Source organism: Puma concolor, chromosome B3 (genome assembly GCF_028749965.1).
Source record: "Puma concolor isolate L17-30 chromosome B3, mPumCon1.1.hap2, whole genome shotgun sequence".
NCBI classification, from domain to species: domain Eukaryota; kingdom Metazoa; phylum Chordata; class Mammalia; order Carnivora; family Felidae; genus Puma; species Puma concolor.
In genome coordinates this window covers 32,263,294-32,335,382 of record NC_141672.1, presented here as the reverse complement: position 1 = coordinate 32,335,382, position 72,089 = coordinate 32,263,294, and the positions used below count along the sequence as shown (strand labels likewise).

The 72,089-nt window shown below is 45.4% G+C and overlaps 1 protein-coding gene across 1 annotated transcript; it reads left to right on the top strand.

Moving 5' to 3' along the window:
• Window positions 1–27,739: 27,739 nt before the first annotated feature.
• TTC9 (tetratricopeptide repeat domain 9) lies at window positions 27,740–61,384 on the top strand. The gene is made up of 3 exons (XM_086709423.1): window positions 27,740–28,367; window positions 54,970–55,152; window positions 57,131–61,384. Exons 1-3 carry the CDS (start codon window positions 27,947–27,949, stop codon window positions 57,208–57,210), a joined length of 684 nt encoding a protein of 227 aa, XP_086565549.1. The 5' UTR covers window positions 27,740–27,946; the 3' UTR covers window positions 57,211–61,384.
• The last annotated feature ends 10,705 nt before the right edge of the window (window positions 61,385–72,089 follow it).

Here is a 72,089-nt window from a genome sequence, read left to right as displayed (position 1 = left end):
GAAAGAGGGGAGAAGTTAGGAGAAACAGGAAAATGTGGACATGAAGCATCCTCGCCTTTTCAAAGTTTTGCAAACATTTCCCTATGTCTGAATATTGGGAGTTAGATGGATAATGAGTGAGATGAATAAATATAAGATACAGCAAGAGGCAAATTTTACCCCGATAACTGGTGAGCTTATATTCCATAAGTAATTTGGGCTTCATTCTGTAAGCAATGGGGGAACCACTGGAGAATTTTTTATTTAGAGTAATAAAAAGGTCAGATTTTGTTTTAGAAAGCCCAATCTGGCAATTATATGAAAAATACAGTGAAGGATATAGTGACTGGAGACATTTCTGCCTATAGTCTAAGTGAAAGAATATGGCCCTGAATAGGGAAAATAGCAATGGAATTGAGAGGAAGGAATGGGTGTGATGGGCATCAAAAAAGTATAATTTAAAGGACTTAGTGACTGGATGGCTGTGTGAGTGGGAACTCCAAGGTGACTAACAGTTATTTGACTTGGGAGAATGGGTGAATATCATTCATTTCTCCTTTGGGTCATTAAAATAACCTCCATATTGATCTTCAGTCTTTACTCTTTCCACTTTATTCTTCACATTCCCATCAGAGTGATATTTCTAAAATACAATTATATATATATCCTATCACTTAAATTTTCTAGTCGCTACCTACGAGTCTGCGAAAGAAAATCTGTGCGACTTACTTTGGGTTTCTTGGCAGTTAGAGAACAGAACAGCCTCACTAAAAACACCTGTTTTTTATATCATACACTATAAGGACATAACACTTTACAATGATTCCAAGGATACCTTGGAAAGCGGTTCCCAAACCCATGTGTATTTAGATTACTCTCTGGAAAGACTATGACAGATGGCTAAAATCCTGAGCCCCCATATTCTTGACAAGTTGTCTTCTACTGTCATAAATTCTCAGACACACCAAAAAAAAAATAATTGCTTTTTATTACCAACTATAGATTTGGCCCCAAACCCCAATGTATGATCCTGGAGAACTTGAATGGATCACATGAACACCACCTATATTAGGCAGCCCTCAAAAATCTAAATGAAACACAGATGAAGGGGCTTCCTTGGCTCCTTACTCCTAGACCTATTCTCTAATCATTACTCTCATATATTTGTCATCTCAGAGACAAAAAACAACTAAAGGTGACTCAAGGGAACAGAAGCCTCTCCCTGCCCCTAAATTGCTAAAATATGAGCTAGAGATTTTACACTGGCAGCTGCTAGGCCAAATTCCACTTATAAACATCTTTTGCTGGCCAGAACAGTAACACCCTGCAAAATGGTTTAAAACACATAAAATCTGTATTCCTTCCCTGCCATCAAAATGTGAAAAATCAATTTGCAGTGGGGATGCCCTGTACATTTTGGCGTTCACCAGTCAGCTGGAGCTAGAACAGTATTCCTCTTTAGATGGGGTAGTTGGCTTCCAATTCATCCCCTCTGGCCCAGTTCCCTGATATGGGTTGGGCCAAATGCTTCTCCATCATTAATATGCATGCAAATCACCTGGGAAATGTTAAAATTCAGATATTGATTTGGTAGTTCTGGGGTGAGGCCCAAGATTTGTTTTCAGGTAATGCTAACACTGCTGGACCAGGAACCAGCTTGTCACTTTGGTGACAAGGAATTAGGTAGGTGGCATGATATTTAAATGCTTTTCTTTGGAACTAACAGTCTGGTTTTGGATTCTAGTTCAGTCACTTGCTAGTTGAGCCACCCTGAGGGTAGTTCCTGCATTAAGTGTGCCTTGGCTTCCTCATTTACAAAACAATGCTAATAATAGTCCTTAACTCAAAGGAGTTTAGAAAAGATTAAGTGAATCACTGTATACGACGGGCCTCAAAAGAGTATGTGGCACACAATAAGAAATCAATCAATGTTAATTATTATTATTCATTTCTGAAGTCATAAAGGAATAACTAAAATTATGGAATGGTTCCCTAAAATTATGAAATGGTCTTTCAGTGACCTCAGGATGAATTCCAGACTCCCTGACATGAATTACAATGCCCTTTCGTGACCTGGCCCCTATTTCCTTCTCTAAATTCATCTCTCTACCTTTTGTCTCTAGCAATGCATTTTAACCTTTCTCATCTTCATCTCTCTGCCCTTGGAGTTCTCTTTGCCTAGAATACCCTTCCCTTTCTTTACCCAGACAACTCCTAAAAGCCCTTCAAAATTTAGTTGAGGCAACTCAAGTTAGTTGAGTTGGAATTCTTCCCGGACCCTTCCCATTACCACAGTGAGTTAGGTAGCTTTCTTACATGTCCCCATAGCGTTCAGAGCCCGTCTCTGCCACAACACTTATCACATCATATTATAATAGTCAAATTGTCTTCTTCTTTGGGGAAACTCCTATGGTCGTAAGCTTTCAACAAATGTCAGTTGTGGAATTAATAGGTGAATCAATGATCAAGTATATTCTTGGTGCTAGTGTAGATCTCTATTGGCCCAAATCCTTTTATGAGACCTCTTCTTTTATGAGTCACAGATCTCTGACCTTTAAGAATCCAGACAGGTTACAGCCCCACGCCCCCTCCCAGGGATACACACATACTCACCACTGCCATTACCCCACCAAGTAACTGGTAACATAATAGCCCTGTGTGTAATACACAGACATGGCAGTAATTAATTCTTGCATTTTCAGATTCAAGAATATGGCTGATGTGGGGCTCAATCATCAGCTAAGCTACTAACCCAGAACAGTGATTTTAAATCACAAAACAGTGATTTAAATTTTAAATCTAGATTCAGCAGACTCCATTCAAATTCATGCTAGGTGCTTTGCATAATTCATTTAACCTTCTTAACTCACTTTTTGGCCTGCAAGACCTCTTACAATCTACCTCCAGTTGGCCTCTCCAACCAAGTCTCACTGCCCTCAATGTGCTCCAGTCACACTAGCCTGCTTTTAGTTCCTCAGATACCCAGCTGCCCTCTGCGGGATCTTCATAGCAGCTGGCTCCTTGGTCTGAGATGCACACCCACCCCACCGACTACTCCCACGCACGTATGGACTCCAGACCATCTCTGCCTCTTTTTCATTTCCAGAATGCAAGCTCCTTGAGGCCTGGACTTGGTTTTTTGTTTTTGTTTTTGTTTTTTCCACCGAGAGTTGTGTCTGGCCCACAGGAACAGCTCAATAGATATGCGTTGAATGCTGAATGAATTAACACTTCCTATCAGGTCACTGCGTAACTGTGACCCCCGTCTAAGGGCAGCATCCCTCCCCCTTTAATTCTAGATGATCTCCCCACTGGATTTGTTTGCTTGTTTGTTTTTATGGTATCTGTCACTGATTATAAATATTTTCATTTGTTCGATCACTTTTTTCTTTCCCCCTGTGTTATCTCCAACAGACTCTAAGTTCCGAGGGAAGAAATGATACTAATTTTGTTCAGTGTCTGGCACCTAGTACTTAGTTGATAAATATTTTCTCTCTAAAGTTGTTCAGTGAAAATTAACTGGCCAAAGAAGAATGATGACACTATTATTCCATTTTATTTATCTGACATATAAAAGTTTCAAGGGCCCTTTGTAGCTGTAAGATAGAAAGAAACCATTAGTATTAACTATAGAAAGTCAGGATAGGAAAAAGCCTAAGATGTCATGAGGGCCATTTTCCTTGCTCTGCAGATAAGTAAATTAGGGCACAGGAAACGGAAGGATTGTACACCTAGTTAGGAGCAGAACTGGAAATAAAACCCAGGATTTCTAACTCTGCATGATTCATCCATCAGCGGGGAAAAATTTAAGCCCCTGCCCTGTGTACTTTGACTTATGTGCTCAAAGAGAAGCTAGGCTTTATGCGCTGGTTCTTAGCGCTGGTTGCAAACTGCAATCACCTGGAGAGCTTTAAAAAGTACCGATGGCTGAGACCCAACCCCAGAGATTCTCGTGTAATTAGGTTAAAGATTCTGATGCCCAGTCTACAACCCCAATCAATTAAATCAGAATCTCTGGGGATGGAGCCTAGGCGTCAGCATTTTTAAAGCTCCCCAGATGAGTCCAACATACAGCCAGGCTTGAGAAGTACACTTTAAGAAGAAGAAAGAAATGGACTTATGTTGATTCATTTGAGAATGGAACTCAGGACCCCTGGCTAACATCAGTCGAATTCTTTAACCAGATTTTCTTCCCTAATTATCAGTCCCTGGAAAAGACTTTCGTAAAGAGCCGTCGCCAACTTGTCAGAATAGAGCCAACTGTCCTGGAATGTCTGGATCAATTAATCTTGTAAATAGGGACTTTTGAGATGATTTTCATAGTCAAGTTTACAATAATCCAAGGTAGACAGGAGGCAGGGTTGATTTCTTCACGATACTCTCTGCCCAGAAGGAACCTCCAATGGTTAAAAGGAACAAAACATATAAACTTATAGGAAGCAAATAGCTGCTAAGTAAAATATCATCTTATAAAAGGGAGACCCACTGGTATTTTAACACTTATTCAGATAAGGGATAGGAATAGTTTTAAAACCTCAGATTACATTTATTTCAAAGGGATTTAAAACACTTAATAGACTACCACCTTTTTCATGGAAATTCATTATGTTATCCCACTTGATCTTAGCCAAAAGGCCAAGAAGTGATTCATTATGTTATTCCAAACTGTCTCCAGAATCTGGGAGTTTTGACTGCTAGATCTGACCACTCTGGTGACATCTCTGGTGCCCCGCTGTGAAAGCAGGCAGGACCCCTGAAGCTATTCGGTAGGTCCATTCAAAGGCAGATGCAGGTAAAAGATTGCTACTTTTTAGGATCAGATTTTTCCGGATTGCTACTTTTTAGGATCAGATTTTTCCATTTACAAAGTAGTATTTGGTCTTAGTCAGGAAAACTGCAGTCACTTCTATTATGCTTGTGAAGAGTTCACTTGTAGCCAGTTTCTGGAGGTGGTGGTAGTAATTAAGCCAATTACACAAAGACCTCATTTTGATAATCGTTTATTGTCAACAAATGACTCACAGTTTTGGTATCTGCAGCTGGTTAGGAAAATTCTGTGGAGACACTGTCACCTTGGCTCACTCCTTCTCAGTGTGGGCAATGGAAACTTGTTCTTAGCAGGGGTGTAAAAAAAAAAAAAATCTTAACTGCTTTATGTATAAAGCACAGATATACATGCAGCCCATAAACAAGTATATCGTATATCAGCCTTATTAAAATTTCATAGGGACCACAGATTATATGATTCCTTTCATTTATTATTATTCTTTTTATTTTTGAGAGACAGCACACATGTGTGCATGAGCAGGGGAGGGGCAGAGGGAGAGAGAGAGAGAGAGAGAAAGAGAGAGAGAGAGAGAGAGAGAGAGAGAGAATCATAAGCAGGCTTTGCACTCAGTGTGGAGCCTGACACGGGGCTCAATCCCAGAGCCCTGGGATCATGACCTCAGCCAAAATCAAGAGTTGGACCCTCAACCAACTGAGCCACCCAGGCACCCGTACAGGATTCCTTTTATATGAAGTGTCCAGAAAGGTAGATCTGTAGAATTAGAAAGTGGATTAGTGATTGTATAGGACTGGGGGAAATGAGGATGGGGGGATGGAGGTGATAACTAATAGGAACAGGGTTTATTTGGGGGTTGATGAAATGTTCTAAAATTGACTGAGGTGATGGTTGCACAACTCTGAATATACTAAAAGCCATTGATGTGTGTACTCTGAGTGGGTAAATTGTATGGTATGTGAATCATATCTCAATGAGGTTGTTAAAAAAAAAAACACTTCCCTCCTTTAAAATAAACCATTGGGGGTGGGGGTGACTAGGAAAAAATGTTCAAAAAATGCTCCTTAAGGGGGCAATAATGAAAAAAGAGAGAGAGAGAGAGAGATTGTCTTGGACCAAAACACCAAGGAATTTCATTTTCAGTCTCTGCATTCCTAGCCTAAACATCTGCCCTGACAGATAGTCCCCACTTAGCTGAGCAGTGCCTTGCCTCCTGGATCCTACGCAAGCCAGATAGTATCCCACACCTCTACCAATGGGTGGAGTCTTGGAATTAACTCTGCTGCCCAGAGCCCAGAGTCTCTACTACTAGTTGGGCTGAGAAAAGGCATCGGGGGAGGTATGTCTTAGGGGAATCAGGAATCATGGCTGCCTTACAGGAATCATATTAGGAACTCTCTCCTAAGACCTGGGTAGCTTAAGACCACGAGAGGCTCCCTGAGCACTTAGATGTTGAACTCAGGTTAAGTCCTCTGGGATACCAACTCTGGGGTGGTTAGAAAACATGGTTTTTGTTAAGGGGTACTCTCAGAATCAACTCTTGTGGAAAAGAGGGGAAGGAAGCAGGAGTCAACTGAGGGAAAAGTTGAGCTATGACACAGCTCTGGCAATGGGCTCAGCCAGCCCCAGGAGAAGCTCTGAAGTTGAGTCAGCCCTTCAGAGTTGTCCCAATAGCTGAGCATGAGCCCTTTATTCCTGAAGGGATATCTGGGTGGCACATCACAGCATTCACCACCCCCCCCCTCAACATTTCATAAGGGTCAGAAGAATGCCCGTAGAAAGCTCATGAGGTAACCTGGTCGCTGTGACTAAAGCAGACTACAGAAAATGACCTCCCAGATGAATGCATTCTTTTGGTCACAGAATCATAGAGAATGACTTCGTATAGTATTATAATGAGTATGCAGTTAACACTAGCTAATATCACAAACTTCTATTGATATTATGATGACATAGATGAACCAACAGTCACCAAAGAAGCTTCATCTGTCAATGTAAGGATATTTAGTAAATGCTGTCAATAATGTGCATGTCAATACCATGCATCAATGTGTTGTGTTATCTGACCTGTGGTTATCAGGTATGTTACGCTATTTCCTTAAGGCAGATTGCCACATAATATAAAACACTATATAAATATGTTTAGTTTTTTCACACATATTGAAGAATGTACTCGTCAAGATCTCACATGTTCTGTCAGACATAGTTTTGGGAAACCTTGATTTTTTTTTTTTAATTTTTTAATGTTTATTTATTTTTGAGAGAGAGAGACAGAGCACAAGGGTGTGTGTGGGGGTGGGGGCCGGGGGGGCAGAGAGAGAGGGAGACACAGAATCCTAAGCAGGCTGCAGGCTCTGAGCTGTCAGCACAGAGCCTGATGAGGGGCTTAAAACTCATGAACTGTGGGATCATGACCTGAGCTGAAGTCAGACACTTAACCGGCTGAGCCACCCAGGCGCCTCAGAAACCCTGCTCTTATCAAAGCTACTCCCATCCCTAAGCCTTCCATGCTGTGTTCCTACTACATCTTTCTGGCTGCTATTGCTCTTCTAAAGAACCCTATATTTAGAAGGCATGAAGAACCCAGACTGTTCACAGAAGGGCTTTGGAGAGACTGTGAATTCCCTAGAATTGAATGAGAAGTGTGTGCATCATTGTCTATGTACATTTTTCTAGGACAGGGGTGTATAACTCTCATAAAATTCCCAAAGGGGTCCATTCCTTTGGGTTTTTTAATCATTTCATCTCCAGTGATGCTCTTTTTACTGTTTTCTTACATTCACTGTGTATTTTTATATTCCATCGGGTGTTATGAAGCAGATGAATTCCCACATTTCTTCAGTGCTTCCACTCAGGTTCCTCTTTTAACACACTCTGGGGTTCCTCCTTAAAAAAAAAAATCTCCAACTTCTTATGTGTCTTTTTTGAACAGATACCTCTTAACTGATGACATACATACATTAATATTCACCCCCTGATAGTGGATATAGTCCAAGTAGGTTCAGTTCTAATATATCCAAGAAGCTCCCTACAGTGGTTGACGTGGCTGCCCAAGATGAGAGCATGCTCAGGGAGTTCCTTTCCTTGCCTCTATTTCCACATATACTCCTTTGTCTTGGTCTGAAGAGAAAGCCACTGGGCCTGTTAAATCATACAAGCAAAGAAAAAAGAAAAAAAAAATGCCATTGAATGTTTGTCTTTTAGCTACCACTTATTAGCACTTAACTATCAAGCACTGGGCTAAGTGCTATATAAATAATCTCACTTAAGTCTCATAACAAGTCTATAAGGTGGATGTTACTGTAATTCTCATTTTACAGAGGAGGAGACTGACGCTTGTCAAGGGTACAGTGCTCCAAGTCACACAGATAATGAGTAGTAGAGCCACAGTTGACTCCCAAGTTGATTAACTCCAGGGCTCACACTCTTCACCACTAACCTTGACTACCCCAGAACCATGCAAGCCTGGCTTTTTAACTTTTTTATTGGAGGGGAGGAATATATATATGTGTGTATATATATGTATATATATGTGTGTACATATATATATATGTGTATATATATGTATACGTGTGTATATATGTGTGTGTGTGTATGTGTGTACTAAAAAAAGTTACAAGGCTTAATTAATGATTACAAAATGAATGCCATTTAACCACCACCTGGGTCAAGAAATAGAACATGGCTGCCCTGTGTCTCTTCTTATCTCAACTTCCTCCCTTCCCACTGAAGGTAATCACAATATTGACTTTTATGATAATGGCTTCCTTGCTTTTTAAAATATTTTTACCAACTAACAATGCATTCCTGAACACAATTGATTAGGTCTGCCCTTTTTTTTGGGGGGGGGGAGGGTGGTGTATAAATGAGATCATACAATTTCTCTTTTGCTATCTTGAGTTTTCCATTTGCTCAACTTTATGTTTTAGAATGACCTAAATGCTTATGGCTGTAGCTTGTTCGTTTTTGTTGCTGAATAGTGTTCAGTTGTGTTAATGTGTCACAATTTATTCTTTCTGCTGCTGGTAAACATTTGGATTGTTTTCATTTTGAGGCTATTTGGAATAATGCTGCTATAAGCACTCTTGAACCTGTGTCCTGGTGTGCATGTGTACACGTACTTCTAGGCTATAAACCTCAAAGTGGGATTTCTGAGTCATGAGCTATACATGTATTCAACTTTATTTTTTTTTTAATTTTTTTTTCAACATTTATTTATTTTTGGGACAGAGAGAGACAGAGCATGAACGGGCGAGGGGCAGAGAGAGAGGGAGACACAGAATCGGAAGCAGGCTCCAGGCTCTGAGCCATCAGCCCAGAGCCCGACGTGGGGCTCGAACTCACGGACCGCGAGATCGTGACCTGGCTGAAGTCGGACACTCAACCGACTGCGCCACCCAGGCGCCCCTCAACTTTAGAAGAAAATACCAAATTATTATCAAAGTGACTTACCCCATGCTCCCAACTGCAGCGTATGAGATTTCCCATTGCTTCATGATAACGTGTGTTTAAAAGATAGGCTACAGCTTTGTTCCTTGCCTTTTATGGGGAAGAATCTCAAGTCTAAACACTGCCACTCTATCTCCCATAGGTACACCAGGGCTGCTTTGGCTAGTGAACTTCCATTTTCCAGCCACATTTCCTTTTTCCACTTATATCCTGTCCTTTGGAAAACACCTCTGAATTATTATCAGAAATGAATTCAGCAGAGCTCACAGAAAGGAACAGGAAAAGAAGACCGATAATGGAAATTCCCTATGAAGATATTCTCTGTGTAGCTACGCGACACAAATGTCCCAGACATAGGAATGATTTTCCATTTTTCAGGTTATAACACATACAGCCCACATGCTGACCAAACACACAGGTTTAGCCAAGTGTTTCCTATAGATGCTGTGCTACGATTAGTAATGAGGGGGTGGCAGATTTAGTTTGTCAGAGGATTGAGTCAGACTGGAGAAAGAAAGCTCTGGAAAGGATATTTGTCTGATGTTCAGAACAGAGTCCAGCACATAGTAGGTGGTCAATGAATATTTGTTGGTTGTTTAATGTAAGCTGAGTGTGTCAAACGTCATTTCTAATTTTTTTAATGTTTATGTATTTATATTGAGAGGGAGAGAGAGAGAGCACAAGTGGGAGAGGGGCAGAGAGAGAGAGAGGGAGATACAGAATGAAGCAGGCTCCAGGCTCTGAGCGGTCAGCACAGAGCCCGATGTGGGGCTCGAACCCATGAACCATGAGATCATGACCTGAGCTGAAGTTGGACACTCAACAGATGGAGCCACCCAGGCGCCCCTCAAACATCATTTCTAAATATTTCAGGGAGAAGCCCAGTGACTTTATGGGTTCTTGAATCTGTAAGGGATGGAAACTTTTGACATCCCAAGCTGTTACTATAGTCAGCATTTCAACACTCCTGAATCAAGCACTTTTCTCCCTCCCTCTTCCCTCTAGGCTACACGCACTGGACTGAGCATGTGATGGGATGAAAAGTGCCAGTGATGAACTTGCTGAAGACTCCGATCAAGAGAGAACTTCAGGATCTTTCAAGTTCCAATTACATGTGGATATCACCAAATATAGCTGATTTTACCTTAAGAGGGCTGCCACATGACAAAAGGATATTTTTTGTGTTATTATTCATAATTTATTTAAAAATATATTTAGAATGTAACCTCCTGTGCCAACCACTGTACTAGGTGACAGAGAAATAACAGTGAATAAGATAGAGATGTTTTCAACATTTTAGTCTGGTGAGGGATGTGGACCAAGTAAAGCCCTGACAATTAAACTTCATTGTAATTGGAACTATGATGGAGGAAACAAAGGAGTCTGAGAGCATGAAAAGAGGGTACAAAACGCGTGAGGGAGATGGAGGAAGGCTTCCTGGAGGAAAGGATATCTAAACAGAGACAAGAAAGAGGAGTGGGAGTTCGCCAACTGAACAAGAGAGGTAAGAAAACGCAAGGCAGAAGGTAGGGCATGAACCAAAACCAAGAGGCGAGAGAGAACAAGAAAGTGAAAAATGTTCAGAATGACTACAGCACAGAATATACGAAAGATTGGGAGAGATAAGGTTATAGCAGAATTCAGGGGCAAGATTACTAAAAACCACATCAAGGAGTTCAGAGCAGTGGGATACTAAAGGAACATTAAAACAATTTTTTTAAGTTTATTTATTTATTTTGAGAGAGAGAGAGAGAGAGGAGGAAAGAGAGATTCCCAAGCAGCTCTGCACTGTCAGTGTGGAGCCTGATGCAGGGCACGAACTCGTGAACCATGGGCTCATGACCTCAGCTGAAACCAAGAGTCAGACGCTTAACTGACTGAGCCACCCAGGTGCCCCTAAAGGAAGAATTTTAAGGAAGAAAGTGACAAAGTCAGATTTGGATTTAGAAGTGTGTTTTCATAATCTGAGCCTGAAAAGATGATGACCTATACTAAGCTAATGACAGTAAGAAATGAACTATATTTAGGGGGTGCAATTGATAAGGATTGGTGACGAGCCCGGGGTAAGGACAGGGAGAATTCAAGAAACTTAGCGTGGCAGTTGGGTGAATGATTTACTGAGATAGGATACACACGGAAGAGCAATTTGGGGAAGGGGGTAGAATAGTGGGTTTTATTTTAGTTGTGTGTGTTTGAAGTGCTGGTGAATTATACGGTGAAGATGTGTACTGGGCAGATAAAACTCAGGAAAATCTCTGAGTCTTCTATGTAAACTTAGGAGGTCCAGCAGCCACTGAGTAAATGGTAGAATATTGGGGCTGTGGCAAACATATTGAAGGAAGCTAACTGGTTTGGTGGATGTTTTTTATTCCCCCATCATAGGCTTACATTGGTTTAATTTTCTGTTCTGGCTTCCTGGCCGTATTTGTTGAATAAGGACCTCAAAAGCTGGTGTTTGTTATAAAGCAGATTCCAACAGCTAAAATCCAGATCCTTTCTTTCCAGGCAGCTACCTGGGCTACATTTCAAAGAAGGGACTCGAAGAGGGTAGCAATGGAGTTCACATTGCTTATTGGAATCAACACAATGACAACTAACTTTTTAAGTGTTTGGAACAGAGTGATGCCTAACACCTTTACAGCTGCCTACAGACACACAAACAGCTCCACCAACTGCCTCCTCAAACGAACTCTAACTCATTGCTGCAAAGACTTAGGTGTTCTCCCGGGTAGGGTCCAGCCTAGACTAGAATGAGGGTAGTTCTTGCTGAAACATAAGTTAGGTTGACTTGTATAGCTTAAGAAACATATTAGACCTTTGAATTCAAACTTCAGTGAGCTTTTTAAAACCCCAACCTCTGCTACACCCCTCCCTTTTAAGGATTATTGAAGTGCTTTTCTAGTTTGCCAACAAACCTTTCTATATCTCAGTTTATATCTCAGCTGTTCAGATATTGAGCCAAGGAGAGACAACATTTTTCTTACCTCACCACAATCCTTGAGAGGGCACTGGGGCTGAGAAAGGTTAAATCATTTTCCCAAGGTCAGAGAGCCCACATTCGTTAGCAACAGTGCTATGTTGGCTCCCATTTGCTATCCGTTATCTTAATCTTGATGGTAAGAATAATTTCCACAAAAATGATGAACATGTATTGAGCACATATTATGCCCCCTAAACTCAATGAAAACACTTGACATAGATTTTTGGCATTTAATCTCCACAACGGTTTTATGAGGTACTATCGTTTCCACTTCTAAGATGCGGATTCTGAAGCCTAGAGAAGTTATCACCTGCTGAATGCATGCAGGTGACCGGTGACAGAACCAGGATTTGAACACAAAAGACTGACCTCATTGTAATCAAATACACTTTGGTTGGGGGGATCTCTGAGGACCTTCTCCCACCACCCAACCCCCTGGTGCCACCTGTTCAAAGATTCGGTGATTTATTTCTGTACTCTGGAGCCTTCACATAAGTTATATCATGAAAAGTATGGTTTTGACTGGTTGTGTTGAGCTTATCTGGTTTAACAAATTTTTTTGTCTAGCTTAAGCATTGGAAGTAGGTCAGGAAGAAGTAGGTAGAGCCAATCACAGATTGGCCCAGGGCCAAGTTGAGGTAGAGAGATCTATTTTTCAACCTTGAAGGTGCAGAGAAAGGACTGAATTGGTCTTCCACTTCACAACTTGGGAGAGCCTAGTGCCTCCCCATACAGTGGAAGCCATCCTTGCCAGTAGGGGTCTCTGCTTCACAAAACAATATCCTATTGGCTCTTCTTTTGGATCCAGAAACATGAGGCTGGCTGGATTTTGTTCTCAGTGCTTGGAAGGAACTCTAGAGCCCAGATTTACCGGGGGGGGGGGGGGGGGGGGGGAATATATATATATATATATATATATATATATATATATAAAACAACATTTTACCTTTTTCTGGCTTTATTTTTTTAACTGAAAGAGGATTGGTAACAGGCAACTAAAACATAACAAAAACTTTAAAAAATGAATCCTGAGCATGGTCGCCCCCAAAGTCTCTAAGCTAATGCACTAGATTTGGAAATGTACATTTGTCATGCTTTTTTGAACTTGTACCCTAGCTGTCTGATCGTCCTGCATTCCCATGATACTCCTGTCCTGCCCTTCCATTCAGGTCTGTCTGTTTTGATTCTGAACTCTTCTCCACACCTTCCCCCTCTTCTCAGTCCTGCTAAGGTGGCCCTGTTAAAGCTAGTACTTTGCCAATAATAGCCAACTCGAAAGGATGTAGTGTCTTACCTTCTCAGCACAGAAAGGTACTTGATGATTATAGAACAAATGTATCAATTATAATGCAACTTAGTTGCTAGAAAATAGATGAAAACAAATATTGGAAGAAAAGAAAAAGGAAAGAGGTGAAGAAAAAAAACCTGTTAATAAACTCCTCTATGTGATAGAACATGTGTTTTCACATGTTTCTCTCTTAATATTAGTCTTAGGAAGCTTCCTTAATCCCCACCAGTGAGCCTGAACTTTGATTTACTGAGAAAACTCAGAGAGCCCTGAATCTCTGTTCTTGATAGGCCAGATATTTTACACTCCCAGCATATGATTATCTTGGAAGCAAGTGTAGTTGAAGCTGTATGATCATCCTCATTCTTTTTCTCCACCCTACCCACCGTATGTTCAAATACCTCCCTCCCAGGCTCTTACTTCAGCCCGGAATTTACTGACAAAGCCTCTGCAGCCTGTGAGCGGGAGGGTTGGGGCAGAATGTGAGGAAAGGAAATAAATAATGGATGATAAGTTTGGCTGGTGACATATTGTTACAACAGCAGCAGAATCTGCAGGAGTTTAGATGCAGTTCTGCAGATTTGAAGAGATCTTCAGTACAAGAGAAAGCAAAGAAACGCTGGCTGCCTTCAGCAGCTCTATAATTATGAGCCCACACTTCACAGTTATCATAAGGCAACCAGAGTGGGCCCACACGTCCAAACATTTGTGGTCGTCAAAAGTGTAATCCAATCCACCGAAAGGTGCATGAAAACAGCTACCTGCTCAAAAAAAGCTCTCTCTTACACTCCCTCAGCCTGAAATGTCCCATTTATTCATCAAAAATTAATGGTTCTCTAGTTCTAACATTATGGCACCAGGGGAACAATATTGTATAAGACAGGTACTCAAATTCAACTGATTTGAGTAGAGGAAAGATTTGTTAAAGGTTTTGAGGGGAGAGAAAGACAATAGCAAGATGATGGACTAAGAAGCTATAGGCCTTCCTTCTCCAGAGATGCCATGTTAACAATATACTGATGAGAATACCCCTGTGAGAACCCTAGAGACCAGGCAAGAAGCTACAGCACTCAAGGCATTGTAAAACCAAGAAAGGATTCCAACAAAAAGGGTAGGAAATGTTCAGTATTTTCTCATGCAGAATAGTATGGAGCAACTGGGAGGCGATCCCTCAGACCAGGGGCTCTCCGTCAGGATGTTAGCAAAAGAATGGGCCATGTGCCCAAAATTCTATTTTGTCTGGGGTTGCCTGAATGACTGGTTTCTATCCTGCCTGACTTGGACCATCTAAGAAACTGGTACCAGAGTTTGGAAGCCTTTGAAAACAGAGGTGAGCAAGTCAGAGCTGCAGAACCCCAGGTAGACACCAGGGGGAGCAACAGATCAGAAAAGGTTTGAGATGTCCTAGAACCTGCAGCTGAATTGATTGGTGAAGGTCTTCCCCTGCGCAAAGCTAGCACACAAAGACCAATACTGCTGGGAAAGGTGGTTGTTTCTTCAGATGCTCAAATCCAGTAAAAGATTACAAGGCAAACAAGAAACACGGGCCAATTAAGGAACAAAAATAAAACCCCAGAAACTGACCCTAAAAAACCACAGATCTGGAGTGCCTGGGTGGCTCAGTCAGTTAAGCGTCTGATTCTTGAGCTCAGCTCAGGTCATGATGTCACAGTTTGTGAGTTCAAGTCCCCCCTGCCCCATGGGACTCTGCGCTGACAGATTGGAGCCTGCTTGGGATTTTTTCTCTTCCTTTCTCTCTCTCTCTCTCTCTCAAAATAAATAAAGTTTTAAAAATCACAGATCTCTGAGCTGTCTGACAAAGAATTTAAAATAACTGTCATGAAGATGGTCAATGAGCTATAAGAGAACACAGACAACTAAATGAAATCAATAAGATGATGCAGGAAAATGAACAAAAATAAGAATATCAACAAAGAGATATAAACTATAAAAAATAACCAAACAGAAGAGATGGAGCTTAAAAATACAATAACAGTACTGAAAAATTCATTGAGGGAGTTCAACAACAGACTTTGTAAGGCAAAGAAAGGATCTGTGAACTTGAAGATAAGTCATTTGGACATGACTTACTCCTCTGACTCATCATTGAGTCAGAGAAGTAAAAAGAAAAAAAGAATAAAGAAAAGCAAAGAGAACATAAAGTATGCATGGGACTCTATCAAGAGAAATAATATACATATTAGGGAATCCAGAAGAAGAGAGAGAAAAAGGGGTTGAGAGCTTAGTTGAAGAAATAATGGCCCAAACTCTCCCAATCTGAGGAAAGAAATAGACATACAGATTCAAGAAACTTAGAGAATCCAACTATGATAAATCCAAAGAGAACCACTCTGAGACACATTACAATCAAACTGTTTAAAGTCAAAGATAAATAGATCATTTTAAAAGCAGCAACAGAAAAATAATTTGTAACGAAGAAGGGAGTTTCAGTAAGATTTTCAGTGGATTTCTCTGCTGACACTTTGCAGGCCAGAATAGAGTGACCTGATACACCCAAAGTGCTGAAACTAAAAAAAACAACTGTCAACCAAGAATACTGTATTCAGCAAAACTGTCCTTCAAAACTGAAGGAGAAATTAAAACTTTCTCAGATAAACAAAAGCTGAGGGAATTTATCACCAATACACCTGCTCTACAAGAATTATTAAAAAGAGTCTTTGAGTTAGGGCACCTGGCTGGCTCAGTTGGAAGAGTGTGCAACTCTTGACCGCAGGGTCGTGAGATCACCCATGTGGGGTGTAGAAATTACTTAAATAAATAAAAACTTAAAAAAAAGAGTCTTGGGGCACCTGGGTGGCTGAATCGGTTGAGCATCCGACTTCTGCTCAGGTCATGATCTCGCAGCTCGTGGGTTTGAGCCCCGCGTCGGTCCCCGTGCTGACAGCTTAGAGACTGGAGCCTGCTTCAGATTCTGTGTCTCCCTCTCTCTCTGCCCCTAACCCACTCGCATTCTGTCTCTGTCTCTCTCAAAAATAAATAAACATTAAAAAAAAAGAGAGGGAGAGTCTTTTGGGCACCTGGGTGGCTTAGTCAGTTAAGCGTCTGACTTCAGCCCAGGTCATGATCTCGTGGTTCATGAGTTTGAGCCCCATGTCAGGCTCTGTGCTGACAGCTGGAGCCTGGAGCCTGTGTCTCCCTGTCTCTTTGCCCCTCCCCTGCTCATGCTCTGGCTCTGTATCTCTCAAAATTAAATAAACATTTAAAAAATTTTAAAAAGTAAAGAGTCTTAGAGGAGCACCTGGGTGCCCCACTTGGTTAAGCACCGGACTCTTGGTTTCGGCTCAGGTCATGATCTCACAATTTGTGGGTTTGAGCTCTGTAATGTGCTCTGTGGAGCCTGCTTGGGATTCTCTCTCTCCTTCTCTCTCTGCCCCTCCCCTGCTTTCTCTCTCAAAATAAATAAACTTTTTTTTTTTTTTAGAAAGAGTCTTTGAGTTGAAACCAAAGAAGAGTAGACTGAAACACAAAGATTTATGGAAATATAAGACTCTCTAGTAAAGTAAATATGTAGACAAATACAGTAACTTGTACTATTGTAATTTTGTACATAGACTATATATAACAAAAACATTTAAAATAACTATAAATTTATGTTAACAGATATACAATATATAAAAATATAAGTTGTGGGGGTGCCTAAGTAGCTCAGTTAGTTAAACATCCAACTCTTGATATCAGCTCAGGTCTTGATCTCAGGGATATGAGTTCAAGCCCTGTGTTGGGCTCCACCCTTGGCATGCAACTTACTTTAAAAAAAAAAAAAATATATATATATATATATATATATATATACACATACATATACATGTTGTGACATATTAACAAAGTGGAGGGGTAATGCTGTAAAGGAGTGGAGTTTTTATACACATCCAAAGTTGTTATCAGTTTAAAATAGACTGCTGTAACTTTAAGATGTCTTATGTAATTTTAATGGCCACAGAGAAAACATTATGTGAGATATCTAGTCAAATTCATAAAAAGTGAAAGTGGAAAGGTGGTTACCAAGGACTGGGAAGGGAGGGAGGTGAGGTTTTTAATGAGTATAGACTTTTAGATTTGCAAGATGAGCAAGTTCTGGAGATCTGCCTCAAAGCAATGTGAATATACTTAACACAACTGAAAATAGACTTTAAAATGATTAAGAGGGTACATTTTATATTTTTTACCACAGCGGAAAAAAATGGGAGAGTTAGTGTTTAATGGGTGCAGTTTCAGTTTTGCAAGATGAAAAGAGTTCTGAAGACGGATAGTGGTGATGGTTGCATAACAATGTGCATGTATTTAACGCCACTGAAATGTATACATAAAAATAGTTAAGACGGTAAATACTATGTTTCATGTATTTTCCCAGAATTAAAAAAAAACCCCACTAAATCCAAAGTAACCAATAAATATCAATGAATTCACTTCAATCTAAATTGTGTTCCACTTTCCCTGGCATAGCACATTCAGAATCCAGGACATAATATTCCCGAAGATTTGCCAATAGAAATAAGCAAAATGTTGGGGGGCCTGGGTGGCTCAGTCGGGTCAGCCTCCGACTTTGGCTCAAGTCATGATCTCGCTGTTCGTTGGTTTGAGCCCTGCATCAGGCTCTGTGCTGACAGCTCAGAGTCTGGAGCCTGCTTCAGATTCTGTGTCTCCCTCTCTCTCTGCCTCTCCCCTGCTCACACGCTATGTCTCTCTCTCTCTCTCTCTCAAGAATAAATAACATTAAAAAATATTTCAAAAGGTGCGCCTGGGTGGCTCAGTTGGTTTAGCATCCAACTTCGGCCCAGGTCATGATCTCACGGTTTGTGAGTTCGAGCCCCGTGCCGAGCTCTGTGCTGACAGCTCAGAGCCCGGAGCCTGCTTTGGATTCTGTGTCTCCATCTCTCTCTGCCCCTCCCCTGCTCATGCTTTCTCTGTCTCTTAAAAATAAATAAACGTTAGGGGCGCCTGGGTGGCTCAGTCGTTAAGTGTCCGACTTCAGCTCAGGTCACGATCTCGCGGTCCGTGAGTTTGAGCCCCGCGTCAGAATCTGGGCTGATGGCTCAGAGCCTGGAGCCTGCTTCCCATTCTGTGTCCCCCCCCCCCACCCCGCCCCTCCCCTGTTCATGCTCTGTCTCTCTCTGTCTCAAAAATAAATAAATGTAAAAAAAAAAAAATTAAAAAAAAATAAACGTTAAAAAATTTTTTTAAAAAAGGAAAGAAAAAGCAAAATGCTGCCATTAAACCTGCTCCACAGGCAAGAACGGTGCCCCCCAATCTACAACGTGGGCAGCGTGCTACCAGCACGAGGCATTGGACGTGCCACCTGCTCCACTACCGCTGGACTCTGTCACTGGCAACACTTGTCAAAGCAGTCCACAGCTTCTCCCCCCGGAAGACCAACACCCAGTGAACCATAAGGTAGCAACTGACAGGATCATTTTATGGAAACTTCCTATTAGCCGAGTAGCTCCAAAGCAATGTTCCAGAAACCAATGATATTGTAACACCTTAAAGATGCATAGATAATATGTTTCAATCAGGAAGTTAAATTTACAGAAAAAACCCCCACAAAAAATCTAAAGGGCTTGTAGTTTTAAATTCCTTTCAATGCCCTGAATTCCATCTGACTTTTATAATAAAAACGCATGCTTTTATACATATTGTGATCCATAGTCAGCCTACCTCATTTTTTTTTAAAACATCATACAAAGACCCTCTTAAGTTCTAGCAGGTACCCTGTAAGTTGTAGCTAGGTACAATAAAAAAATAATAATACCTACTCTCTTGAGACAGCCGGTTTCCAAAATGTTCCCCTAACATTCACATCCTGTGTAGTCCCTGCCACTTGGTACCAAGGTTAGCCTGTGTGACCAATAGAATATGGCAGCAAGTGATGATATATCACCTTCAAGATTCGATTTCAAAAGGCTATGGATCTCTGAGATCTCTTGCTCTGGGGGAAGCTAGGTACCGTGTCATGGGGATACTCCGGAATCCTATAGAGAGACCTACCTGATAAGGAACTAAGGTGTCCAACCAGCAGCCAGCAGACAATGGAGGTCTTCCGACAAGGATGTGGGTAAGCTTGGAACTGGAAGCATGTCCAATATAGCCTTCAGACAATAACTTCAGTGCCAGCCAATATCTTGACTGCAACTTCCTAAAACACCTTGAGTCAGAAACACCCAACTAAGATGCTCCCACAGAAACATTTAAAAATAATAAATGATATTTTAAGCTGTTGAATTTGGAGATAATTTGTTAGGTAGCTGTATATAACCAATACATCTCTCCAGCCATTCTGTAAGGGAAAGGGATGTGTGCATGCGTGTGTGTGTGTGTGTGTGTGTGTGTGTGTGTGTGTTAAAATGTTGAATACCTGGTGACACACACACACAATTATGAGATTCGGAACAATGGCCTCAAAATGCACATACTCATAATCTCACATACCAACAGCAGAACAGGTCTCAGTCCTTGGCCAATAGACTGCTGCCAGATTAGCTCCAAATACCTAACCCTACTAACCTGAAGTTTTACCAGGAGAGATAAATGTCATTGGGTCTTGTAGTATCAGCTCTTTGAGAATCTCCTGGAAGGCACAACGTCTGAAAATAGCATTTATGATTAAGGTCATGACAAGAAACAAAATCTAACTCTAATGATTCATCTAAGGAGACTTTTCACATGGAGACTCTTTACAGAAGTGTGGGAACGGTTATAGGAACCAAGAAGAATGTTGAAGCTTCCAGAGACTAGCGAGCTAGGAAAGATATTTGGGCAAAAGGCAGAAATTGTGTTACCAGAGTCCACTGACAGGTGAGCCCAAGGAGTAGGGGGCACCCAGTCATACCTATTGTAATGACGGGACACAGCGACCCCAAAACCATGGTGCCAAAGCAGGGAGCGAGTGGGAAAGAAATGTATTAATCTTTCTCCACTCCCATCCTCCAGTGCCATCATGGTGGTGCTTTCCTTTGGGCAAAGCTGACCAGCAGCAAGAGGGCAAAAGAGCCCAGGTGATGCACAGGTCAGTTTCCCAGGGTACAAAGCTAGACAGAAAAGGGCAGAGGATGGATGGTGGGGTGGCACAGCATTAGAGCATTTTCAGATTCTTTTTCTTTATAGTGTTATTTTTTTAATGTTTATTTATTTTTGAGAATGAGAAAGAGAGAGAGAGAGAGAGAGAGAGAGCACAAGTGGAGGAGGGGCAGAGGGAGAGAGGGGGGAGACACCGAATCCGAAGCAGGCTCCAGGCTCCGAGCTGTCAGCACAGAGCCTGACACAGGGCTTGAACCTACAAACCGTGATATCATGACCTGAGCCAAAGTCGGATGCTTAACTGACTGAGCCACCCAGGCGCCCCACATTTCCAGATTCCTAAAGACTCTTAAAGATTATCTAAGACAGTCCACCAGTCTGTGTAAATCCTCTTTATCTCACCCCTAGCAGACATCCTACAACTCCAAAGGTGGCAAAAAGCACAGCTTTTGGAGTCAAGCAGGCCCTCTCCCTGCTTCCGAGCTGTGTGACCTTGGGCAAATTACCTAACCTCCCCCAAATCGCAGGTTTCTGTTTTGTAAAGTGAGTGCCATAATAACCTAATAGGGTTATGGTGAAATTAAATATTAAGTGCAGAGATGAGGAGACTTATAATACTTAGAATTTAATATAGATAGGTAGGTAGATAGATAGATAAACAAACCGGAGTGATGCATGAGAAACAAGTCACAGTGAATGCCCATTGGGAAGAATTTTGAAGGAATGAGTCCAGGGTAGAAGGGAACTTTTCTTTTTATTATCTGGTCTTTTTTTTCTTTTTTTAAAAGTTTGTTTGTTTGTTTGTTTGTTTATTTAGAGAGTAAGCGCATGCACACACACATGTGAGCAGGGGAGGGGCAGAGAGAGAGGGGGAGACAGAAAATCCCAAGCAGGCTCCATGCTGTCAGCACAAAACCCCACACAGGGCTCAAACCCACAAACTGTGAGATCATGACCTGAGCCGAAATCAAACGTCAGATTCTTAACCACCCAGTCACCCCTATTATATGCTCTTTTATAGAGAGTATTGTTGGGATTTTTTCCACTTATAGGTATGATCTTTAAAAGAAAACCAGGGGCGCCTGGGTGGCTCAGTCAGTTGAGCGGCTGACTTCGGCTCAGGTCATGATCTCGCGGTCCGTGAGTTCAAGCCCTGCATCGGGCTCTGTGCTGACAGCTCAGAGCCTGGAGCCTGTTTCAGACTCTGTGTCTCCCTCTCTCTGACCCTCCCCTGTTCATGCTCTGTCTCTCTCTGTCTCAAAAATAAATAAACGTTAAAAAAATTTTTTTTTTAAAATAAAAGAAAACCAAAAAAACTCCCTTGACACCAATAGTCTTTCCAGTGAGTGTCTTGTATTCTGCTGCTTATCCCATCCATTCCACAACTATTATAAAGTGTTTACTACTATAATAGGTATTGGGGCTACAAAAAAATTAAGATACCATCCCTGCTTTCGAGTAGCCAGTCTAGTTGCAGAGACAAAAAGCAAGCAGATAAGCATTATGCAGTGTAGTTAAGTGTGGCCTATCTGCTTTTTGTTATTTAAAATTTGAAGACACACACACACACACACACACCCTTTTCTTGTTGCACTTACCACATTCTAACATCCTATATAACTTATTTATTTATGATGTTTATTGTCAGACTCCCTCCACTCCATAAGGATGAGGATTTTTGCCTACTCTGTTCATTGATAGATCTCCAATGCCGGAAATGGTGAAATTTTTTAGTGGATGTTTGCTGGATGAATAATTGCTATGTAATAAAAAAGCATGACAAAGGAGCTACCAGAACAAAGCATAAAAGGAACATCGAACTTGTATATGGAGGTCAGTAAGGCTCTACAGGAGGGGTGACACCTCGTACTTAAACTTGAAGCAAATCAGGTGGCTTTGGCTAAAAGACCTAATGTTGTTAAGAACAAGCAAATGAGAAATACAGAAAAAGGAAACACACAGGAAACTTGAGTCCAAAGGCATAGAGAGAGATGTAAGAGAATGGAACATATGGAAAACTGAACATATGGCAATAAACATTGGGTGCTAGTAATTGTTTGTGCTGGCTGGGTGGTGGGTTCTTGAAGACTTGTTATACCGTTCTTTCTCTAGGTTTAAAATTTCCCATAAGACAAACTTCAGGGTACATGGATAAACTATTTTTAATAAGTATAAAAGAATTTTAAAAATGAATGTGTTCTAGGCAGGGGGGCACGGTTATAGTTACCAGCCACATGTAACAGCAGCCCAGCTGGGATGGCAATACTGGTGGGTGAAGAGGTAAATACCTGGCAAGGAATATATAAATGCATCATTTTTTAATTGTAAATGACAACTCAAAATAGCTCAAGTATAAAAGGGAATTCATTGGTTCATTGGGGACTACAGACTGTCTCTGGCATTAAAAACTACTGGATCTAGGGCAGCTGGGTGGCTCAGTCAGTTAAGTGACTGACTCTTGGTTTCAGCTCAGGTCATGATCTCACAGTTTGTAGGATGAAGACCCGTATGTGGCCCAGCGCTGACACTGTGGAGCCTGCTTAGGATTCTCTGTCTCTCCCTCTCCCTCTCTGCCCCTCGCCTGCTCACTCTCTCTGTCTCTCAAAATAAATAAGTAAACTTAAAATAAACCTACGGGATTCAAGAATTTAATTGATACCATGGGAGCTCTGTCTCTCCTCATATCCTTTTGGCCTCTGTTCAGTTTCATTGTTGAGATACTCCTCTAGGGGGTGAGCAAGATGGCCATTGATAGCCTCCACCTCAAATCCTCCCAACTTAAAGAACTTTTCTCTCCCAATGCTCGTTTATAAATCTCATGGAAATTTCTGATTGGCTCTATTTGGGTCATGTGCCCCCCCCCCCAACCAATCACTGCGGGATAGGGTGATGGAGTAATGTGATTGGCCAAGCCCAGAATAGGTGCTATAGCAAGTGAGGGAGGGGGAAACCTCAGCCATGATTGACAGCTCGCCAGGATCACATGGACTAGGGGAAGGAAGAATCCCCTAAGGAAGGCATGCTAGCAGATCCAGATAGCTGGTATCATGGCTCCCACTGAGGGCCGTAACTGATACTGGAGATGAGAAGGTTGGGGGGTGCAGAGCAGATTGAGTAGTAGCCGAGGGTAAGGATAGGCAGAGAGGCCTCATTTTTCTAAATAAGGCTAGACTGCACTGGACCCTGGAATTATACAGAAGTTTGTTGTTGGGTTCGAGGTGAGTGGACAGATGCGAGATGAGTGAAAATATGAAGCCTACGTTAGCCCTCATACAGCTAATGCTACATCTGCGCAGGAAATGGTTAAAAAACCTCCCACTTTTCCACGGAGGGAGTATTGAAGGTTGAATATGGATAAAAACTTGTACTGGAAATGCTGTAATTTTCTCAGGTAAATTGTGAAGTTGAATGCGATTAGAAAAACATCCCCCAAATAGCTTTGGTTTGGTTGGCATGTGACCAAACCCTGAACAGCTGAGATTAGTATAAAAGAGATTCAAATGCATGTCTTTCGCACACGCTTAAGAAACCGAGCTGAAGGAAGGGGAAAACAGCACACGCCATCTGTTTAGGAGGTGTGCAAGCTCCAGAGTGAGCTTGGAAAGAAAGGGGGCTTTCGTCTTTTAAGACCAGTAGGCAGGGAGAAGGGCACAGGCTCAGGGAACCAGAAACAAGGTCAGAAGGCAGGGTAGACAGAGCGTCTGAGACCCATAAAGCCAGCAGGAGCACGGTGCCTTCTGCTGTGTACCACACCAAGTCCTTTCCATCAAAATAGTTCCACATACACCTTCTCTGAGAAACCTCCCCATGTATCTCAGCAGTAATGAGTTATTCCATTAGTGGTGAGGTCATCCGTAGGATTGCCCGTGCCCAGCACTCGCCTATTAGGAATAAAAGGAGAGGTTTTGGTTTGAGTCAAAGGACCTACTGTGGCTCAATCATCTCTCTCCCCTGTGAGGTTCATGAACAAGCAATACATTCAAGAGCCATCAACGGATGAGAAATCAAAATACAACTTTATTTTCACTTGAATAAATGCTCAGTCTCTTAGTGCAGAGCTCTCTTGTGAAAACAACGCTGGAGCAAGCAGCTGATGGGGAGGGCCCACCTGAGCTTCTCCTTCCCCACTACACATCGACCTCTTCCCACCCTCTGCCCTGCCACACGGGACCAGAAACCGCAGCAATAAAAAGTATGTTTGGCTATGCATCTGAGGAAGAGAAAACAAGATGGCCAGATCCCAAGAGGAGGCCTTGGCTCAGCATACCTACTCCTGCTGCATGAGCTAGAAGGAAAGGCTGATGGAGGTTCCTAACCCTGCCCTTGTTAAATGTGGCCCAATTAATTTCCTGGAATCTGAACCATCCGATGAACAGGTCCTCTCTGGGAGAAGGCAAAGGCCAGGAGAGAAGGGGAGAGATGAGCCTTCCCTTTTCTCTAAATACTTGCTCCCCGAAATGTGGGCCCTCGACCAGCGGTATCGACATCACCTAGCAGCTTGTTAGAAATGCACAATCTTGGGCCCTACCCTAGATGAACAGAATGAGGGAACTGCGTTTTAACAAGATCTCCAAGGGATTGACATGCACATTAAAGTTTGAGAAGTACTGAGTTTCTGAATCCTAAATTCATGCCCAAACTGTCATTTCAATCTCTGCTTGCTTCCCAAAATAGTGCTCTGCATATGGTCAATCGTTAATGAAAGGGTGTTTGAGAAATTCTCTTTGGCATCTATTTAATTCCATGTGAAGGAAGGAGATCACTTCTGAGAAGCCAGCACACATTTACCAATGAGTGGCTGGGAGACAGAAGCACACTGAAAACAAGCAAACAGAACAGTTCTAGACATACACACACGGCTCTGCCGAGCAGGACAGATGGGCATAGTAAATCTCTCGCTCCATCCCCCCACCCATAATATTCTCTCCCTCACTCATGCTCTCCTTCACCCAAGCTACTATTAAGCTCTTGCGTCAGCTCTGTTTCAGACACAGGGTAGTACCACGTGGATTACATGTCTCTTGCAGCCCTGTCTTCAAGCTCAAAATCTGAGAACGATATGCTGCACCACTAAGCCAGGACATGGGAGGATGACAAAAAGCAAATCGGCACATCAGTGTTTCTCACCTTTACATAGTTGTGACTGTCACGACCCAATTCATATCTTATTTTGGACCCGGGCCTGGATCTCCACTTGCCTGAGTAGGAAGTTAATGACAAAAACTCAGAGCACCCCACCCCCAATTTCTTCTCTTCGCTGTACCTGATAGAATACCTCATAGTAAAAAGGGCCAGGGGCTGGCAAATATGTATGGATTAACAAGAGGCTACCATAATTATTAGGGGATCCGGGGCGCCTGGGTGGCTCAATCGGTTAAGGGTCTGACTTCCACTCAGGTCATGATCTCACGTGAGTTTGAGCCCCGCCCCACACTCCCCTACCCTCGTGGGGCTCTGTGCTGACAGCTCAGAGCCTGGAGCCTGCTTCAGATTCTGTGTCTCCCTCTCTTTCTGTTCCTCCCCTGCTCACACTCTGTCTCTCTGTCTCTCACACTCTGTCTCTCTGTCTCTCTCTCAAAAATAAATAAAGATTAAAAAATTTTTAAAAATTATCAGGGGATCCAATAATGACAGGATTTAATGACGCATGATTAAATGCACACTTACAATGTACTTCACAACAATTCTGTGAAGGAAGTAGTATTCATTCCTATTTAACAAGTGAGGGAATTTGACGTTTTCAAATGTGAAATAACTTACCCAGAAGCAGCAAAGACAGAAACCCAGCATGCACCTGAAGTCCAAAGCCTCTCAACCACTACAATAATATGGTATTTCACTTATCAGAAAACAATGCAAACTCACTGAGTGACTAAAGAATTATTTTTCTTCTCTGGGGCTAATGTGAGTTTTAAATGAGATTGAAGATGTTAACGCACTTGGAAAAGTAAGATACTGTAACATACAAGGTTTAGTTTAGTATATTAAGATCCTGCCCAAATAAAAGCCCTCAATACTATACAAATGGCAACTCTGCGTGTAACAAATGTCCACCCTTATGATTCAAGATACCCCAGTCCACTCAATATACAGTTCTCATTCATCACAGGCTTTAAAAGACTATTTAATCACATACAATTGAACATAAATAGAGCAGGAAGCTGTATATAACACTCCCTGCCACTCATGTTGGTTAAAAGAGTACTTTGTACAAATAAGGATGTAGAACACAAAGGGTGGGAATTACACCAAAATATTAGCAGAATATATCTGGGTGTATAGGTTTCTGGACTTTGCGAATCGTCTAGGGCAGTGCTTCTCACACTCTAATATCTTTGTCCCTTCACGGCAGCCGGTTCTCAGCAGACAGCCGACACTCAGACAGGCTGGAAGAGCAACCGAAGGAATGGAACCTCCCGAGAAAGGGCACTGTCGATGGAAACTGGAACGCATGCACGCCCAGCCCGATGACCAGCAGTAACAGGTGTTTTCCATCTCTGATCTGTGATTCATTCTGCACAGCTGCGGGCACACAGAGGTGTCAGCGGCTCCTGGAATACCGCGCCCCACACGCCGAAGTGCACAGGGTTCCGGGCGCCTGGGCGGCCACAGAGGGAGACACACCTCGGCGACAACCTGGATCCACACAAAAAAGAGGCCCTGCCACCTTAAAAATATTACTGCCTGACTGCAAAGAACCAGAAGCTCGGTGGCTTGTGCCTACGCCCCTTGCTCCTCGCCGCACCTTCCTTTCTAGTTTTCAAGTAATCTATTGAGGGTGAGTCTGCATGCGTCTGGTTGCTGGCGGACCCCCTCCCTAAATACACACACACACACACACACACACACGCACACGCGCGCGCGCGCGCGCGCACACACACACACACACACACACACACACACACACACACACTCTCCTTCCCCCATCGGTCTCTTGCAGACAAGGCGCGTCTCCGAGGGTTGGGTTGAATGGGAGAGAACGGGGCCGTCTTTGTCATTAATCCTCCCCTCCTTCGGGCGAGCCAAGCTTCTTCCGGGTCAGCGACAATCACCGCCACCCCAATCAGGCCCGCGGTCCCCCATCCCGCTAGTCCCGTGCGCGCGAGGGCCAGGTCGCCACCGCCCGCAGGTTGCGGGAGGGGAGGAGGGCGAGGAGGAGGAGGAGGAGGAGGGCGGGCGGCGCGGGAGAGGGGGAGGGAAGGAGGGCGGGAGGGGACGGCAATCCGAGGAGGAGGAGGAGGAGGAGGAGAGAGCAGCCTCCCGCAGCTGGCGAGGAGAATGGGAGTGCGGGGCGCCAGACCGCCGCGGGGTGTCACGGCCGCGGCCGAGCTCGGCAGGCGCGGAGCAGGCGCCCGCCGCTTTTAAAGCCGGGAGGGCGCGGCGGCGGCGGCGGGCGGATCGCGGCGCGCGCGGGGCGCCGGGCGGCGGCCGGATGGAGAGGAAGGGCTCGGCGGCCGCGGCCAAGGGGAACCCGAGCCCGCCCGCGGCCGGCGAGGCGCAGCGGCCGCCGCCGCCACTGTGCGTCCCGGGCGGTGGTGGCGGCGGCGGGGGCAGCGGGGTCCCGACGCGCGGCCAGGTTGGGGCGGCGGCCGAGCCCGCCGAGTTCATCCGGCGGGCGCACGAGTTCAAGAGCCAAGGGGCGCAGTGCTACAAGGACAAGAAATTCCGCGAAGCCATAGGCAAATACCACAGGGCGTTGCTGGAGCTGAAGGGGCTGCTGCCGGCGCCCGCGGAGCAGGAGCGGGACTCGCGCGCGGCCTCCCCGGCAGGGGCCCCCAACCCCGGCCGCCTCTCGGAGGAGCAGAGCAAGACGGTGGAAGCCATCGAGATCGACTGCTACAACAGCCTGGCAGGTGAGCTGCGCCGCGTCCGCGCCCCTCCTCCCCTGCCCGTCCGCCCCCCGCCCGGCGCCCGGCGCCGGTCGCAGGGGCCCCCCCACCGGCTCTCGGGTCCGAGCCTACCTTGCGGCGCGCCCGCGCTGCCCGCTTCCCCGCTGGCACCGTGCTGCTCCGGGAAGGAGAACCCGGGAGGGGGGCGCTTTGGAAAAAGTGACTTTTAGGATTATACCGTCCAAAACTCGTTGTCATCCCGTGTCCCTTCCCCCTCGTCCGTCGTAAATCTCACCTAAAAATAACTGGACACACAGAAGGGGACCCAGCTGGCCTGGTGGCGATCGCTGCTGCTACCGCTCACCAGTGGACCTGGGTCCAAATGCGGGAAGTGGCGCCCAGGGTGGGCACCCGCACCCACCGCATGCCCAGTGGCTGCCCTCCTCGGATATCATTGGCACCAGAGCTCGCCCTCACCTTGCCCTCAACTGACCGCATCCCAAAGGCTAAGGTCCTTCCCCAAGTTCCCTTGGCCTTAGTAGCAAAGGGCAGTTTGCCACGAGCCTTCAGCATCTTGAGCAAAATGGATTCCAAAATGCCACTTTCTTCTCTCTCAGCTCTGCTGGGGCCCCCGGTTGCCAGGTGAAGAGAGCGATCTCAAAGGGAAGCTAGTTCATGGTTGAGCTTGAGCTGTGTGTAACATCCTCCCTCCCTGTAGCGCTGGTCCTCTCCCCAGCTGGCTGCTGGGCCTGATTTGGAAAAAGGGGACCCTTCTGTTGGGATGAGAAGGTGAGATATACATTCCAGAGTTCACTTTGGGGATTTAGGTCAAAGTCAGACATTTTTAAAAATTTAACTTTGGCACAGGAAAATGTAAAACCTCACAAACAACAACAACAAAAACAAAAGGAAGAGTCTGGGTCTTTCCAGGGCCTTGCTGTGAGAAGGTGGGAGATGTTGGCAGACGCAATGACCTTATATTTGAAAGGCACTCTCTACTCCTCTCTCACCCCATTTGATGGGATTTGGGCATGGTCCAGCTCCTCTGGCCAAGTAAAAGGCCATTCCTCCTAGTTCCTAACCCTTGAAGTTGCCTAAAACTAGCTCCGGACAGTTGGGGCAGAGTCACTTTGAGAGAGTGACTGGGTGTGGCTGGGGATGGTGGATGTGTCTGGGGTGCAGGCGGTCGGGGCATGAAAAAAACCTGGCAGTGATTCTGCTCTGTTCCCTTTGAGGTTGCTAGTGCCAGCCTGCCTCTGTCTTCCCGTGATGCCATGTCCAGGATCATCCCGACCCAGGCAAAACCCAGCCACTTTATGAATTGTAGTTTGCGAATGTAAAGGATTAATAGACTGGTGGTAGTAGCAGCTGTAAAAATGGTGGTGCTAACAATGATGGCGGCAGATAAAGCAGTGGTATAGCCAGATGGACTATCTTGGTCCATCATAACGTACAGCTTGATTCTCTTTATTTCCTGTAAGTCTCTGGCACCCTTGCTTCCGCCTGATGAATAGTTAAAGGGCAGAGTGGCCGTGGGTGGAGGAAGAGGCACTCTGGATCACTAATGCGGCGGTTTCAGAGTGGTAATGGAGTCTTAATATTTAGTGTTGTCCATGGGCATTCTAGGCTTGCCCCTCACCCCACGCTTTTGGCTGCTGGCCTGTGGCTAGGACTGCCCATCTCCTACCACAGAAGTGGTTACATTTCCATGGTGAAACCAAAGACGTGTCCTGGGTCGGGCGAGCCCAGTCAGGGTGGGGCTCAGGTCCCGCCAGCTCCTCCCCACCCTCCCCACCCCCCCCACCCGCGCCCCAGGCACTTTGGAAAACTTCTGTGGTGGGAGAACGGGGAGTACAGGAGCAGATTTCCCCACTGCTGCCTTCTCCAGCACTCACCACTCTTCATATTAATACTTTATTGTGTGCGCTGCGCTGGGCATTTCACGCACAATGTGCTTTTTAATTTTTTTTTTTTTTAATGTTTATTTATCTTAGAGAGAGAGAGGGAGACAGAGAGAGACAGGGCGCGAGTGGAGGAGGGGCAGAGAGAAAGAGAGACCTACAGCATCCGAAGCAGGCGCCAGGCTCTGAGCTATCAGCACAGAGCCCTACTCGGGGGCTCAAACTCACGGACTACGAGATCATGACCTGAGCCCAAGTCGGACAGCTAACCGGCTGAGCCACCCAGACACTCCAATGCACTTTTTAATCTTTACACCAACTTGCTAAGAGATTGTAGAGAAACAAAACAAAACAAAACAAAAAACAACCCAAGGTTCCAGAGCCATTCAAGTTCAAAATCAATGTTCTTGTCATCACACCTTGATGCACAAAGTCAGTGTCTCTAGGCCTCTGTCTCCCTGAATCCAGGGTCAGGTGGGCTTTAGAGCCCTACCCTTGAAAAATTCTGTTGGGGGATCTGAGCCCTGATAATCAGGAGGAAGTAATACAGTACCTTAATTCAAAAACCTGATATGGCTATTTCTAAATATTTTCAAGTTTTAATGAAAAAGAAAAGAAGAGTAATTATAAGCTGAGCAGTCGTGTCAAAGCCAAAATCTGTATACTGTATAGAAAATTCAGCTGGGAGAGGGGATCCTGGAAGTCACCTGGAGAGGGAGAAGCCTGATGTTGGTTTCCTTTGGGATAATGCATTAAATCTGTTACTACGATCTCAGAAATTCTAGCTAATAGGAAAGTATCCTTTCTTGTCAGATTACAAAAGTAATACGTACCTATAAAGTGTTTTTTTCTTTTAGAAAATATCAAAAAGTTTAAAGAAGAAAATACCAAATTACCTTTAATCCCACCACCTAAAGGCATTCCTTGTGATGTATTTTCTCCCTGTGTTTTTTTTCCTACACATAAACGTAAACTGCTCACAAAGCAAGGACCTCCTGTATCTCCTGCTTTTATTTCCACTTACCATTATGCCAGGAACACTGTTACGTTTCATTAAAATCTTGTTGTGAAGATTGTTCGAAATGGGAACATGAACATTTTAAGTGTGGGCTTACAATTATCATCGGATGGCAAGGGAAGAAAAGATCACTGTTATTGTTGTCAGTGACACAACAGTGCAGTGTCGCCCATAAGGTACCCTGTCCCCCTCACGCCTGCTAATAGGAAGGAGACAGCAGCTGCACATTCTCTCTGGCAGAAAGGCAACTGACCCTTCCATCTGGGCCACAGTGCCTGCTGAGTGGCCCAGCCAGCTCCTGGTGGAAGCAGCCTGAAGATGTTCGTGCCCACAAGGATCTGTCCTCCTATGATGTCCTATGGACATCAGCTGTCCATAGAGGGAAATGTTTGGGAACTTGGACTAGCCCAGAAGTACCTAGAGGATGAGGCTCTGTTGCCGAGGGCATCTTCACACCAAATAAAATGCTGTGGTGAGGCTTCTGGAGAAAACTTAGGTCTGATGAACCCTGGTACTCTTCATGGAAGGCTCTAAGAGAATAACAAGCAGGCAGCTAGAATGTGCTAAGAAATGCTAGTCTAAAAATCCACTTAGATGACTCGAGGAGGTCGCATGAAGGGTGTGAGAGCAGTTATCAACGTGCCCATAGTTGTGGTCCATTCTGGCTTGGAGTCCCTCCTGATTAGGAGGGATCTGGCCAGTGCCTCAAGACCCCTGGATTTGATTTTACCTGTCTTATTCTTCAAGGAATTAAAAAAAAAAAAAAAAGATGGGAAGCATCCTGTTCTTTCAGAATTTCAAATGACTTTGACACAGTGATTGAAAAGATCTTCTGACCTGCCTGGGGAGATACAGGAATCTAATCCTTACCAAAGCTGCCAAGGAAGCCTGTGTTGGCCTGGTGATCGACTTCTGTTGACCTTGAACAAGACACAAGACTCCCCTGGGGCCTTGGAATGTTTTGTGCAGAATCTCTTGAAAGGCAGGGCCTTTAGCTCTATGTGATTCCTGTGGGGCTGTGGTGGCCCCAGCTGGGGTGTGATCAAAAGGTTGCAACATGTAATGACTTTGTTGGTATTTTCAAATGATATTCGAGACTCAAATGCCAGTGGTAAAGATGCGTGCCAACAGGCCATGGCATTGGATCTGAAGGCTAGATGAGAGTCAGCTTGTGCCTCTATCACTGGCATACCCTGGGACTTTGGTTAAGCCCATGCCATGTCATGTTACCCATTTCCCCATCGATTTAGAGCTATGTTTCAGAGGGGTTTTTAATTTTTTTATTTTACCAAAGGGACAGATAATATCCACTGATCCCAACTGAAGCCCCAGGACAGGGGTGTGACAAGGCCTAGAGGAGTCACACTGGGTAAAGGCCTGGGATGGACGTGCCTTAAAGCCACGGGACCAGAGCTGGCTACATAATTTATGGCGCCTAGTGCAAAATGAAAATGTGGAACTCCTTGTTCCAGAAGCAGGGAGAAAGTATCATTAAAGGTGTTAAGAGATAAAGCTTTTTTCTTACTTTCAGGATCTTTCTCTCTCTCTCTTGACTTGACATGGTGCTTTTATTTGCTATTTAATGTCATTGTAAGAAAGTTGAAATTTTGAATTATTGGCATGAATGTCACTGTTCATCTTTATATTGTGCGATGCTAGTTTTAAGTGCAAATGTGAAAGCACTTACGTTGTGCGTGAAATCACATAAATTACACAATTCGCATTTTGTAGCTTATACAGGCATATGTAGTTCTTGCTAGAACAGTGGAGATGCTGACAAAACAAAATCAACTGGCTTTATTTCATTTCTTTGTATGCATTCTTTTTTTTTTTAATGCTTTTTTTCTAAGATTATTATTTTTTCTTTGGAGAGAGAGAAAACGATCTGGGGAGTGGGGCAGAGGGAGAGGGAGAGAGAACCCTAAGGAGGCTCCGAACTCAGTGGGGAGCCTGACTTGGAGCTTGATCCCACGACCTTGGGATCCTGACCTGAGCTGAAATCCAGAGTCAGACGCTCAACCGACTGAGCCACCCAGGCACCCCTCTTTATATGCATTCATCATGTGTGCACTTTCCACCAAGTTTGGCTTTCTGACTAGGGAAAGGAACAGGGACTATTCCCTACTCTTACCCTGCTCTTTGCTTCTGTGTCATCACTTTCAGCACAAGTGGTTGGCTAGTATCCAGGGAAGTGACATAAGTAAGAAAGGATAGGAGGGGACTTGAGGTCATTTGTGCCTCTCACTGCTTTCTTTCTGCACGTGTAGCAATTTCTGGGTTGAATGAGAAGCATACCTCTTGGGGCTGTTAGCTGGTCTGCCTGCTGACTTAGTTACATCCCTGACAGTCTTACCTTGTACTCGAGCTGGGTCTTGATGAACTCTTACGCGCTGTGGGCCCGCTGGAATTCTGTGCTCATGGGGCATCATGACTGCTCTATGCAAGTGGGGCTGCAAAGAATGGCTGCGCCTGTCTCCTCTGCTCCTGTTCGTGCTTCATTCCCATCGAACTTCACTTACAAAACACAACTCCAAAGATGAAGTTGTTAGGAATTTCCAGGAAGCAACAGCAGAGCATTAAGCCCAGTGCAGGGCCCTTCTGAGCACAAGTCCTGTGTGATTGCGTGAGTCACCCACCCTTGAAACCCCCCTCAGTGGAATACCAGAAGATGACTGACTGGGTGGAAACATTCTAAGGTGGACAAAATTAGATCTAGACTCTGAGGCAGGTTGTAAGACAAAGGGCACTCAACAGAAATTGATGTGGAGCCAGAGAACCAAATATAAAGATGGATGGATTACAAATGCAAGAATTCAGTGGTAAAAAGGGAGATGATGAGCTAGAGTCAACGTGTACCTCAGTAGCCAGAAGATGAGTTTTGGGGTTAAGGATTGGTCAAAGGAAGGGGAAAGAAGAGGGGTTTCATGCTGAGATGCTCAGCCAAGAGCTTGCCATCTGGACAGGAGAGCTTGACTGGCCAAGCCATCTCTGGTCCGAAGCTGTTCCTTGGGCAGCATCTTTGCCAATAAATCTTTGCCTGTAAATGTGGCTTCTAAGATCGTGTTCCAGGAGAAGATGGGAGAATTGAAACTTGTAGGATGCTTTCAAGGAAAGAACGTTCTGAATGTAGACTTTGGGCTGAGTTAGTTTCAAGAGTGGATTCTGGGGGCACCTGGGTGGCTCAGTCGGTTAAGTGTCTGACTTTGGCTCAGGTCATGACCTCACGGTTCGTGAGTTCGAGCCCTGCGTCAGGCTCTCTGCTTCAGATCCTCTGTCCCCCCTCTCTCTGCCCTTCCCCGTGTTCTCTCTCTCTCTCTCTTTCAAAAATAAATAAACATTTAAAAAATAAAAATAAAATAAAGTAGACTCTGAAGGTCCTTAGTTTACCAGCAAGGAAAATGAGTTGGGTGGCTTTTCGCCGGAAACTCTTTAGGACACCTTAAAGTCAAAGTCCCTACAGCAAAAATACGTGGGAGTGTCCCATCCAAGGCAAGGGGACTCAGCTGCAGTGAGGACAGGAAGGCCAACATCTGGAGCATCCAAAAGTTGCTCCAGGAGCTTTACAAGTTGTGAGTGACCTCCAATGGGATATTCCCTTCTTACAGCCTATCTCTTTCACCACCAGCCTATGTCTACTCCAAATAGCTCGGATAAAAACGAAGTGTTTCAACCAACCCGCCATCAACTTCCTGTTTCCCCAGTGACTTTGGGAAGTCAGATGTTCATGTTGGGAACAGAGTTTTCCATTTTCACCAAAATGGTTAGTCCTGCTCCAACCACATAGCCACAACCTCTAGCACTGACAGTGGTACCAGACATAAAAAAGCCAAAGATAATGCTACAAAAGATGAAAGGAGTTTAGCCTTCTTGCCGGTATTCACATGACCTTGAAATCATTCATTAGCAATGTAAAACTCATTCCCTTTCTCTTATACATAGACATTTTCATGTCAGCAATAAAATGATGCCAACGTCTAGTAGGATCCAAACCAACACTTCCCAAATATTTTTGAAAACGAAGCAGGATGTGTAGTGCCAAGGAAGGTTGACTTGAACTAAAAGCATCTCAAGTTGAAATGTATCCAAGTGGACCTTCCCTTCCCTTTCTGCCAAAAGGACATTCAAAGAGTACTCAAGGGACATCTGGGTGGCTTGGTCGGTTAAGCGTCTGACTCTTGAACTCCGCTGAGGTCTTGACCTCAGGTTGTGAGTTCAAGCCCGGCGTTGAGCTCCCTGCTGGGTGTGAAGCCTACTATGAATGAATGGATGCACGAACGAACGAACGAATGAATAAATAGCGCTCAAGTTACAGACAAGGTTTACATGGAGGAAGCTCATAGGGCAAATGTTTCCCTTCCATGGTGTTTCTGTATATAAAGAACAAAAATTGAGAAGTGGTGCTAACTAGCTATCTTGAGAGTTATGTAAAACCAGAATTATGATTTCAGATTTGGTTGGGACCCCAAACCTTACTTATGTGTGTGAATTCCCTTGTCAGCCTGACCAACCGGGCATCTAGTATAAACTTAGGTATTTCCAACAATAGAGATACTCACCAGCACCACAAAATAACAACTACAATAATAAAATTTTAGTAACAACCATGGAGCTAAAGACTACCATGACAAGCCCAATTCCTAGCACCAGGTTGATGTTTTAAGAATGTGTTTGAGGGGCGCCCTGGCGGCTCAGTCAGTTAAGTGATCAACTCTTGATTTTGGCCCAAGTCAGGATCTCATGGTAGTGAGATCAAGCCCCGTGGCAGGCTCTGCACTGGGTGTGGAACCTGCTTGGGATTCTCTCACTCCCTATGCCCCCCCTCACCCCGCTCAAGTGCACACGTGTGCACTCACTCTGTCTGTCTGTCTGTCTCTCTCTCTCTCTCTCAAAAAACAAAAAAAGAGAATGTGTATGAAATAAGTGACAATGCTTATTCCAGTAGCTGTCTCATATTAAGGATACAGTAAATTCAATCATTCCATTAATATTAATTGAGCATTTAATATGTACTAGACCCAGGGCGTGGGGCCTGAGTATACAGGAATAAACATGAAGGACAAGGTCCTCCACCGTGTGTGTGTGTGTGTGTGTGTATGTATGTGTGTGTGTACCACCTACATGTATATAAACATATATAAATTACATATAATTTACACATTTATAAGTATACTTATATGTTTTTAATATATATATTTTCATTTGATCTGCCTTTGTGAGACAGAAAACTTAAACTTGGAATAGCTACGTCACTTATCTGTGGTCACGTAGTAGTATGTGGCAAGCTGGGGTTTCTCACCTGCCACTCTGTAATTCCAAAGCCCATAGTCCTAACCGTTCACCTCACAGCCTCCATTTTTAGGAGTTTCTTCCTTAACTACTAAAATTTGTCTCCTTGAAATCCATCCATATTCTGTCTACCCTTGGAGGCAACATAGACATCTCATATAGACTACATCTCTTCACCTTTGTAGTAAGGACAAGCCTTGGCATTTAAAAAAAACATTTTTTTTAAACGTTTATTTATTTTTGAGACAGAGAGAGACAGAGCATGAACGGGGGAGGGTCAGAGAGAGAGGGAGACACAGAATCCGAAGCAGGCTCCGGGCTCTGAGCTGTCAGCACAGAGCCCGACGCGGGGCTCAAACTCACGGACCGTGAGATCATGTCCTGAGCCGAAGTTGGACGCTTAACCGACTGAGCCACCCTGGCGCCACAAGCCTTGGCATTTTTAAGGCAACTCACTTGCTCATCTTCCAGTCTTATGTTCTGTAGGTCAAACATCCTTTTGTTGTGATTGTGCCTTCTGTGATTAGGATTTCCATTCTGTGACCATCCTGGGTGGTGAAGAGGCAAGTGGCCTGCATTCTGTAACCAGGTCAGAATTTCCCTGGGTCTTTTGTCATTAGGAAGATGACCTGAATTTGTATGGACAGAGAGGTGTGAGGAGCCAGTGAGGCATAATTTCCAGTGAGCCTAAAGACTGCAGAAGCCCTACCCATACGTCGTCCTCTTTTCTGTCCCCCTTGCTCCAGTTAGGAGGTCCTGAGAAATTTAAGTGGAAGGGTTAAGAGCAGAAACTCACTTCAGCCATTACCGTCTCAGTAATCACTTTGCGGACACAGTGAGAAATGACCCACTAGATGAATAGCATCTGGAATTATCCAAAGGCATTACTCTAGACCTGGTCAGTTTTAATGTCATGAGAGGGATGATACCATCTTTTTAAAATATGTTTCAGTTTTAGTACCGAGTGAGGTTGGCCATGTATTATTTATTCCATGCAGTGTGGGGCATTTGCAATCCTAACACCCCGGAAAGTACTATTTATTTTTTGGTTAGTGTCTTTATGATCGGCTGGTACTAGGTTCTGACTTTGTGGGTCCAAATGTCATCTCCCAAGAAACAAAAACAAAGAAGCCCCAAAGCCAGCACTAAGGAGACCAGCTGGCCCTGTGTCTAGTGCAACACTAACTGAGGTAGACCCGCATGACAGCTGGCACATTCGCCACATATGTGAACTTAACCTGTTCGCAAAATCCCTGACCTTGATTTTCCTCACTTATTAAGTGGGTATGGTCAGGCCGGCTTGACTCACAAGGTGAGGGCGAGGAGCAAGAAGATAATGTATGTGAATGTGCTTCCTAGCCTACAAAGTATTAGAAGTGTAAATTGTCATTTTAAGTGATATAAATTCGTCCTGAACGTTAGCAATGTGCCTCTGGTGTTGAGGAAGGGACGGCGTGTGTACTCAATGCTCCAGATTCTTATTTGGCCCCTGAATCTCAGAAATCCTGACCACCTGTATTGGTAGCTCAGACGCAGCAGACTGAGTATTGGAAGGAAACTCACTCATTCATTGAATCTTTACTGTTCACTATGCAAATCGAAATCTTCTCTGTTCTCCTCCAAACATGGCACGGGGGCAGTGGGAACTAGGGTTCTAGTCTAGGGTCGGCTGCTCACTTGCTCCGTGACTGTGGACAAGTCACAGCACTCTAAGCCTCCATTTCCCCAAATGTAAACAGTGGGGGTTGGGCCAGTGCCCTCACAAGTGCTGGACTGTCTAGGATTTTGAAGGCCTTTCGGCGACTCCCCCCCCCCCCCCCGCCGTGTCCCAGCCTCTCTTTCTGGGAGCAGATTTAGGAAAGAGACAAGAAACAAGCTCTCTTTTATTCTAGTTTACTGGTATGTGCTGACAAATAGCCATGAAAAGATCTCAACTAAGATTTCCAAGGCAACCCTTGCAAATATGGGAGTAAACCGAAATAAGGGACCTCACAGCCTCCCAGGATGATAGAGTCAGACAGAGGGTCTCTGCCAGAAACCAGGGTAAGTGTTGGAAGCCTATTTAAAATGCCATCTGGCCCCTGGACTCTTAGTGGATGTCACAAAATATCACCTGTTACTGCTCTATCTTCCCAGATTATTTCAAAATTCAGACTTCGATTTGGAGCAGGCAACAGTTGCTGGCTAAGTTAATAGCGTCTCAGACAGTTGCTGCCCTTGGCCCAAAGCTAAAGATCCCTCAGGAGTCTGGGGTACAGCCAAGCATTTGGGGATATGGTTCTGGGCCTCATGCTCACCCTGAGTCAGAGATGAGCTCTTTGCTCAAATGGATCTGCACCCTCAGGCTGTGGAGGCCGCTGGGTCATTGGGAACTCGTGTAGACTCTTCTTTACGCCATTGTAGGGAAGAAGGGCTGTAGCCCTGTGTGTGCCAATGAGGATGGGAGGGAAGAGAGAGAACACAGAGGGACAGACACAGGGCAGTGTGGCCTCATGGGAGGGAACTTTATTTAGTATGACAGGATCTAGGTTTGAATCCTGACTTCCTGTGGACTCCTCCATTAACCCCAGGCAGGTCCTGACCTCTCTGAGCTTGTTTCCTTTATAGTATGGGAGTGATAATATGCAGCACACAGGATTGTGATGGTGATTGAGATGAAATGACACAGCAGGCATCATTAATAAATGATGGCTTGTGTAAATCTAACCCCTACTCCGGTAGGGACCAGGACGGGAAAGTATGTGAGACGGGAGGGACAAAGGACCCTGCAAAGGAGGTTATGGGGGCGTATGGGAAGCAAGTGAGCAAACAGAGGAGGTCAAAAGAGAGGTCAGTGGCTTTAGGGCAGGGGAAGTGACCAAGGTGTAAACTAATAGCCTTCAGTGTGGGTGTTTCGAACCTGGTGCGTTCCTGGGCCCAGGAGGCTGAGTGAACAGGTAACCCATCAGGCTTCCTCTGAAGGGCAGCAGAGCCAGAAGCAAGGGCCGCTGGGACATGGGGTCTGTGCCTCCTTGCAGCTTCTCGGGATACAGGTTGGTCCAGGAGACAGAGACTGCTGGGCTCTAGGCAGACGTGTTTCGGCATGAAACTGTATCGGCAAATAAGCTTCGGTTAGAGTCCGTTCTCTGCCATTTTCCATCCTCTACCTCAGGATCCTCTGACCGTCTCTTTGAACTGAATGAGTGGGGTTAGAACCTGGGCTCTCTCACAAGTCAGACCAGTTCAGAGTCTGAGAGCAGAGTGTAGGATTTGCCAGGGAGAGAAGACGCATGCTGTGATCAGTTGGGTTCCCTGGGGAGCCTAACAAGCAAGAAAGCTTACTCGCGGGAAGGGGAAGGGGACACGGAGGAAGGCAAGGCCTCCTTGAGAGGAAGACATCTGAGGGAGAGGCTGTGAGGCCGGTAGCCTCAGGCCTGCTCTGTGTGCTCTGTTGTGCCCCATGCTGGTGCCAGCTTCCCAAGCTTCCCTCCTGGCATTCCACGAGGAAGGCCCTTCGCTTGCACAGGCATCCTGAGAGTGAACACACTAGCAGGCGTGTCCCTTGGACTCTCCTGGTAATCCCCCCTTGCAGGCGTGCCTCCGCCATGATGCCCAGGGCCCTCTCATGGCCCCAGGTCTTCCCAAGTCAGGGCCCCGGGAACAGGCAGTGCTTTCCGCTCAGGACACCCTTCAGAAGCCTTCTCTGCACTCTTCTTTGGAGTTCTACCCCTGCTCTCTTTGAAGACATAATGGGCGGAGGTGATTTTTAACATAGTTTTCCAATTACAAAAGTGAAACGCTGTAATTGTAGAAGATACTGCAAATAAAAGAAATTCAAAGAAGAGGCAACAACTCACTTGTCATCCAGCCATCCTGTCAACTCTTTTCTGTTTGGGTTGATTTCCTCCCAGTCTTTCTTCTGTGTCCATATAAACATATATCAGCTAGCCCACTTCAAGGTCCACCTTTCTCCAGTTTATTTAGGAAGGAAGGGGTTTGTCTCATTTGTGCTGGGGCTACCCCTGGGGACCCCTGACTTCCTTACCCTGTCCCTGCAGGATGCCGCTCACTTTCCCCGGGTGTCAGCCAGGGGGCACTTCTTCCCTTTGTGGCCTCTTCCCTTTCACATCCTGTGCTATCACCCCATCAGGCTGTACAGTTACCGAAGGTTGCGGGATCCAAAAGGGTTTACATCTCAAAAACTGAATATTCAAAATTCTTTTTCTTTTTAAAAAAATGTTTATTTATTTTGAGAGAGAGGGAGAAAGAGAGCACGTGCAAGCAGGGGAGAGGCAGAGAGTGAGGGAGAGAGAGAGAAGCCCAAGCAGTCTCCACACCATCAGCATGGAGCCCAATGTGGGGCTCGATGTCACGAACCATGAGATCATGACCTGAGCTGAAATCAAGAGTTGGGTGATCAATTGACTGAGCCACCCAGGTGCCCCGACCGCTTAACTTTTTTTTTGGCAGGTTCCAACATCCTACCATGTTCCTCGGATTCTTTTCTCCCCTACAAACCTTCTGTTTCTTAGATTCTCCCACTTTCACATTCAGGTCGTTTCACAGACAGAGCAGTTTGCTCATCTTTTTATCTGCCTTATTTGCCTCCAACTCATCTCTAAGTTTCACCTTACCCACTAGAGCAGTTGGTGAGGGTATTCTTTTTTTTTTTTTTTTAATGTTTATTTGTTGTTGTTGTTTTTTTTTTTTTTAATTTTTTTTTCAACGTTTTATTTATTTTTTGGGGGACAGAGAGATACAGAGCATGAACGGGGGAGGGGCAGAAAGAGAGGGAGACACAGAATTGGAAACAGGCTCCAGGCTCTGAGCCATCAGCCCAGAGCCTGACGCGGGGCTCGAACTCACGGACCGCGAGATCGTGACCTGGCTGAAGTCGGACGCTTAACCGACTGCGCCACCCAGGCGCCCCTGTTTATTTGTTTTGAGAGAGAGAGAGAGAGAGAGAGAGAAAGAGTACAAGGGGAGGGGCAGGGAGAGAGGGAGACACAGAATCTGAACTCCAGAGCTCTGAGCTGTCAGCACAGAGCCCAATGCGGGGCTCGAACCCACGAACCATGAGATCATGACCTGAGCCAAAGTTGGATGCTTAACTAACTGAGCCACCCAGGAGCCCCTGATGAGAGTATTCTAAAAAAAGGATAATTTCTTCCCTAAGAGGAACTCTGATGACTGCTATTGCAAATTCTCCACCTGATACACACACACACACACACACACACACACAGTTATTTTTCACAAGATTCACATTGTACTGCACAAATGTTTACAACCTTTATTTTTCCACCTATGTTTTCCACTAAGAATGTCTTTTCAGTGTCATGAAGTATTTTTCTACAGCATGATTTTAATGTATGTCATGTTCCATTATACCCATGTCCCATTATTTATTTAACCAGTCTTCTACTGGTAGATAGTTTGGTTATTTCCAACACTTTGCTAATATAAACAGTGCTGCCATAGAGAGGCCACAGAAGTGCTCTTTCTGTTACATATGTGCCTGTTAATTAACTTACCCCCAAAATATCTGGTGACATGATGTTTGCACAGGTGCCATGGGAGGATTGTGGGGAAGGCAACAGGAATAGGAGAGAGGATGCTGGGGTCCAAAGGGATGGCGGGCGAGGTCATCAGACCAGGAAAAGCCTTCTTTAAAGTCCAAAAGGAAAATAGGATGGGATTTTGGCTTCTGAGATTTCCCTTCATTCTGGCTCAGAATTCCTGACACTAAGCATGACATGTGTCTTGGCCAGAGCCAGCAAGGTAAACATAATTTCAGGCGATGGGTTTCTTCTATTGCTAGGTATGTACTTATCATCACATTCCAAATGGCCCAGCTGCTCCCCCCACCATTCCCACTTCCAACCCAAGAAAGGGATGTTAATGAAGACTCCAATAAGCATTAATCCTGTCCTACCACCCATTCCTATCCTGTGTGTCTACCACAGTGAGGTCAAGAATGAGAATTAGGGGCCACAGGGAGATAACTTGTCAGTATGCCACCATAGCACCTGAGTGGTTCCCTCATGAACAGGGGTATGTCGAAGGCACCAAGAAGCTGAACTGACCTCAGGCTTTGGCATTACACTCTGTTGAGCAGACTCTGACATCTCTTAAAGGACTATCAACATGAGCCTTCAACTTAAAGGATTTTAGATGGGTTTTTCACCTTAGCGCTCTCACCTGCCATGTTAACACCTAAGTGCTGGCCAAGAAAGGCTGAAAAAGAAGAGTGTCAGCTCCTTGAAGGTACCAGTGTCTTTTCAACACTGTCCATTTTCCTTATGAAGCCCTGGGCATAGGCCGTGATGGATAATTTTTTAAAATTCTTTTAACGTTTATTTATTTTTGAGACAGAGAGACAGAGTGTGAGTGGGGGAAGGGCAGAGAGAGAGGGAGACACAGAATCGGAAGCAGGCTCCAGGCTCTGAGCCATCAGCACAGAGCCTGATGTGGGGCTCGAACCCACAAGCTGTGAGATCATGACCTGAGCTAAAGTTGGACGCTCAACCAACTGAGCCCCCAGGCCCCCCTGAATAATTTTTTTTTAAGTTTATTTATTTTGAGAGAGAAAGAGAGAGAGCACGAGTGAGTTGGGGAGGGGCAGAGAGCGAGGGAGAGAGAGAGAGGATCCTAAGCAGGCTCCATCCTATCAGCGCTGAGCCTGAAGTGGGGCTTGAACCCACAGACCATAAGATCATGACCTGAGCTGAAGCCAAGAGTCAGACACTTAACTGACTGAGCCACGCAGGTGCCCCGAATATATCTTTTTCAAATAAGTTTACTAAGAGGCCCTGCCCAAATTGTGTGGCGATGGTGAGAGCAGCATCCCTTGTTCAAGCAGCTCTTGAATGTTGGGGACATCCAAGTGAAAAAGTCAAAGGGTGGGGAAACAAAGAGCAGCTGGGTCCTGGTGCAAAGTAGGGCTCTTCAAAGACAGTTTTGCTAAAACAAAGAAAGCAAAGGAAGCCGTTGGCAGTGTGTGTTCAAATCAAATGCGAGCATGTGCTGGATTGGAAAACAGAAGGCCAGAAATGAATGTGAATGGCCCCAGAGGAGACTGAACCCACTGGACAAAGCCACACACTCCTGGCAGTGGGAGCTGCAGCATCACTGGCAGGAGAGCTCTTGTCTGGGCACCAAGCAGGGCAAGGCTGGTGTGAACAGATACAGCCATCTTTCTGCTCTTACAGTTTCCCAGTGCCTTGGACTCGGAAGAGACCTTCAGAGATCATGGAGTCCAGGTTTCCAGGTCAGCTGGAGTGGAACCAATATGGGACTTGGGTTTAGATGACTCTGGCTCTTTCCTTATAAGTCAGATGGGCTCAGCAAGCCACTTAACTTCCTTAAGCCTCAGCTTCTGGAAACAGGACAAATAATACCTATTTCCCACAGTCATCTTGAAGGTCAAGGGAGTTGTGAAACAAGATACTAAAGTTAGGTATTGCTACTTATCAAGCATACAATGTATGCAAATCACAATGATGTGATTTTGCTGTGGGAGGATTTAAAGATGCCCTACAGAATGCTTGTCTGGAAGGGCAAAGAAGACATGTTTCATGAATAATTGCAATGATGGGCATGATCTGAGTATATGGCTGTGAAAAATCATTTTATTCTCTGGAAAACTAAAGGGTCCACTTGATGATTATACCTATAGATCTGACCTCATTGGAAAAAAAAGAGTCCCCAACAGGAAACCATTACCATCAGGTAGTAGAAACAAACAATGATTTCCCAGCAAGTTAGAAATAGAAGGAAATTACCTGATCTTGATAGTTTCTACCAAACAACTAAAGCTAACACCATGCTACATGATGACAGATTGAATGTTTTCCCTCATGACCCAGTGCACCCTTGGGCATTTGTCCTGGACAAGTGAAAGCTGTCTGTGACTGTTCACAGCAGCGTTATTCACAATAACCAAAACACCAAGAACAGCTCAGATGTCCTTCATCAGATGAAATGGTCAGATGATGGTACATCCACACCGTGGAATACTACTCAGCAGTAAAAGGGACAAACTGTTGATCCATGCAACAACTTGGATGCGTCTCAAGGGGATTATGCTGAGTGAAAAAAAGCTGATTCCCAGAGGCTTCGTACTGTATGGTTCCTTTTATGTGATGCTTTGAAATGACAAAATTTTAGTAAGGAAAAATGGACTAGTGGTTGTCAGGGGTTAAAGAGGAGTTGGGGATACAGGAGGGGTAGAGATGCAGTTATTAAAGGGCAATAGGAGGGATCCTGATGGCAGTGGAACTGTTTTGTAACTTTGAAGGTAGATAGAGGAATCTACATAAGTGATAAAATGGCATGTAACTCGACATACACGCACGAGTACAAGTAAAGCTGCAAAAATCAATCTGAGGATTGTGTTAGTGTCAGTCTTATGGCCAACACATTATGCTATAGTTTTATAAGATGTTACCATTTGGGGGAGACTGGGTCAAGGGTGCAGGGGAGCTTTATGGATTATTTCTTACACCTGCATGTGAATCTACAGTTACCTCAACAAAAATTTCTGTTAAAAAATAATACTAAGGGGGTTGGTTTTACAAGCACCAGCTAAGGTAGGGGTTGTTTCAGGAAGAAACCAGAGACGGATCATGTCAGCCCTAGGAGGATAACAGTAGACTCTGGATGGAATTGGAGATGTGGTGGTTTCAGAAGTTTAAAAAAAAAAAAAAAAAAAAAAAAAAAGGCTTGGTGGAAACTCTGCACTTGGTTTTGTTTGTTTGTTTGTTTTCCTCTTTGATGCAGAGAGGGATCTAGAGAGTTATACAGGAAGCTTCCAGATGAGAAGTATACATAAAGAGTGGGCAGTTTGGCACTGTGAGGGCCTCACACTTAGGCCTCACAAGAAGCAGAACTCAGGCCTCAAATCTGTCCAGTGAAGGAAACGAGTTAAAATTCATTATAGGCAGTTGAGCATCCTGGGAAGGCAGTGTGTGTAACACTTGGGAGCACAGTCTCGGGGGCCAGGTGGCTCAGGTTCACATCCTGGCCCTGACACTTAGTTGTTTGTGACCCTGGGCAAAGTGAATGAACTTCCCTGGGCCTCAGTTTCCCCATCTAGAGAAGTACTAGAGCCTTAGGTTGTTATCCAGATGAAATGAGTTAATGCTTACAACAGTGCTTGGCCCATTCATACTTAATAAAAGTTATCTGCTCTTCATTTAACTACCCTTCCGGAAGGATGGATGGACACTTCCTCCTGGTACAGGGCTAGATTCTCTTGAGCTTATTATGGACCATTTCAGCCTTCTGCCCTGTTTCCCCATTTCCCTGGCCTGAGCTCCTGTTCTCCAGCGAGAAGTCTCTAGACTCTAAGAAGAGAAGAACCCAAAGTGTCACAAGCTGATCATCTGCCGGAGAACAATTGTTTTCCCACACGTGCAGGTTTTTCTAGCTCTAGGATTGGCCATCTGGGACGTGTGTGCTCTCGAGGGTAATCCTGGAGCTCCTCCCTGCTGTCCTGGGCTCTCAAGGTTTAACCAACTGGTTGATCCCTAAGAAACATACATCCAAAATGCTAGTATATAAAGTACCAACTCAGAAGGTGAAGGCTACCCGCAGGCACCCGCTGGGGACTTACTAAAAATGTGTGTTACTGGGCCTAGCCCTTGGGAATCCACATCACTGGGCATGGGGCCTAGGATCTCCACGTTAAACAAGTTTCCACGGATGATTTAATGAGAAACATTTGTCTGTGGGGTTCTCGTCAGATGTCAGACTTTTTTTCATCCTGCCAGCAAGCCTTCAAGGAAAAGGTAGATAGTGGGGCGCCTGGGTGGCTTAGTGGGTTAAGCATCCGGCTTTGGCTCAGGTCATGATCTCACAGCCTGCGAGTTTGAGCCCCTTGTCGGGCTCTGTGCTGACAGCTCAGAGCCTGGAACCTGCTTTGGCGCGGCTCCCTCTGTCTTTGCCCCTTTCCCCACTCACGCTCTGCTCTCACGGGCTCTCTGTCTCTCTCAAAATAAATAAACGTTTAAAAAAAATTTTTTTTTAAGGAAAAGGTAGATAGCAACCACAATTATCTTTATGTTTACCCACTTCAAAGTTGAGACCATGAGAGGTGACGCGTTTTAACCCAAGGACACACGCGTGAATGCCACTGCTGGGAACACCGTCGCATCAACTAACTCAGAAGCACTGAAACTGACCAGCAACTTGTCTGCTAAAAACACTTCCGACTTCCCTGCTCCCCCCCACCTGCCAGACTCTCTATTGCTGTATAGAGTCAGGAGCTGACTTATTAATTTTCCTGCCACGCTGGCATTTAGAGCTCCTAGCTCTCCTGGATTATTGGGGCTGCAGAGGAGCTCAGTGACTTTGGGTCCAGCCCCACCCCATCCATAAAGCTGTCAGCCAGATACTGACTATGGAACCTGCTCATCCATCCTCGATGAGGGAGCAGGTGCAGACAGCACTACTGTTTGCGGTTGGGTGTGTAGAGGGGTAGAACCACCTGTTGACTCAGAGGCTGTCCCGGGTGTAAGCGAGGAGAAAATAAGCCCGGAGCCCCACTCCATTCATTCCCTTAAGCCCCCTTTTCTGGCTGCAAAGCTACTTTTGGAATGTTCTCTGCATATACCCATCCACTCCCAGTAGAGAAGACCCACCTCTGAAAGGAAAACCGGCAGGGAAAACCAAGCCTCAGACCTGGGTTTGGGGAGCATTGGGGGCACGTGCGAGTTTATATACGTCCAGGCCGTGAAGCAAAACCGAGAAATCAAAAGAAATCAGGGTTTTCAGAACTCTGAACTCCAGCATTTGTGTATGTAGAGGAGAAAATCAGCGCTTTCATGGAGAGGTGGAACTGGGGTGGGGGTGGGGTTGGTCATTCCAGTCCTGGATACGGAGCCACACGCGTAAAGTTTCCGTCGTTTCACTGCCCAGGCTGCATTCTCACGGCTCTGTCATAGAAAGACCCTCTAAATCACCCTCCAGAATGTCTCTGACCCATCTTGAAAATTTGCTTTAAATCCGGCTTGAGCTCTGGGTATGTATGTGTCATACCCTGTGTGTAGGACTCAAAATGGAAATGTTCTCTGACGAATGTACACGTTGCTGGGGAAACCATGTTTGACAAATGGCTTCCTAAAGAGCTGGCGCTTATGAGAATTGGTTTCTGTGCCCAGCACCGTGTGAAGCACATACCATACGTTAATTTTCTCATTTTCTCATCACAAGTGTTCCCACAAAATAGATATTATTATCTCCACTTAATACATAAGAAGAATGAGGCCGAGGGAGATTAAGTAACATGCTCAAGGGCCTGGGCTACTAGGTGGCAGAGCTTGGATTGCAGCCCAGTCCTGGATCTCCAGATCGAGCAATTGATGTTCAGCCAGGACACCCCAGAACTGGCACAATGGCACAATACTATATGCCTGTCCGGATAGGTTATGACCTATCCCGGTCGTTAAATATTCCGAATGTCACCTCCGTCCCGATCCAGACTCCATCCACTTTACGGCTATGCCGTGACCCCTTAAAAATAAATTCGAAAACCAAATAGTTTGGTCCACTTTTGGGAGATTTCCCCCCACTAATGTAATGGCCACTCCCTGAGCCCACGTCTCAAAGGGATGAGCAGTAAGGTGTATTAGTTTCCTAAGGTTGCCATCACAAAGCAGCACAAAGTGTGGCTTAAGATAACAGAAGTCTTGTCACAGTTCTGGAAGCTAGGAGGGCAAGGCCAAGGTGTTGCTCACATTGGTTCCTTCTGAGAGCTCTGAGGGAGAGTCCGTTCCATGTCTCTCTCCTAGCTTCTTGTGGCCTAGGTTTCTTGGCTTGTAGATGGCCGCCTTCTACCTATGTCTTTTCACATCGTCTTTCCCATATGTGTGTCTGTCTCTGTGTCCAGATTTCTCCTTTTTCTAGAGACACCAGAACCCTGTATTGATGGGCCCTGTATTGAATTAGGGCCCATCCTAGTGACCTCATGTTGACTTGATTACCTCTGTAGAGACCCTTTCTCCAAATAGGATCATATTCTAAGGTATTGAGGATGAGGACTTATCTTTTGGAGAAGTCACAATTCAACCCATAAAGTGGGGCAACCTCCTTCTCCTCACTCCCGGCCCCAATCCGGTCTTTCCTTCCCTCCCGTCCAGTCCATGCTTCCCTTCTGGGCAGCTGGTAAGGACAAACTATAGCAGATCAGTTGTAAGAAGAAAACCAATGACTGCATGAACTTGTCCTTCCTTCTCTCATCCAGCTTCCCTTCATCTCATGCCAGTGAGTGGCACTTTGCCCAGGCAGTCACTATGCCCTGCGTGCACCAGGAAAAACAAAAACAAAACAGGTGCCAGAGCCAGGAGAACCTGACATGTTTTAGCCTGAGGTCTCAGTGTGGTTGCTTTGGAGAACATCAAACATATGATTTCCTCTGTTCGAGTGCACGGCTGGGCCATGGGGTTCTTTCGGTTGCCGATTCTCTTTTTCCTAGCACAGACCCCTTTGGGGAGTAAAGAAAGCCTGCCAGCTCCTTTTATAAAAGCATACTCTAACCACCCAAGGTTGGCGGTGGAAGCGGAATCTCCACATACAAGGGATGGTTGGACATTTATAGCCCAATTTTTGTCCCCCCCAATTTACCTTTCTCTTGTAACTTGCACTGTCTACAACCTCTGTCACCATTATGGGCTTGGGGAAGGCTTTTCTCTTCTAGAACTTCTTCCCAACCATTAGAAACTTGTCTTAATTCTCCACAGCTTGGTTGATGCAGGGCTGCAGCATTTGTTTAAACATGTCAGAAGACTCAGAGACCGGAAGGTTAATAACATTTCTTTCAAAAGGGTTTCCGGGTGTGATTGTCTGGGAACTCAGGGCTATCTTTACATGTCCACCGTGGACACGGCTTCCCACTTTGCACCCCCTCTGCCACCACATGACTACATCTTTGGATCCAAATATATACTCAGAGTGGAGGCCACAGACGGGAACAAGCTTCCTCTCCATCCAGCATGAGGCCTGCCTTCCCAAGTTCACAGCCTCGTCTGCTGAGACTGACTGATGGTGGCTGAACTTACTCCCTTCAGGGAAGATCCTGCCCCGGTCCATGGCCTTGGGAGACCACACAATCCAATCTCTATGTGGAAAAAAAAAAAATCTCCACATAGAGGGAGATTTGTTTTACAGAAGCCCTTTTGATCTCTGCCCTACCACTCCTGAGTGCCATCCCCAACAGAAGATACCTCACCATAAGTCACAGGGAGACAGAATTCCTTTCGAAGAGGAACCAATGAAACAATGGCATCTTTCTGTTAAGTGGCAACCATTTGTATTCATAGGCTGTTAGACTGCAATGGAGAGCACAGATTATTCAGCCAAGTGGAGGCCCCTCCCTTTGCAGATAGGAAACTGAGACCCAGAAAGGGAAAGTGATTTTCATACTGTTGGCTAATGGCAAAAGTGGGACTAGAATCCAGTTTTTCTGATCCCCAGCCCAGTACTCTAAAATATTGGCCCATTCCATATAGCGGAGCACTTAGACTGTCGTATTGTAAACTTTAATTCACATGGAGACCAGGTTACAACAACGTGGAAGAATACTTCTGAATCATCAGCGAACCCAAAATGACAGTCTTAGCCCTCCTGGATGAAGGGCTTTAACCACACGAATGTGACAGCAGAGGGAAAATATTTCAGAGGTTCCCTAATGTTCTATCTCCTGGTTGCCTCTTAAACTGATCCCCCTCCCCTGTCTTTCTGCCTCCACTTGAGCCAACCTAGTCAAACCATTTCTTCATCCCAGGTGACTAATAACAAAGTCCCAGATCCTAAACACAGTCCAGAAGGGTCTGGGTGTCCTGGTTTCATCTTACTTTTCCAGCTTTTTTAGAAAAATGTTTTTATTTTTGAGAGAGAGAGAGAGAGAGCATGTGCATACATGAGTGGGGGGAGGGACAGAGAGAAGGTGACAGACAATCTGAACAGGTTCTGCACTTTCCACACAGATCCTGAGGGGGGGCTTGAACCCACGCACCAGGAGATCATGACCTGAGCGGAAGTACGACGCTCAACTGACTGAGGCACCCAGGTGCCCTCACCTTTCCTTCCTTTTACCCATCCTTTCCATCTCTCTGTTCCAACCAGGTGTGGTTCCCCAGAACTCCTCAAATAAGTCATTTGCCCCCCACCACCATCTCTTTCTCTAACAGAGAAAAGAAAAAGAAAAAGATTCTGCCTAGAAAGCTTTTTCTCCTTTCCACCACTGAGATCACTGGTTCTCCAACAGAGGGGAATTTTACCCCCCACAGGACGTTTTGCAATATCTGGAGACATTGTTTTGTTCTCACAACTGGCATCCAGTGGGTAGAAGCCAGGGATGTTGCTAAACATCATACAACGGGCAGGGCATTCCCCCGCGACAGAAAATTATCCAGCCTAAGATGTTTTAGCGCTAAGTTGAGGAACAGTCTTCAGAGCTTCACTTAAATACCACTTCTTCCATGAAGTCCTCCCATGATACTGTATATTGGTTGAGGTCCCTTCCCCCTCAGTGTGTTCCCACTCTTCCCTTCTCCTTCTCCATCTTGGCACATGGGAGTATCTGAGATCATGGAACCCGTGCCTTCCCCACCAGCCCATTAGCTCCAGGACAGAGTAGGTGTTTGGTTCACTACTGATCCCAGTGCCCAGTGCAGTTAGGGATTGCTTTTTGCCTTATTGACCCTACCACACAGAGAAAGGTGGTTTACGCAGGTGACGTGGCTTTTACCAGGGCTTACTTGGGTTTTGGAGGGCTTCAAACACAGACCCACAGATACCCATGGTCAAGAGCACAGTCTGGGGATCCTGGCAGAAGTGGGTAAATATCATAATTCTACCACCTCCTAGTTGAGTGACTTTCAGTAAGTTACTTAATTTCTCTGGAACTGGGTTTCATCATTTGTAAAAGAAGCATAAAAATAGAACCTGCTTCATGGTTACCGTGAAGATGAAAAGGTGTGGTATACGTGAGGTACTGAGCGCCATCTCTGACATGGGGTAAGGGATTAACCACTAAGAGGAAGAAAGGGCCGTGGGATGACATGACCCATTCTGAAAGTCCACCATAATCCCCAGGCCCTGGATGGTGGGCATAGCGACGTGGAAGGAACATCAGGAGACTGCTGATCAACCTCTCCTGAACTCTCTCCACTCCTTAGAGTGTGCCTACAAACATCCCCTCTTACCTCTCCCTTGGGCTGGTTATATGAACCCTAAATAGCTCCCCACCCAACTAGAGGGGTACCTAAAAATCACCTATAGGTAGGGCTGCAGGCAGCTTTCCAGACTGCCTCTTTCCCCCTCCCTCCTGGACCCTCTTAAGAGCTCTGGCCTGGCACCCCAGGTTTCTCCTCTGGATCCCACCTCTCTGGCCAGCCTTCAGACGGCAGCCCATTTAGACCCAAGTCTAGCTTTCTCTGTCTTCCTGGGCTCCGCCTGTGGTGCCAGCTGGGGCCCCACCCCCTTACCAGCCTGGCCCCACCTCCCACCCGGTCTGAACCCTGGTCCACAGTCAGGTATCACAGTTCCCACCGGATCTGGCTCTGCAGGGGAATTTGCAACATTCGCACGGAACGATTCCCAGAATTTGATTGCTATCCTTCCTTTTGCCCCGGAGGAGGAGGATCTTTTCCATTCCCAGCCCTCTTTGCTTCCTTTCCCCAACACCCCACCCTCATTTTAGACATTCAAAAGCTGTTTTTAAAAGAGACAAAGGTCCACTTCCTACGCTGCTCAGGTCAGCAAACAGAAGTGTCCATCTGAAGATGGACGGCTAGATGGGAAGAGGGCGGCCCCGCCCGGGCAGTGAGGATGCCAAATGAGGCACGTGGGAGCCCAGACAGGAAATCCTTTAGCTCTGGGAGCAGGTGTGGGAGCCGAGTCCCACACGGGTAGCCATGCACAGGAACCCCCTTGAGAGAAACCCCTCCCTGTCCACAGAGCCCTGTGAGCAGCAGGGCGGACTCCAACAGGGGTCCCCACAGCTGATGGAGGAGAGGAGGAGGCTGGTGGCAGGAGCTCCGCCGGATGGACCCCTGGCCACCAGCCATCCTGGTTCTCTGTGACCCAAGCCGCCCACTCCCAAGGGACTAGCAGGCCTGTCACTTCTGTCACCTCCTTTGGCTTTCTGCCCCGGGGGGCCTGTGGAACCTGATGGGTCAGTTTCTAGATCTAGGCTGACTCTCTTTCCACTTCCTGGTTCTCACACCTTCAACCTGAGAGAGACTGTGTGGTGCCCCTCCCCCTCAGCCTACAAGAGGGATGTGGTTTTTTTGCTCTGGGGTTTTATTTTTGCCCAGAATGCCCAGTGAAAGGGCATTAGGTCTCCTACTCAGCAATTCTGACCCCTGGGAGGTTGTTTAAAGGATCAAAACAGCTGAAGTTAGACCCCTGAAGATTTAAATCACTGACTTGTCTCCATCCCAAAGAGACCATGCTTCGTCTCATGTACGATAAATGGGAGCACGAGGCCTGGAGGTCCGCGTTCTCTCACCACCACCCAGTCTGGTCTTGGCGGGAAGAGCACTTTTGTTTCCTACGTCTCTTTTTATTCTCTCTTTATTCACTTCAAAGAAGCAGACAGGTGTCTTTCCCCCTGCCCTGCATCCCATTTTTTGGCAATCCCTCCGTCATGTGTAAGACAATCTTTGCTCACTGCCTACTAAACATTTGAGTGATCGCACGGAGGGGGAGGTAGCTAGCTCAGCAGGGCTGGGAGTAGGGTGAGGCAGGGAGGCCCCTGGGCACGCGAGGAAAGAGGGCATCACTCTCCAGGTTCTCACGCGCTTCCTGACCCTGACCCTGACCCTGACCCTGACCCTGGCCCTCTGGCTGATTTCTGGTGAGAGAAAGTTTCAAGGAGGGATGATTTTCTCAGAGATGGCTGATAGAGAATAGGAACGGGCCCCACCACGGGTACCTGCCAGCCTCAGCAGGGACACGGGGCCTCGCGGGTCCAGAGGTGTGCCCTGTACAGGCTGGGCACTGGCCCATCAAAAGGTCCCTGCTCCTAGGAACTGCAAAGACAAACTCGTATGAAAGGGAACTTGAAGAAAGTCAGAGGCAGTTGTCCCTGAAGGGGTGCAGGGTTGAAAAGAATTGTAAGAATATTAAATAACACCTTGGGTACTTACTGTGTACCAAGCCCTGTGTTAAATACTTTATGGCCATTATTTTAGAAAATCCCCTCACCAACTCAATAAAGAACTTGGGCTGTGGAGCCTGGCAGCTTAGATTTAAATTTCAGCCTTGCCTCTCTCATGTTATGTGACCTTGGGAAATGACCTGATCTTTCTGGGCCTCAGCTTCCTCATCTGTAAAATGGGAAGAAGAGTAGGACCTACCTCGTGGTATCCCGAGGATCATGTCAGGGAATACAAGCAGTGACACAAGCGCCCCGCACAAGGTGAGCACTTGACAAGTATTAGCCACAGTTAGTATTGTTATTGCTTCTTGGAGCTTATTCCTAGGGCTGTCACAACAAAAGTCTCGTAAGCTGGCGGCTTAAACGATGGAAATTTCTCGCGTCAGAGTTCCAGATCAAGGTGAGGGCTGTGAGGGAGAATCTGCCCCATGCTTCTCTCCTACTTTCTGGTGACCTCAAGCATTCCTTGGCTAATAGATGGCCATGTTTTCCCTGTGTCGCTTCATGTCATCTGAGCTCCGTGTGCTTCTGTCTCTGTGTTTCTGTGTTTGCCCCTTGTCTTAGTCTGTTTGGGCTGCTGTAACAATAGCATGGACCAGGTGGCTCTAACAACACAATTATTCCTCACAGTTCTGAAGGCTGGGAAGTCCAAGATCAAGGTAGTAGATCTGGTGTCTGGTGAGAGTCTGCTTCCTAGTTCACAGACGGCCATCCTCTCGCCATGTCCTCATGTGGCAGAAGGGGCAAGGGAGCTCTCTAAGGTCTCTTCTAAGAGCACTAATTCCAGTCATGAGGGTTCCACCCTCACGACTTAGCCACCTCCAAATACCATCTCACCGGGGACTGGTTTTCAACATACGAATTTGGGGGGGGAACATAGACATTCAGTCTATAGTGTGTTTTTTTATGAAGACTCCAGTCATATTGGATTAGGACCCACTCCAACGACCTTACTTTAACTTGATTACCTTTTTTGTAAAGGTCCTATTTCCGAATAAGCCACATTCTTATGTACTGGGAGTTAGAATAGGACTCCAACATATCTTTTTGGAGGGGACACAATTCGACCCATAATGCCACGCCAGGTAACTCACTTAAGGTCACACAGCTTGCTGGTCATGAAACTGAGTCCGAGGACCCTGGATTATTTGATGACAAATCCCATGTGAAGCCCCAACGCGACTAAACCTTTTCTGGGCAGGGAGAAAGAACCAAAGAGAGACATTCTGAGTCTGCGGTGTTGATAACTTTTCCCTTCCTTTCCCTCTCCCTCTGTAGCCTGCCTCCTCCAGGCCGAGCTGGTGAACTATGAGCGAGTCAAAGAGTATTGCCTCAAAGTCCTGAAGAAAGAAGGAGAGAACTTCAAGGCCCTTTACCGGTCTGGTGTGGCCTTCTACCACCTTGGAGACTATGACAAAGCCCTCTACTACCTGAAAGAAGCAAGGACCCGACAGCCGACAGGTAAGGAAGGCGACAATTGCTTTGTTTTCTTACAGTCAGCCCCGCTGGCAGCTCCTGAGGCCTTCTCCTGGTGGTGCTCAGCTCCCTTGCTGGCACAGCCCAGTGTGGGCCAGGACCTGGAATGAGGAGACTAAACAGTCCGTGCGTTTGCCTGGGGTCTGGGTTCCAGGGAGCTTGGGCACCTCTTTCAAATAGAATATGGAATTCTTTGTTGTTGTTTTTTTTTCCAACCCAGGATCCGGCTCTTTTCACTTACTCAATAAATACATACTGAATTTTTAGTGCATGCCACAGTTTGTGCTGGGCGCCAGGGATGTGACTGAGAAGGTATAGTCCCACCTTGTGAGGATCTCACGCTCCACTTGGCGAGACAGAATACGAATGGATGCTCTTTGGCGCTAGGCTCGGCATCTTACGGGAAGTGTGCTCTGACTTCTCTGGTCAAGTGCCGTTTCTTAGAACCTGCATTACCTGGACCACCCACTTAAATTCATATCCACCAGCTCAGCCATGCATTCATTCCACAGATATTTATTGAGCGGGTCCAATGGGTCAGGAAGTATTGCGTAGATAGCGAACCAAAGGAAGCTGCTACCTTCAAGGAGTTTCTTACGTTATGACAGAGGAAGATGGACAGTAAACAGATGGACAGATAATGTAATATTTAGTAGTGGTAAGTGCTAGGAAGACAATAAAGCAGCGTAAAAGAATCAGGAGTAAAGGGGGTGCTGTTTTAGGCCGGGTCGTCAGGAAGAGCCTCTTTGAGGAGGTAACCGGTGGCATTACTATGTTTGCCTTGAGTTTGACTTGATGTTGCCATGGTTGTTCACGTGGCTGATTTTTTAAAAAATGTGATTCTCCTTCAAAAAGACTTTAAGAACCTCAGGACCAGTTTGCCAACATCCAAATGTATACTTTTCTCCCCATGGTTCGAAAGAACACCCATGTCTTTCCTTTTATGTGCTGTTGATTTGTTTTCTGCATATGAATTGTGTTCTATAGCGCAGACTAAGGGAGACGTGAGGACGAAGGACTCGTTTAACAGAATTTTCTTGGACGCTTCTATATGCCAGCACCGTTCTAGATGCTACCGCTGGCATTTTTGAGTAGTAGACGACATCCATTTCTGCTTCCTGAAGTGTCGCATCCCAGGCAGCCCCGAAGCCCTTGTATCCCGGTGCGCGTAGAGCTAGGTGGCTGTTCCCTGCCATGCCCCAGTCACTAATTCAATGCCTGACATTGGGGGGGGGGAATGCCCCATTTGTGGCGAGGTGGTGCCTGACCTTACTGATCAAGACAAATATAAGACAATGAAGCAGAGTCATTTTAAACTCTTCGATTGGAAAACATTTACATTCCCTCAATATGTATCGCTCATTGGAAGCGCTTTTAGACTTACCTATTTTGGTCCTCGCAACAATTTTATGAAGAAGGCACCATGATCCCCAGGGGAGGCAGGCTGCCAAGTCAGGTGCACCACTTACCGCGCGTCTCCTTGGGCGTCTTAATCTCTCTAGGGCTCAGCTCTCCCTTTTGTCACGGTGAGGATGATGCCAGGTACTCGAGATGATTGTAATGAGGGTTAAATGGATAATGAAGGTAGCAAGCGCGGCCCAAAGTAGGCATTTGAAAAATGGAGGCTGTTTCCTGCGGATGAGACATGAGGCTCAGAGAAGTTGGTAACTTGCCTGAGGTGAAACTCCAGAGTCTCCACCAGCTGTGCTGACTCAGCACCACTGGGATCTGCTGCTGCCTGGGAGTAAGTGGAGGGAGTCCCCCGCTCTCCTCTCCTTCCCATCTGCCCCCTGGGTCCCAGTGACCCGTCCACATTTGGTAGGGGCGGTGGAGGGGAGGCCGGACTCCTGGTCGCCCCCCTCAGGCTCCGTGATCTGCAGACGCAGCTTTGACCTGAATCTGCGTAGAGACCCCCACAGTTCCCCCACCACGCGTTCCCTAAGGTGTGCTTTTGTCCTCGCAGACACCAACGTGATCCGGTATATCCAGCTGACAGAGATGAAACTCAGCAGGTGTTCCCAGAGAGAGAAGGAAGCCATGTAACCAGAGCACCTCCCTAGAGCTGCACCTGCGCCAGACCTGGGACTTCAGGCGAAGAGCCCGATGAAGAGCCCCTCCTGGGTTTTGTTCCCTTCTCCCCACTTCTTCCGGCTCCCCCTCCTTCCTCCTGCTACTCCTCCACAATCTGTCTGCTCCCGGTGTGAAGAGAAGGAGACACACAGTTTGGGAATCTGGTCGGTTGCCCGCAATGGAGAGTCCCCCTCTCTAGTAGGTCAGCTACTGAGAGGGACCTCACTTCTTCGGGGACAGCTGGAGAGGACTCTTACGGGCTGGGAATGCTGTTGCAGCCTTGACTTTGGCCAGTGCTTCTGACGGAGGCAGAGCCTGGTAGGTGTACCGTCCCAGAGGCAGCAGGCACGGAGACCACGGGCTGGACCCCTCCACGCTTTCCCGACACGCCAGAGCATCTCCAGGCAACCGTGTCGAATGCGGGGATGAGACAAACACCAGAAGCATCGGTTAAGCCAACAGACCCTGAATTTGTACACTGGATTCCCCACCCCGACCCCCCGTAACCTCAGCCCCTGCCTCCCTCCCTCACTTGTTGTCTCGGCTTTCTTCTCTCCCCCGCCTTGGGGATCTGAGACTCTGCCAGGTTTCACATGCCACTGAAGCCCACTCTCAGTGCCCTCTGGTGACCACACATACCATTCTGCCATACTCCCACCCAGCAGGCAGCTGTGACAGCAGAGGGGCAGGGTGAAGTGGGCCCGGGGCCGACCGCATAGGTGACGGAGGGGAGGGGAGCTGACGTCTAGGGGAAGGAGCATTGTATGGACTGGGGATCGAACTGTGGACCGAGTGTAAATAAAGATACATTAACGGGCAGCAGTTCCTGTCATTTCTGTTGGGAGCGGCCCACTCTCTCACTGTCCCTCCCTCCCCCAACTCTCAGAGCTACTTCCAGCCGGGCAGGACTGGCTTCCCCCACAGCAATGGGCCGTTTGTCCGGTGGTGAACAATGTGGGCCGCCGCCTTTGTGCAGTAGAGTGGGCTGGTGTTGTGGAGACTGCCCAGGGACTTGGCTTTGTGGGAACTTGCACGGCCTCCTTGTGATGAAATTATCTGGACTCAATATCTAGCACATAGAATGTGTTCAACAAATATTTGTTGAATGAATAAATTATGACTGCAGACTGGCTCCCTCCTGCCTTAAACGAATTTTATCCCAGCCTAGTCTCCCGATATCGACGCTCTTTACGCTATGCCATGTTGCTCCAGTCAAATAAGAAGCATTTACTGAGGGCTTACTGTTTGCCCATCGTCGTGCAATACACTGTGGGACATAGGATGTAGTCCCAGTCTTTAAGGAGGTGGAAGAGTTGAGAAATACTCCTATGAGATGATCACCACTGACACCTTTAATTTATATGATGCTTTAAATTTTTCAAAGCACTTTCGTGTATTTTTTTGTGTGACTAGTGAGACAATATTGTACAAATTAAAATATATACAGATGCAATAATGTTAATAGTTAGCATTTATTAAATGCACTGTCCTCAGATCTTTACATGTATAATCTCATTTCTTTCATGCAGTTACCCCACGAGACACTATTTCCATTAGGTGGAGAAGGAAACTGAAAACCAGACACAGTAACTATCCCAAGGTTACATGGCCTCAAGGGGCATAGCTAGGATTTGAACCAGGTCTGTCTGACTCCAGAGCTCTAGCTACTAACTACTCTGTAGTCAGTAATAGGTGCTCTACAAAGTGTTATATTGAGCGGTTACAACCAGTCGAGAGCAGGACAGTGTGTATTAGGTTGAAAAGCCTTGACTGTGCCAATGGTATAGTAGGTACCACACGTGGGCTGCCTCTTGTATTTAGCTCAAGGTTAAAAAAAGGTTCCTAACACTAGGCTCCCCAGTGGTCCGGGTGGGGACGGGCCAGGAAAAGACATCTGAGACCTAGCAGTTATTTCTGCGTATCGTTCATTCTATTTTCTGATGTCAGCACATATCCCAACCCACCTAGCATTCCCCCAGCCATCGGGGAAGATTCACAATTATAGGTAGAGATTGAAAGGAAACACAAAGGTAATTATGGGTTATTTGTGTAATCAGAGGCTCTACCACTAAAGGATCTAATCACCGCTGAGGGGCCCCGGAGCCAGAAGCCCAGGTTATATTCACACAGCTCCTGAAAGGCTTCCGGCCAGGGTTCGAGAAGGTGCTAGGAATCTCTAGGGGGGTTCGCAGTTGCTTGCCGGTAGCTCACCTCTGGGAAAGAGGAGAAGCTGCCACATTCTCCCCCACGCCTACCATATCCTTGCCTCTGCCCTCTTCTTCCAGAGTGGTTTCACATGTCCCCAGATCAGAGCCATCCCGCAGCATACGCAACATAGGCACGTGTGTAAAACTCCCCTGTTCCCAAGCTTCCAGCCCGGAAGGCTTGTGAGTTGGCCAACTGCTTGTCAGGGTCTGAAGGTTGAGGATGAGGTCAGAGGTGGACTGAAGAACCAGTTCCAACCAGCACGGTCATCCTTTGCTCCCTCGTGCCATCAGGAAGGATTTGGACTTAACTGCTCCAACATGGAGCAGGAGAGAGGGTCTTGCCTCATCCAGTAAGTTGGGGCAGGGCTGGACAGGTGGGGATAAGACTGTTGCCATCCTTCTAAAGAGAAATGTGGAAAACCAGATTGTCTGGCGATTCACACATACGTGCTTACTGGAGTCCATTCACTGTGACCCAAAGATAAGTGATCCCAAAGTAAAAAGCTGCCTTGGCGGTGTTGCTCGATGTTTGGGGCGGAGGGATTGAGTTTGCTGTGCGTTTGTCCAACAGAGACTTAAGAGAGCGAGTAAGCAAAATCAGGTCTATTCACCTTAGCAGACCTTCAGCTTCCTTCTCCCATCCCTCCCCCAAGCAGGGACTGTGATCACATGCTTTGTTTGCAGATGTCCCTGAACTAGACCTGGAGCACGAAACCTGGATGTGACCTGCTTCGTCATCCTGCTTGGACTTTTGTGATAGACTCTTTGGGGTGGGGGGGGGGTGGGGGGGAATTGTACTTTTCTTGTTATTGCTAGGAAAGCCTCACGTGTGTATTGTGGAAAATTTAGGGAGGGCGGGGGAGACAAACTCCAATCCGTCATCCTACCTCCCAAGACAAACATAGCTATCCTTTTGGACTCATCGTTAAATTCTTTTTGGTATAAATGTAGACGTGCCCGTGCAGGGTTGTTTCTTTTTTTAAAGACAAAAACTGGAGTACAGTGTATATACTCTTCAGTAACTTACTTTTCAAAATGTGTATTTCTATTTCAGAATATGTAATACATGCACAGATACAAAATTCAAAAAGGGCAGAAAGCTCTACAGCAAGAAGTAAATCTTTCCACCCTGTCTGCCAGCATCTAGTTCCCTCCAATTACTTGTGCTGTATATCCTTCCAAAAACACTTATGCATTTTCAAATATATGCGTATATATTCTTTTGTCACACACAAATGGTCGCACATCAGACACACTGTTTTGTACTTCGTACTCCTTCACTTCCTATACCATGGACGAAACATTTTTTGTATGTCTCTCCAACTTTTTCAGCAGCACCTCCATTATGTGGATGGGCTCTCATCTGGTAACCAATCTCCTAATAGCGATTATCTTCATTTGTTCTCAATCTTGACTGTAAATAATGTTGCAGCAGACATTCTTGTAGCTAAATTTTGCATACACCGATGGCCATTTCCTTGGGATAAAATCCAAGAAGGAAATTGCTTGGCTACTTTTAAGAATTTTGTTATAGGTTGCCAACTGCCCTCCAGAAAGTTTGTACTACACTTTGCACTGTCCTATTTGCAGACCTGAGAGTGCCCTGTTCCCCGCACCCTCACTAATAGTGGGTATTGTCGCTTATCAAACCTTTCCCAGTTCGGTAGGAAAATAATGGTATGTCAGTGTTATTTGAACTCACGCTTCTTCAATTATTAGTGAATAGCATCTTCAAATGCCTACTGACCATTTGTACTTGTTTCTTTGTGATTTTTCTATTTATTTGATATTGCTATGTTTATCTTTATTACCAATTTGTAATTTTATTAAGAATGTTATTTTTGTCAAGAAACATCCCAAATAGGCTTTCCAAGTGCTTTGCTTTCAAATTTTGTTTATGGTGCTTTTTGACACACATAAATTCTTAATTCTGCAACTAATTTGTTTCTCTGTTGCCACCTCCTTCTGCCTGCGGTCCACCCTGTCATTTCTGTGAGAGTTCCTCTTCCAGAACATGGTCTGATTATGTCATTCCACAGCTTAAAAATCTTAAGCATAGCACACAAGGTTCCCTAGGTAATTTCTCCCACTGACTCTTCCAGGCTCCCTTCCTGGTCCTCTTCCAACAGTATCCTATGTTCTACAGTCACACAGCCCCTTGTGATTCTCCAAACTCACTGCTTTGGGTCTCTGGGCCTTTCCATGCTGTTCCTTCTGCCTAGTAGGCCATGCCTCAGCCCTCCAATCCCCTCTTTGTCTTGCTAACTCCTATAGGACTCCACCAAGGCATCACTGCTCAAAAGCTTTCCCTGACCCCGTGGTCTGTACTTCTAAAGCAACATAAGCCTACCTGTGGGTAGCATTTGCTACAAAGAATTGGACCTTCCTACTGATGTTTGTCTCGCTCACTCCCTGCACGTTCCTCAAGACAGGTGCTATGGTTTATTCACCTTTGCAGCCAGAATGCTGAGCACAATGCCTGGCACACAGTAAGTGCTCGATAAATACTAAGCCCTGAGCCTGGAATGAACGGTTAATGGATTCAGTGGCAAATGTTACTTGGGGTAAATGCAGGCCTGGACTGGATCTGTGCTTCTGAAAACTGAGGAACTGTAGGAGGCTCAGGTTGGAAGAGAAGCCACGCGCCCCAGTGCTGTGCTTCCCAAAACATCAGAATCACTTGAAGTAGCTTTTTAAAAATACATAATCTCTGGGGCGCCTGGGTGGCGCAGTCGGTTAAGCGTCCGACTTCAGCCAGGTCACGATCTCGCGGTCCGTGAGTTCGAGCCCCGCGTCAGGCTCTGGGCTGATGGCTCAGAGCTTGGAGCCTGTTTCCGATTCTGTGTCTCCCTCTCTCTCTGCCCCTCCCCCGTTCATGCTCTGTCTCTCTCTGTCCCAAAAATAAATAAAAACGTTGAAAAAAAAATTAAAAAAAAAATACATAATCTCAGCCTCTGCCTTAGACCCATCGAATCAGACGCCTGGGGATAATACTCAGGATACTATAGTTTTTAAAAAATATCCTGAGGTGCTTCCAATGACCCCCCTGGTGAAGGAGCGCTGTGAGCTAGACCAGCAGACAAATCAGAGCACCCAGACCCACGGAGCTTTGTTTGAATACCACTTGTGACACCCACTCGCTGTGTGACCTTGGGGCAGTTGCTTGACTTTTCTGATCCTCATTTTCCTCCCCTATATATGGGGATAATTTTATATCCCGTAAAAGGTTATCAGTAGGATTAAGAAGCAGGCGTCTCCTAGCCCAGTGACCAGTACAGGCTAAGCGTGGAATAAACATTCATTTTCTTCCCTCCACCTTGTGAGCCCCGGTTTCCTCAGTTATGGTATGGCTAATACCAGTATGTTCATCCTCCATTTTCCCACACTGCACTCTAGAAAGAAGGAACTCCCAATAGGCTCTCAGATTACTCTCTAATCAAATAGGACGCGTACTCGGTGGGGGTGGGGGTGGGGTAGAGGGGAGTGCAGAGGAAGCCACTTACTTTCTCACATGCCCTCTCCCAAAATATCAGAGACTGCACAGCAATCAGTTGGAATAATCCTGCTGGTTTTCAGAACCAAGTATCTTCCAGTCCCATCCAAAGATCAATCCAGTTTTCTCCCTGTGGTTCCACCCAGAGGCCAGTGGCTTCTGGGCTGTAAGAGGATGGCGACCATCAGGAAAGAGAGAAGGCCTTGCCTGTTTCCTTCCAGGGCCCTGGGATCCTACTCCCATGCCTCAGGGCAGGAGAGAGAAAAAATGGCTGTGAGCCGGAAGTAGCTGATCTGCAGCTGCTCTGTGAAGGTGGCCCCTGCATCCTTACCTACATGCCCTCTCCCCCCAGCCCCGAGCAGGCTGCACAGACAGGGAAAGTGCATTCAGCCCATCAGGCATGACAGAGTTCAAATTACCAAGTCAGCATGAAAAGTCCCACTCTAAATGGACTGAAATTGGATTCTATTAAAAACCACACTCAGTGAGGCCCTTGGCTATTAATATTTGCTAAGACACGGAGGAGGGGGAGGAGGCAGAGGCCCCTGCAAAAGGTCGGGGATCTCAGCTGTTCAACTGAATTGCTTGTCTGGAAGCAAGCCTGCAACTGAAAGCCAGTTAGCCTTTTTTTTTTCTAACATCTCACAGAATATTAGGGCTGGGAGTAGTCTTAAATCTCACCAGTTTAGCCTTTCATCTGACAGCCGACGGATCAAGTCCAGGGAAGGTAAGTGACTATTCAAGGCCACACAGCTAGTCAGTAACAAAGCCAGAACTGGAACTAGGTCAGTTTTCTGACAACAAATTTAAGATTCTGTCCACTGAACCAAAATGCACTTATATAGACAGCACCTGTCTTAAAAAAAAAAAAAAAAAAGAAAGTAATGCTGTAAAATTATTCTCCTCGAGGGGAGCCTGGGCAGCTCAGTGGGTTAAGCATCTGACTCTTGATTTCAGCTCAGGTCATGAGATCGAGCCCCACATTGGGCTCTGCAGTGGCAGCATGGGGCCTGCTTGGGTTTCTCTCTCTCCCTCTCTTTCTGCCCCTCCCCCCTCAAAATAAATAAACTCAAAAACCAAATTCTCTTCTAGAGAAAGAAGGAACATAGTACACATTCATTCATCCAGCCCCTCACCCAATAGTTAGCATTCCAGTCACTTCATTCTAGTGGTTCAATGATTAACAAGGTATGTTCTCTGCTTGAGAAGCTTATAGTCTGTAGAGAAGAAAGAAAAATAAGCAGGCAACTTCAAATCTGTGTAATAAATGTTGCAAAACACCAAGGGCATACATGGAAGGGGCATTCTTACCAATCCTGGAGGATCGGTGAAGATTTTCCTTAGTGGGTACCAACTGGTGGAGGAGAGCTGGTGAGAGATGAGTGAACTTCAGGGCCAATGGCAAGGCTCTCTTGTTCCTTTTCTTGGATATAATACGAAGGGATTTGAGACCGTCCTCATGAGCTTTCTTTTCTTATGCTTTTCCTGGTTTTTCAAGCCTGGGCTCAGGCAATGTCACTTTTACTACCTGCGTAGGCCCACGGGCTGAGAAGTCACAGAAGGCCTTGAAGGTTACAGCTGATTAAATCCCCTCCATGCAGAACAGGGACAAATGGCTACATGTGTTGTTTCTGAGTGCAACCAGAAGCTCTTCCAGACTTGTGATTTCCATAATAGGCAAAAATTCTGTACCCAGTTTCACAAATGTAGCTCCAGAGTCATGTTTCTTGTTCCTTTGTTTTCTCTAATCTCAGCCTTTTTATTCTAGAACAGCACCATTTGAAATAAAATGTGTGCCACTATTTGAAATAAAATTTTAAATTTTCTAGAAGCCACACTTAAAAAAGTAAATGTAAACAGAAAAAAATACTTTTAATAATATATCCTAAATAAAAATAAAGTTAAGAAAATAACCAGAAAGAATAAAATACTCGTGAGTAAAGTTAACGAAAGAAGTGCAAAACTTAAATTCTAAAGACCACGAAACGTTATTGAAAGAAATTAAAGAAGACTTAAATAGATGGAAAGATAGCCCATGTTCATGAATTGGAAGACTTAATATTGTTAAAATGTTAATATGTTACTACTTCCCAAATTAATCTATAGATTCAACATAATCTTTACCAATACCCCAACTGAACTCTTTGCAGAAATCTACAAACTGATCTTAAACTTCATTTGGAAATTCAAGGGACCCAGAATAGCCAAAACAACCTTAAAAAAGAAGAGCAAAGTTGGGGGACCCACAGTTCCAGAGTTTAAAACTTACAACAGGGGCGCCTGGGTGGCTCGGTCGGTTAAGTGTCCAACTTCGGCTCAGGTCATGATCTCACGGTCCGTGAGTTCGAGCCCCGCGTCGGGCTCTGTGCTGACAGCTCAGCGCCTGGAGCCTGTTTCAGATTCTGTGTCTCCCTCTCTCTCTGCCCCTCCCCTGTTCATGCTCTGTCTCTCTCTGTCTCAAAAATAAATAAATGTTAAAAAAATTTTTTTAAAACTTACAACAAAACTGCAATAGTCAAGACTGTGCTAGCATAAAGGTAGACAAGAGATCAATGGAATAGAAATGATAGTCCAGAAATAGGCCCTCACATTTGTGGCAGATTGATTTCCAACAAGGAAACTGAGATATTTCAGTGGAGGAAAAAAGAGTCTTTTCAACAAATGATGCTGAGACAAGTGGACAGTCACATGCCAAAGAATGAAGCTGGACCGCTACCTTACATCATACGCACAAAAAAATTTACTCAAATGGATTAAAAACCTAAATTCAAGTGCTACAACTTTAAAACTCTTAGAAGAGAATGCAGGTGTAAATCTTTCTGATCTGTGATTAGGTGATGTTTTCCTGGACATGAAAAGCACAAACAATAAAAGAAAAAAAATAGATAAAATGAACTTTTTATCTACCAACATTAAAAACTTTTTGTGCTTCAAAGGACACCATCAGGCAAAATGACAACTCACAAAATGGGAGAGACTCTTCCATCTTTTGCAATCATATATCTGGTATTTGTAATTAAGAATATATATTCACATCACTGTGAATATACTAAAAGTCACTGACATATACATTTTTTTAAATTTTAAAATGTTTTTATTTATTTTTGAGAGAGAGACAGAGACAGAGCATGAGTAGGAGAGGGGCAGAGATAGAGGGAAACACAGAATCTGAAGCAGGCTCCAGGGTCTGGGCTGTCAGCACAGAGCCCGATGCGGGGCTGGAACTCACGAACTGTGAGATCATGACCTGAGCCAAAGTCAGACGCTTAACCGACTGAGCCACCCAGGCACCGTGGAAAATTATTATTCTTAATCTTGTCTCTAGGATTTAGCAGAGGGCCTGGCACACAGCACATACTCAGGAAACCATAGCTGTCTACACTGGAAGCTATGATATCCCCAACAGGTGGTTCTCTGCCTGAGTACTCGGAAAGAAGTCCTATATCAAAGGTACCCCATTCCATTTTAGGTAGTAATACTTATTAGAATCTGCCTTCTTAAACTGAACTAGGACCTATCCTCCAGTAGCTTCCATCCATGACCTGCCTTTGGCCCTCTTCAGGGCCAACCAGTCTTCTCTTCAACATGACATTCACCTGTCTGGACTCTCTAAAGTCTTCTATTTTCTGGTCTATATGTTCCAATTCCTTCAACTAGTCTTCCCTCACAGGTTTTCTAGTTCTGGCCCTTGCTTTTCAGTCTATTCATGTTCCTCTTAAAATGTGACACACAGAACCATAATGGCCAGCACAGAAAACAGGAGACCCTCATTGTCTCTCTACATCCAGACTGCAAAGGTGCCCAGCTTTTTTTAGCAGATCATTTCACAGCTGGCTTGAAGTATATGTGTGGCCCCATCTTCTACTTATACCACTGATGTTAAAATTTTTATTTTGGGGGTGCCCAGGTGGCTCAGTCGGTTAAACGTCCAGCTTTGGCTCAGGTCATGATTTCATGGTTCCTGAGTTCGAGCCCCACATCAGGCTCTGTGCTGGCAGTGTGGAGCCTGCTTGGGATTCTCTCTTTCTCCCTCTCTCTCCTTCATGCTCCCCCTGTCTCAAAATAAATAAATAAAAACTTAAAAAAACAAAGCATTTATTATTTAGTTATAATTCTGTACTATAAAATGTGCAGATCTCAAGTGTCAATAGATAAGTCCTAAAAATGAATACACTCCTGTAATCAACACAACAGTCATAATATAAAACATTGCCTTCACCCTGGAAAGTTCTCTCATGTCTCTCTCCCATCAGTTTCCATCCTAAAACCCTAGAGGTGACCACTATTCTGATTCCTAGCCCCACAGATATGTTTTGCAAAAACAAAACTTGTTTTTGAAATTCATATAAATGGAATAGTACAGTATTGTAAGACTGTATTTTTACCTTAATGCACAGCTTTATTCCTATTAAATTTAATCACATTGATTTCGATCTTTACAGCTTATGGTGAGCATTTTCATCTTGATTCCATCACACCCATATCTGCTAATTTCCCCAACTTCATGCCATCTACAGATTTGACTATGATTCCTTCTGTCCTTAATCCAAAATAAAACTAGAACACAGACGGAGAGTGCAGCAGTACTAAACTAGAAACCCTTCAATTTTCAAGCTTAGGAGATGGAAAGCATTATAGAAGCACTGGCCAACAGGAGGCACTGGGAGATGATCCATGTTGGTGGAAAGGACTGTGTTCTGCTTGGAATACACTGACGGAGGTGGCGATGGGACATTCTAGTGGGATGTGTCCTGGGAGGGGGCAGGGCTGCAGGGGAAGGTCTGAGGTCACATGCATAGCTGAGAACGCTGAAATGGAAGGCGGAAAAGAGCTCCCAGGGGGGGAGACCCCAGGACCAGTCAGTCACCTGGAGTGAGTTTTCCATGGGCGTCTCAGGAGTCCTGAGCTCAAGTTATTGGTAGTTCTGGTTTTCGGTTTTGTTATGTTTGTTTTGTTAAATCCTAAGTGGAGTCTGGCGGCTTACAAGGAGAATTATTTTCCTGGCTTTGGAATCTGCTGAAATTGTTAAATCACAGAGGGCTCTTGGTCTCTTCTCCCACTCCCTCAACTGGCAAACAGTGAGTGAGGCTTGGGGGACAGGCTGTGCAGGCTGAGGGTGGGCCTGGGGGGAAGGACAGAGGAATGTGTTGGTTCTTTTCATCTTTCAGTCAGGCGACAACTCTCCCACGGTGAAGCTCCCCTTACCAAAATGTTGCTTGCCTTTTTACTTTTTCATTCTTTGGGTTCAGCATTATAAGCCTCCTGTTTCTTTGACACACAACATGTGGGCTTAGAAATGCAGATAAGCACAGACCTGTGACTGAGGAAACCTGCACCCCATTCACTCTGCCATCCCTGGCCATGGGACCCTGAGTCTGAGGGGAGCCTCCCCACCTCATGCTCACCTATAAATGGGCAGAGGTGGGTCAGAAATCTCTCTGGGTCTCAGAATCACCCAGTCAGCGTAAAAAAATAGATGGTGGGGTTCAGGAAATTGCACTTTTTTAAAACTGTAATTCTGATATTGGTTCATTGGGTTAGTATTCTAGAAGTCTGTGGTAGGATATCTTAGCTAATCCCAAATAGAATTGTTCCTTTCTGATCCATGCATTTATTTCATGTATTTGCTTGAATCAATAAGAATGTTAATCAAAGATTGGAAAGGCTTTTTTTTTTTTAATAGAGAAGCTTGAGAGAACATAGAGGGGTAGAAATAAAGACACGGGTGACTGACCATCAGGCATGGTAGAGTGACACTTGATGGAAATTTCTATGGCAAGCAAATGAAGAGATTAAAAAAGGCATTGCCAATGCCCCTATTGGGCACATAATTCAGTGTAAGCAAGGTGCTGACACATCGTCACCAATGGACCGGACTGTGTAAACTTCGAGGTAACTCAGGGCTCTTGGGCAACATCAGAGCTAACCCTGCGCTTGTAGAAGGGCAAAATTCCTTAGCTTCCTCCATTTCCCTTCCACTCCTTGTGACCACAGCTTCCTTTTGAGCCACTAAGCCCCGCTGTCCTGGCCTGGGTCTCATCTTGCTCCTGCTTGGGTTTGCACCAGCTTCTAGTTAAAAGAACCTGAGGTCTTAGTTGAATCATGTCCTGAGATCCAGAAGAAGGAAGACAGGAGCTGAGAGCTGTTCATTGAGCTCTTTTTGTCAATCATGTTGATCATTTTGCAGGTGAGAAACTGAGGCACAGAGCAGGGGTGTGTCCTAGCAAGAACACTGCCTACTTGGCCTTTGCTCCTTCAGGGATTCGCTGCATGGAGACCTCAAGGTTTCCCTTCAGGGTTGCTGGAGGTTGACTGAATTGATTTCCTGTGTTCCCTGGCAGGTGGCAATAGGTGAATTTTAAATAAGACTATTAATAGAAGTTATCCATGAGGGAATGTCTAATGAATCCACTAATAGAGAAATTGTGTCTAGTGATTTTTTAAAAAGCTCATACTGAATACTGCTGTTAACTTGCGCATAGATGCCAAGGCAGGAATGTTTGATATGTCAAGGCATATTGGTGGTATGGTGACCTCTTGCTGTTGGTCTATATAGAAAGACTTCATTTAAAGATGAACCCACTAAAGCATAAAGTTAATTTAAGTTTAAAAGGTAATCTGGTTCAGGGTGCCTGGGTGGGTCAGCCGGTTAAGCGTCCGGCTTCGGTTTAGGTCATGATCTCATGGCTCGTGAGTTCGAGCCCCGCAACAGGCTCTGACAGAGTCTGGAGCTTGCTTTGGATTCTATGTCTTCCTCTCTCTCTGACCCTCCCCTGCTCGTTCTCTGTCTCTCTCTCTCTCCAAACTAAATAAATATTTAAAAAAATCGTAAAATGTAATCTGGGTCTTAGCATCACATCCTGTCACAAAGAGTTTAAAAGTCCCAGCAGCTCACATATCCCCCCGAGAACAGCTTGGGACGGAAATGGGTGATTGCGAACACTAGTGCTTCTCATGCTGTAATGTGCCCACGGATCACCTGGGGATCTTGCTAAAAGGCAGATTCTGACTCAGTAGGTCTGGAGCAGGGCCCCAGATCCTGCCGTTCTAACAAGATTGCAGGTGATGCTACGAAGCCAGTGTGTGGACCACACTCTGAGTAGGGAGAGAACAGAGGAGCCTCACTCCTGAGCAGAGGCAGCCAGTTTCCTACCCTGTATCCAGATACTTCCTCTGACCATATCTTTATCCAGCCACATATTATTTATTAAAAAAACTACTGTATTCTTGAGTGCCACTGAGATTTTTGAGTATTCCCTCCACTCCGAGCATCTTGGGAATCAGGTGAAGAACCCCACACCCCACCTCTACTTCCAACCCCTTCTGCTAACCCCTAGGTTCTTCTTTGCACAGGCACCCCAATCCACCCCTTATAATTTATACTTCTAAACCTATTCACTCCCCATTTTCCTCCCTCCAGAATAAGCCAACCCAATAACAGGTTGACTTCTATACACCAGAACTGTGTTTTGCGATCCTTACTGGGTTTGTAACCCAGTTATGAGGTAGTTATGATTATAACAACATCCATTTTATTAATGAGGAATTTGAGACCCAGAAAAGTCTCAGGTTAAATAAATTGCCAAGGTCATGCAGTTCATAAGCGCCAAGATGTGAACCTGGACCATCTGACTCCAAAGCCCAAGTTCTTGGCCACCGTGATGTGGGAAGTTATCCCGGGAGGGTGAACAGTCCATTCTCCCTGGAATCTCAAGGGCTCTCACATCTTCTTCTCTGCCTGATTGTATCTGGTCCTAACCCACTTTGGTACTTTCATCCTGCCTTAGCCTGGAATGAAATGGCATTAGGTGCTGAATATCCAGGATAAAGGTCTGGCTTAACCTTCAAGCATCTTCAGCACATAAGAAGTTGGCTAGAGTGATCTCTGAGACCTGTAGCCTCCCCTTACTGAGCCTCCCCACTATCCTCCAAGGGACCATCTTGTGGCCCCTCCTCCACTCTTTTCAGGAGCTTCTGTCTTCCTTTGTTCTCTACCCTCCTTTCCTTCCACTTCAAAAGTGACTTTTAGAGAAAGATGTGAAAACACTTATTAGTGACTCCACATGTATGAGTTGTTTGAGGCATTCTGCATTTTAAGCCTTATCATTTAATGAAGGGAGAAAACTCTTAGGGAGCTTAGGTCTAAAGGATAAATGATCATCCATTATGCCCTGGCTGGAAAGGAAAATGGAAGAAGGAAAGGCATTCTAGACAGGATGATCTATTCTTGCATATCGTCATTACTCAATAAATGTCTGTTGTGTGGCTCATTTTTCTTTCTTTCCTTTAAAAAAAATTACATTTATTTATTTTTGAGAAACAGAGTGAGACAAAGCGTGAGAGGGGGAGGGGCAGAGAGAGAAGGAGACACAGAATCTGAAGCAGGCTCCAGGCTCTGAGCAAGAGGTCAGCACAGAGCCCGATGCGGGGCTCGAACCCACGAACTGTGAGATTATGACCTGAGCTGAAGTCAGACACTCAACCGACTGAGCCACCCAGGCACCCCCTCATTTTTCTTGGCTTCACTGTCCAATCCCTTGACTTATCTGAGTTATGGGGACCTATGGCTGCTCCTCTAAGAGAGAAGCAAGCAAGAAGACAGTAGCAAAGTCAGCCCTGGGGTGCCTTTCAGGCAGCTAGAGGGATCCAGGATTAGTTAATGCCTTTTCACCCCTGAGTAGAAGTGTGTTAAGCTAGAATAGAATAGAAGATAGAAATGTAAGGAATGGGAATTTGGGGCTGCCCTAGGATCATATGTATGGGCCAAGGAATAAGGGCTCAGACAAATAGCCAGCTCCCTTCTTATCATCCTCTGAAACATCTCCACCATTTCTTGGGTTGGGAACCAGGGCCACTTGACCAGTAAAAGTCTATGTATGAGAACAAAGGGCAAGATGAATGTGTTAGCATGGACATTTCGAAGGAAAGGTCTGAACAAGTATAAGACAAGAGCATCGTAAGTACTTGAACCAAGTCTTTTAACCACTAGAGCATCTTGCTAGAAAAACAAAAGACAGGTTCTCATTCACAGGATGTTTGGACAGTGACCTGGAAAAGAACTAGCTTATTCTAGACACAGCCAGGTTGAATATCTTAAAGCAATCTCCAGCTATTTAGTGAAATGATCATCGAGATATTAGTCTCCATGCTTA

Excerpts from the sequence above, each read along its gene's own strand:
- TTC9 (XM_086709423.1), top strand. The coding sequence starts at position 27,947 with ATGGAGAGGAAGGGCTCGGCGGCCGCGGCCAAGGGGAACCCGAGCCCG. Across the intron at positions 28,368-54,969 it reads CTGCTACAACAGCCTGGCAG|CCTGCCTCCTCCAGGCCGAG; the intron begins GTGAGCTGCGCC and ends CTCCCTCTGTAG. Across the intron at positions 55,153-57,130 it reads AAGGACCCGACAGCCGACAG|ACACCAACGTGATCCGGTAT; the intron begins GTAAGGAAGGCG and ends TTGTCCTCGCAG.